The sequence below is a fragment of the Babylonia areolata genome, chromosome 3, assembly GCF_041734735.1.
Source record: "Babylonia areolata isolate BAREFJ2019XMU chromosome 3, ASM4173473v1, whole genome shotgun sequence".
Taxonomy (NCBI): domain Eukaryota; kingdom Metazoa; phylum Mollusca; class Gastropoda; order Neogastropoda; family Buccinidae; genus Babylonia; species Babylonia areolata.
This window is the reverse complement of record NC_134878.1, coordinates 55,257,659-55,329,747: the sequence shown is the minus strand read 5'-3', so window position 1 is coordinate 55,329,747 and position 72,089 is coordinate 55,257,659. Positions and strand designations below refer to the sequence as shown.

The 72,089-nt window shown below is 40.2% G+C and overlaps 6 protein-coding genes across 6 annotated transcripts in view; 2 read left to right on the top strand and 4 right to left on the bottom strand.

Moving 5' to 3' along the window:
• Positions 1 to 5,514, top strand: part of LOC143280126 (ATPase ASNA1 homolog) — a 20,979-nt gene extending 15,465 nt beyond the window's left edge. Inside the window, exons 7-8 of the mRNA XM_076584684.1 lie at positions 2,559 to 2,759; positions 3,545 to 5,514. Coding sequence (XP_076440799.1) covers positions 2,559 to 2,759; positions 3,545 to 3,667 — 324 coding nt within the window. The 3' untranslated portion in view covers positions 3,668 to 5,514. The remainder of the gene's footprint in view (positions 1 to 2,558; positions 2,760 to 3,544) is intronic.
• A 975-nt stretch (positions 5,515 to 6,489) lies between these two features.
• Positions 6,490 to 9,251, top strand: LOC143280128 (uncharacterized). Its single transcript, XM_076584686.1, has 2 exons — positions 6,490 to 7,664; positions 8,184 to 9,251. Exons 1-2 carry the CDS (start codon positions 7,184 to 7,186, stop codon positions 8,447 to 8,449), a joined length of 747 nt encoding a protein of 248 aa, XP_076440801.1. The 5' UTR covers positions 6,490 to 7,183; the 3' UTR covers positions 8,450 to 9,251.
• A 6,871-nt stretch (positions 9,252 to 16,122) lies between these two features.
• Positions 16,123 to 38,016, bottom strand: LOC143280125 (phosphoglucomutase-1-like). Its single transcript, XM_076584683.1, has 11 exons — positions 37,676 to 38,016; positions 34,153 to 34,315; positions 32,570 to 32,688; positions 31,464 to 31,614; positions 28,226 to 28,416; positions 27,836 to 27,990; positions 26,070 to 26,201; positions 24,150 to 24,269; positions 22,587 to 22,770; positions 22,150 to 22,284; positions 16,123 to 21,130 (listed from the first exon to the last, which is right to left on the bottom strand). The coding sequence occupies exons 1-11, from the start codon at positions 37,919 to 37,921 to the stop codon at positions 21,041 to 21,043; spliced, it is 1,686 nt and encodes a 561-aa protein (XP_076440798.1). The 5' UTR covers positions 37,922 to 38,016; the 3' UTR covers positions 16,123 to 21,040.
• A 5,300-nt stretch (positions 38,017 to 43,316) lies between these two features.
• On the bottom strand, positions 43,317 to 48,708 carry LOC143280383 (phosphoglucomutase-1-like). Its single transcript, XM_076585017.1, has 2 exons — positions 48,538 to 48,708; positions 43,317 to 44,458 (listed from the first exon to the last, which is right to left on the bottom strand). The coding sequence occupies exons 1-2, from the start codon at positions 48,706 to 48,708 to the stop codon at positions 44,369 to 44,371; spliced, it is 261 nt and encodes an 86-aa protein (XP_076441132.1). The 3' UTR covers positions 43,317 to 44,368.
• LOC143280127 (phosphoglucomutase-1-like) lies at positions 48,545 to 64,882 on the bottom strand. Its single transcript, XM_076584685.1, has 8 exons — positions 64,831 to 64,882; positions 58,540 to 58,690; positions 54,764 to 54,954; positions 54,315 to 54,469; positions 50,498 to 50,629; positions 49,545 to 49,664; positions 48,978 to 49,159; positions 48,545 to 48,674 (listed from the first exon to the last, which is right to left on the bottom strand). The coding sequence occupies exons 1-7, from the start codon at positions 64,834 to 64,836 to the stop codon at positions 49,030 to 49,032; spliced, it is 885 nt and encodes a 294-aa protein (XP_076440800.1). The 5' UTR covers positions 64,837 to 64,882; the 3' UTR covers positions 48,545 to 48,674; positions 48,978 to 49,029.
• A 6,865-nt stretch (positions 64,883 to 71,747) lies between these two features.
• LOC143280636 (uncharacterized) overlaps positions 71,748 to 72,089 on the bottom strand; it is a 3,891-nt gene continuing 3,549 nt past the window's right edge. The window contains exon 2 of the mRNA XM_076585360.1: positions 71,748 to 72,089. This exon is cut by the window's right edge and continues 1,096 nt beyond it. The gene's annotated coding sequence lies outside the window, so the exon portion shown is untranslated.

The following is a 72,089-nucleotide window of genomic DNA, read 5'->3' as shown; positions in this document are numbered from 1 at the left end:
TATAAATTTGGCTTTGGGGAGGTCTGGGAAAACCAAGGGGTCGGTAACGAAAATGAATTTTTAAAAGTCTTGAGAAATCAGCTAATTGATGAATACAAAACACAGTGGTCTTCTGATATGCTGCACAGTGAACGTTTTCAATTCTATAGAACATTTAAAAGTGATCTTATTTTATCTCCATACTTACAATTAGTAAATCATTTGCGAGCCAGAGTCAGTCTGATCAGAATGCGACTGGGTGTGTCTGAATTGTATGTCCATAAGTTGCGTTTCAGAAGGAACTTGTCAGTAAATCAGCTGCTTTGCCCATTCTGTGAATTTCAAATAGAAACTGAAACTCATTTTGTCCTACAATGTCCAAAGTACCTGGATTTAAGAGAACAGTATATCCCTGCCAAATATTATAATTATCCATCACAATTTAAGCTGACAATGCTATTTGCATCAGAATGTAAAACGTTGGTCATCCGCCTTGCTCTGTTCCTTGAGAAAGCTCTGAAAGTCCGTCGTATGTATCTGTTAAATTTGATAGTTTAAGTATGTCATCAATACTTACATGAGTGTGTGTGTGTGTGTGTGTGTGTGTGTGCGTGTGTGTATATGCGCGAGTGCATAGGTGTGTGTGTATTTAAATGTGCATGTATGTATGTGCATAGCTGTGTATATGTGTACATATACACGAGTTTGGATAACTATGTGCACATGTTCAAATTGTGTAATATGGTTTTTGATCATAACTTACGTGACCTTGCAGGGAATCATTCATCTGATGTGACTATGAATTTGTAACCACCCTCAATGACAAGGGCCAGTGGCCTATTCATTAAACCATTCAGTGTTCAGTGTTCTCTCTCTCTCTCTCTCTCTCTATATATATATATATATATATATATATATATTTGTTTTGTGTTGTTTTTTTTGTTTTTTTCTCAAGGCCTGACTAAGCGCGTTGGGTTACGCTGCTGGTCAGGCATCTGCTTGGCAGATGTGGTGTAGCGTATATGGATTTGTCCGAACGCAGTGACGCCTCCTTGAGGTACTGAAACTGAAACTTATCTGAATAACAAGATGTTCAGTTTGATTTTCCAGTCAGAAATTGGGCGAGAGAGACTGGGATTCCAAGCCAGATTTTCATGGGCACCATATTGGCAGAAAAGCGTTTTAATCATTCTGTCACCTTCCTCGTTTTATCATTGTCCCAGTTTCTGTTTCCAAGCATCGTATTTTGTTTGCTTGCTTCTTCACCGCAACACACAGCTGCATTGTTGCTGATCTTGTCAAATGTCCTTGTACCAGCAGTCCTCAGGGGTGTGGTGGAGCAATCATTTTCACAAGGAAGAAAGGTTGGGGGGGAGGGGGGCGGAAGGGAGCTTGAATTCATCGAACCCAGCGCCTGAGCATTGTTTGGGCATTGAAATTCCTTTTGTTAAAATGGTTCCCTTATCCTGGTTTCTACATTCCTATTATGCATAAGCCACAAGCGAAGGGGAATAACTTCTGCAGTATTTCCCACCATGTCAACACTTGTTAATTATAAGGAAGAAACTTCTTTTTCTTTTGGAACCCCCCCACCCCCCCACCCACTTTTTTTTTTTTCCTTTTTTATTTTTAAAGTATGTTTTCTGCCTTTTTCCTCCTCATCCCAGTATGACAGGGAAACTTGCTAAGGCAGTAAACTCTGTAGGGCTGTATGGGTTAAAAGAGTAATTTGATGTTCCTTAGCTGTTAGAATTGTTGGGCTGCTGGTACAGGGTGATATTTCAAGTTGTTTTCTGCATTTCCTGGTTTAAAAGACAGGACCTGTCCCTTTCCCTGCTGCTCAGCCTGCAGACAAATCTAGGCGCTCAGTCAGATCTGAACTGAGCACTGATTGTAGCACCCTGTTTTGGGTGGGTTTTTTTGTTTGTTTGATTGTTTGTTTTTCATTACCACGTTCAAGTCTTTCACAAGTGGAGCATCTTCTTTAGACATGCCAAATAAAAATGAATAGATAAATAAAAACTAATTACTTTGATATTTTTCACAGGTTTGATAGGCTGTGTAAAATACAGTTCAACAGACTAAGAATTGTATGTCCCCACTTGGGAAGTTATTTAGTTAGTTGTTTATGTATTTTTCTTTTTTCTTTTTTTCCTTTTTCCCTCAAGGCCTGACTAAGCATGTTGGGTTATGCTGCTGGTCAGGAATCTGCTTAGCAGATGTGGAGTATATGGATTTGTCCGCGTGCAGTGATGCCTCCTTGAGTAACTGAACTGAACTGAACTAAAAAAAATGTTTTCGAGATGGCTACCGTCAAAAGAGGGCGCTAGCCAGGGGGACAAAGGGGACGTTACCTACTTCCGGGAGGTTATCGGCCGTAGTTCTCTCATTTTCTCCGCATAGGTGGATAGTAGTTTGCACAGGACAGGAATGTCAGACCCCTGCCGGAGTCTGCACTAGTTGGGTCACGGTAAGTATGTTATTTAAACATAATTTTAGATAGAAAATTTCCTTTGTAGTTCAACAAAAGGAACTCTTGACAGGCTCTAACAGTGTACCACAAACAATAAATGTTTCAGGACCAGACCACCTTCGTGTGCGTCTGCATCGCAGAGTTTCTGTCACTGTACGAGACGGAACGCCTGGTTCAGGAGCTGACCAAGTACGGCATTGACACCCACAACATTGTGGTCAACCAGCTGAACATCATGAGGCCAGGTGACAAGCCCTGCCGCCTGTGCAGTGCCCGCCAGACAATACAGAAGAAGTACTTAGATCAGGTAGGGTTGGTGGAGAGGACTGTTTGTTCAGGTGATTTTGTATGAAGTGTGTATGAAGCCTACAGCTTTTCCATGGCGGTACAGTGGTGTGCAGTGTGTGTGTGTGTTTGTGTGTGTATGTGTGTGTGTGTGTGTTGATGGAGAGGATTGTTTGTCCGTGGTTGAGTGTGTGTGAAGCCATGGCTTTTTCATGCCAGTACCAGTGAGTGTGTGTGCGTGTGTGTGTGTGTGTGTGTGTTTTCACATGAGTGTTTCGATGTCCATGATAGATTGAAAGAAATATCCTGTTGTGCGTTTGTGTTGACAGTTATGCGAATTACACCTTTTTGTATGCAGAAAATAACGTTTTTTTGTTTTGTTTTGTTTTTTTACTTTGCCCTTGACACATTCTGGTCATTCACTTTCAGCTAACAAGGGTCGGGGGCACCAGAGATTTTCACACTGATCTAAATCTTTGCATACATATAGATTCACCCACACATTCCTAATCACATGCACACATGCACATGAACGGGTGCACGTGTACACACACACACACACGCACGCAGAACTCACATATACAAACACATACATGGTCGACCACCCACATTAAAAACACAACACTTGCATAATGTTTATGTACTCACAGAGATTAATCAGCCAGTCAGCAATGGAAATAAACGTCTCATTACAGTGTCTCGCTATGCAATCAAATGACCTGCCTGGCTCAAAAGAGCACACACAACTGCGTTCTTGTGTTGTTTTACGTTGATGATGGTAGTAAAAAGAAAGACTGGCATTTTCAGATTGACGACCTGTACGAAGATTTCCATGTGACCAAGCTGCCTCTGCTGGAGGAGGAAGTAAGAGGGGTGGAGAAGCTGTTCCCCTTCTCCCAGTACCTTCTGCATCCATACAAACCAGACTAATGATTCTGTCGCCTGTGTGCTCTTCCCGTGCCAGCAAGTAAGAGACATTGTCACGAGTCTGGTGGCCAAGAGGAGGGGGGGTGGGCGTTTTACTTAGTAGGGAGCACAGTGGATTTTGTTTGTGTTGATGTACAGAGACCTTATTTCTGATTCTGACTGAAGTTGATGGTTGTGTTTGTGTGTGTGAGCGTGTGTGTTTGAAACAATCCCAAGATTATTTGTTGGCAAGAGTGTGTGTTTTTGTTTTTGTGACATTGGGGTGCTTTGAGGAGACATTTAACATGATTTTAAAGGAAAACTGATATTCTGTTTCACTTTGTCTAGGATAGTTGCAGTTTCCATGTGTTCTTGAGGAGGATGATTGGTCTTTTTTTCTCTCTCTCTTTTTTAGATTAAATGGAAGTGAAATAGATGCCATGTGCAGAGCACAAAGAAAAAAGTATTTTAAAGAAAAGAAAAAAGGAGAACACTCCCCTGTGCCCCCGCCAAAAAAAGATCCCCAAAAAACAATGGTAACGATAATAACAAATAACTCCCCCCCTGTCCCCCACCAAAAAAAACAAACCCAAAAACAATGGTAATGATAATAACAAATAACTACATATGAATTGAGGAGAGAACACGTTTTCCTTACCTGTAGAAATTAATCAAAAGACCAATGTGTATTTGAAAGTCTTTTTTGCTTAAATTGATCCACATGATATACGTCTTGAAGCAAGGCGCGTCGCAAGCAAAATGGCGACAGTTTTAAGTGAGTTCTGTTCACACATGTCTTTGTGAAGGTCAAGGTACTTGTGTCAGTGTTGTGTGTCTCATCAGGGCTGTAACTCTCTGTTTTCACGTTCTCACGTTGAGCTGTCAAATGATGTGTCCACCTCCATGTCGTCTTCGTTTCGCAGATTATGATTTTTATAGCCTACATTTTTGTCTTGTTAAACCTTATATTGCCTTGCTTGTTCAGAATCTATAAATATGACCCCCTTTGTTGAAAAAAAAAAATGAGCTGCATAGTTTAAAAAATAAATAGAGGCTAAAAAAAAAATTCATCAGTAATACATTGATTTAGCAATTCTTTAAAAAGAATGTGAAGACATCCGTCACATATTTTATTATTGTCTCAAGAAATGTTTATTTATTTACTTATTTATTTATGTATTTATTAAGATGGTTTACTATAGCGCATATTCTTGAGGCTCTATCAGTCTATGCATTTTACAGTATCATGTCATTGCCAACATTGCATGTTCCCGTGACACTTTTCATTTCTCTTTTCCTGCCCATTTCCAGCTAGCCCTGCATGACGACCACAGCAGAAAAGATGTTGATGAATGAATGTGAGCTTTGTGGAATGGATAGGTGAGAGATGGGGAATTAAAAAAATTGTTGAAAAAAAAAAATGAAAAAAAAAAGGAAGTGAAATATGTGTAATAGCAGCATGGGATGTGATGGTATTATCTTTTCAAAGTAAGGCTAAAATCATTGTAGTCATACGTGACTCTCCTTATTGTTCATGGCTGGTGTGCATTGAAGGCATTGGTAAGTCTCTTTGCTGTCCCTTGAAAGGAAGGTTCTTACTTGCCAAACGGTGTGTAAGTTTCTGAATAGAATGAATGAGACTCCCCCCCCCCCCCTCCCCCCCCCCCCTTTTTTTTTTAAATCTTTTTTGTTCTGGCACGGTTGCTACTAAATTATAGTATTGTGGAAATTCTGCTACACATGTTTGCGAGTTAATTTATACATTTGTTTTTTTTTGGTTTTTTTCTTTCTTTTCAGTGGTACCTGTGTAAGAATTAATGGCTTTTTACTGGGTGGAACAGTTGTTTTTTTTCTCATTCAATGCAAGATAACTATCTAATGTTGAAAAAAGTTTCATGAAGATATTTGTTGAGTCATAGGATTGTGCTTATCTGGGGTTTTTTTTGTTTGGTTTTTTTTTCTTTTTTTTAAGGTCCAGGGTCCAAAAATAATTGAAAAAGTTGTGTCATGCTCTTCCAGAACTTAATCATACTCACTGAGGTATTAATGTGCAGTTTTAAAACAGGAATTACTCAAAAGTGATGTCTGTGAGGTCTTCAGCTGAGAAAGAACTCGTGAAATAGGGTCAAGTAGTTGGTGACTGATGAAGTGTGGCTTGACGGGCGCAATAGCCGAGTGGTTAAAGCGTTGGACTGTCAATCTGAGGGTCCTGGGTTCGAATCGTGGTGACGGCGCCTGGTGGGTAAAGGGTGGAGATTTTTACGATCTCCCAGGTCAACATACGTGCAGACCTGCCAGTGCCTGAACCCCCTTCGTGTGTATATGCAAGCAGAAGATCAAATACGCACGTTAAAGATCCTGTAATCCATGTCAGCGTTCGATGGGTTATGGAAACAAGAACATACCCAGCATGCACACCCCCGAAAACGGAGTATGGCTGCCTACATGGCGGGGTAAAAACAGTCATACATGTAAAAGCCCACTCGTGTGCATACAAGTGAACACAGTAGAAGAAGAAATGAAGTGTGGCTTGAGTTTAGAGTGCAACTGACAGTGAAATAAAAAAAAAAAAACTTTCCACAGTCTGCAGCCTTTACTGCCCTGCTCTTGTAATGACCACTCTGAGTTTTTCTCGACTTTCATAGCTGTGGTGTGTCCATGTCCATGTGAGTCTTTGGTGCATGCATTCCTACCGTGCGATGGGTGCAGTAGACTAAGGGTTAGATCATTGGGTTCTGAACTAGGGGAGCAGGGGTTCAATCCAGGTATTGGTCTCTGGTTGAGATTTTCCCAGTCTCCCAGGTCGACACATGTACAGACCTGCTAGTGGGTAAGTGCCTTAAGGCCAGACACGGTAGTGAAATTTTGACCAAATCATGATTTTTTACGATTTTCGTTTTTTCGCATAATTTGCTTCTTCAACATCTAATCTTTATAGTCATTTTCATATTTTGTACTAAATCGGTCGCAAAAGGTGTTATATTTGCAAATGAAAGTTGCTTCCTGATGTTGATTTTGTCTGAATTTTTCAAACATCGTCCAAAAGTGTTGATTTTACACCTTAGCAACGTATACTTTCATTTCCCGAAGCCTATCATATCGCATATCAACAGAAACAGCGTCATCTTGTGAATACTCAGACCCGGTTCTTTTAGTTGTTGAAACGGACTATAAAACACTGCGAGCGATTTTACACACACACTGTATCGCGCGAACTTTCCCGAGTTTTCCCAAATAAGGGCATAGAGTACTATGACTGTGCAGTTTCATTGATGAGACTGACACCAGTGGAAATTTCAGCCAATCAGATTTCATTCCGCTGGGCTCAGCCAGCCTTCGGGCACGCTCGGCTCCCTCCGTCGAGAAGCCAAAATGGCCGTCCAATAACAACAACATGCTGACATGAAAGTGTTTTTTCTCGTCAATTGTTGATTATTTTGCCAGCTAAGACATCTGCTGTATTTATCATGCCTCGGCATAAGCAAGGAAAGAGACGATTGCACTTGACAGCTGCTGCAAAAGCAAAATGGGCCAAATGTGATGCAGCAGCGACTGAAAGCGTGGCTTCGAAGAAACCTGCACCTTCCACATCAGACTGATAAAAGTGCGTCGAGAAGAAAGATCGAAATCATGAACCCTGTCGCATATAATGGTGAGGTGGAAGACCAGAACTGGACTTTGCTACACGTTTTCCAGCTGACCAGACTGATGAGTGACCTGAGTTGCCCAGAGTGCGGAGAAACGGGACTGTCAGTCAGTGTGCGAGAGAGGGAGAAAGCTGGTTTTGCGGCAAAGCTTGCCATGTGCTGCGATGGCTGTGGTTATGAAAAGTGCGAATTCTCATCCCCACGAACTGGATTCAATGACAAAAAGAATACAGGTTTTGAAGTAAACAACAGGATGACCATGCTGAGCCATGAACTGGGAGGCAGCTACACTGCTCTTCAAACCTTCAGCACTGTCATGGGAATACCAGGCATGCATTTGAAAACTTTCCAGGCCCATGACAAGAAAGTAACAGGTATGTTTGTGAGGTTTTTTTGATGGTTAAAAAAATCTTTATCTTTAACTGTGCAGTACAAATACACAAGTGTGCACACATCCCTGCACTGATAACTACTAGTGAAACATTACACTGTCAACCACTGAATCAGTCACTCAGGCAAAGTTTTGCTTGTTCAGTCTTGACTATGATCCATGTGTGTGTGTGTGTGTGTGTGTCTGTGTGTGTGTGTGTGTGTGTTTGTTTGTTTGTGTGTGTGTGTGTGTGGTGTGTGTGTGTGTGTGTGTGTGTGTGTGTGTGTGTGTGTGTGTTCATGAATGGGTGAATGCATGTATATCAGTTATGTGTGTAAATTATGCACAGTGTGTGTGTGTGTGTGTGTGTGTGTGTGTGTGTTTCATTGCAATATTATATATTTATGTATGTGTATGTGTGTGTGATATTTAGACTCATCACCTGAGGAAGGAAAGTAAACTATGTAAATGATATAGTTGTGAGCACAGCACAAATATCTCACAAACATTATGCATTTTTCAGCTGCTGAAATTGAATCAGGGTCAACACTCTTAGAACGCACAGCAGCTACAATCCAGCAGGCGTATGCAGAGACCGATGAAGACCTGCAGGGGGCACTGGATAAAGGTGAAAATCCAGTCATCAATATCAGTGTTTCATATGATGGAACATGGCAAAAGAGAGGATTCACATCACTGTATGGTACGCCACCCTACGACGTCTCAACAACCGAGAGGAGGAGGCCAGGGATCCAGATGCCTACCAAGCAGGAGGACACTAGCTTGTAAGTACCCCCTTCCACTGTGCTCTCCAAAACTGCTCTCATATCAGGAGTATGGGAAAGCCAGACCACTGGAATATGTCTGCCAATCTGTGTAAACCATTTCACGTTCTTTGTGAATTTGTCATCATGTGAGCTGTGAACTGGATTATTATTGGCCACAAAACACTTCAATTTCAACTTCTTCTCTTACCTGGTGGTTGCTGTGCTGTGGATTGACATGCTGGGTGAGTAAGTTGTACTCTTTTACCACTTGTGCTAAACAACACTCAGCCAGTAAAGTTTCTGTTCTTCTTTCTCCGTTTTCTGGGTTTTCTGTTTTTCGCACTCTATGCACATTTCAAATGGCTAAAACTTCCACAAAAATAAACACAGAGCCTTAAAATTTGGCATGGTGCTTCTTGAAAGTATGGTGCTTAAAAGTACGCATTGCTATTTTGAAACAAAATGTATAGTTATGTTTTATTTGAATTTTATTTAGAACAATCGGTGCAATATAACTGCGTTGACCAAAAAAAAATCTCAAAAATATAAATTTGTCATTACATCAAAAAGCTATCCGTACTTTTATAGATATTAACATTCCTAAACTAGATCAGGAAACAGATTTTGGCTAAGTGCAATTGAAAAAAAGCCTTAGGCTTTTAAAATGTTTTGTTTGGCAGCCATCTTGGACTGTTTCCATGGCAACCGGAGGTCCAAACACCAAAAAAAGAATAGTTTTGAACTTCCCAGTAAATATACTTTCAAAGTGTAATACATTTTAAATTAAGGCAACAAACACCTCTGATATGAACTTTACTGTAGTGTCTGGCCTTAATCTCCTTCATTTGTATACGCATTTAGGAGACCAAATACATGTGTTAAAGATCCTGTAATCTATGTCAGTGTTTAGTGGGCTGTGGAAACGCAAACATACTCAGCATGCGCATCTCCGAAAAAGGAGTATGGCTGCCATAGCAGTGTGGTTAAAACAGTTATGCGTGTTTAAACTCATTTGTAGACCTGTATGAGTGAACAAAGAAATTGCAGCCCACAAATCCATCAAGAAAGAAAGGGAGATGCCTGCGGTGAGTTCCTCTCAAAGTCTTCAGTAGCAGTATTTCCATATTTCTCATGCCAAAGTCTTTTGTGCCAGTCAGCTAATTTTTCGGGGATGTGGGGTGTGGGGCCTTCATTGAAAGGACATTGTGCCTTGTGGCAATCTTCATTTCAAAAGGAGGCTCACTCATTTTGGGGCTGGTGCCAGTCAGCTAATTTTGTGGGGATATTCATTGAAGGAACATTGTGCCTTGCGGCAGTCCACATTTCAAAAGGAGGCTGACTCATTCTGGGGCCCAAATTAAGCAGCTGTCATCAGTACAGACTTTGGGAGTGATGTCTTTTGCTTGTTTGAACTGGGGACAGGCACTACTGAACACACCACCAAGGCCTGACGAAGCGCGTTGGGTTACGCTGCTGGTCAGGCATCTGCTTGGCAGATGTGGTGTAGCGTATATGGATTTGTCCGAACGCAGTGACGCCTCCTTGAGCTACTGAAACTGAAACTGAAACCACCACTGAAGTGACTCAGCGCTAGTGCAAGGTCTCATCTGGAGCGTGGTATCATGGCATCCTAATATTAGAAGTAGAACAAATGATCAAGAAAGACACCTAACAACAGCAGCCACTGGTGAAATGTCTAGTTACAGACTGGATTAAGTTAGAAACTTGAACAATTGCTTGCGTTGGATGAAAATTTCAAACGATTTTAAAGAGCCATGGTTGTCAGTTTCTGTCCTTGGATCCAGACATCATGCAATATCAGTTAATAGGTTCCAGGAAAAGTTACTATTAAAAAAAAAAGATTGCTCTGATTGAAAATGTTTCCTTTTGACTTGCAAAACCAGTTTTCACCCCAAAACAACATCTGCATTGTGTTGGAGTTGTATGAATTCATAAGCTTTGCTTGTAAAGAACAGAAATCAAAACAAACATGAATTAGCGCCCTGTGCAATGACATGTATGTGTTTGGGTCCAGCTTTCTTCCTTCAGTGTTTTAAGATGGGTTGTCTAGTCATGTTGTGGTTTTTACCAGTCTTTAAATTTGATACAAACTGACTAGAATGAAAAGTCTCATTTGAGTGACACATTGTGGAGCGTTTGATCCTTTGTGCATGCGTTTTATCCTTTGTGCATGCATTTAAAAAGAACCAATATCATTTTCCATGCTTCATAATTTGCAAATTTTTTTTGTGTGTTTGAATTGATTAAAATGATCAGTCTGTGCTGTGCACAAGATGGATCTGTTTTGATATGCATAGATAGATGACAGATACGGAAAGAGATGTGTAATAACGTCATGATGCAGTTTCACTTGTGTGTTTGTTTGGGTTTTTTTAATTTGCACTGCAGTGTTCCAAACATATCACATTGACCTGTTTGGTATTTTTCATAATTGTTCTGATCAATTAAGGTTTTTCAGTTAAAATTAGGTTTTAAATTGTGTGGACTGATCCATATTCCTTACACCACATCTGCTTAAAAAAAAAAAAAAAAAAGAGAAAGAAAAAAAAACAGGTGCCTGATCTTCACATAATCCGAACATGCTTATCAGGCCTTGAGGAATCAAGTGTGGAAGAACAATGAAAGAAATAGTTCATGACAAAACTGGAAAAAGCAACTGGTAACCTGTAAAATATAGTGCCATTGTGTACAACTTTAGCAGCATTCAAAACACAAACTGTGTTATACTATATGATACTAAAAATATTTAGCATATAAACTGACTTAGAAAAAAAAGAGTTTATTTGCCAGTGTTGAAGGCAGTATCAGTAACTTTATTTTTAGCAGTAGTAGTTGTTGTGGTTGTAGTATTCTATTTGGACAAGACCCAGTTGAGTTCTGTGCTTTTTTTAATATATTTTTTTTCTAAATTGGTGAAATTTATATTCCTTTTTTTTCTGAATATTAGAAACCATAAAACGATAACGAGCTGTACTTTCAGTTCTTTTATGTGTACTTCCATGTGTCCTGGCATTTGATTCATCAGATTTGATTTGTCTTGAGTGCCACACTATATGCTTTGGTTTTAAAATCATCTAGTGGCCCTTAGTGGCCTTAACAGCAGACAGCATGAAAATCATTTCTCGGAACCTTGACAATCATGATGACGACAAGGACTGATGACAGTAGCATGTGTCTCTAACCCTGTGGTTGTGGGCTCTTTAAGCCTTTCACTTCCAAACGCAGATATTATTATATCCATGCTTTAGGGGTAGGTGCATTATCAGTGGTCCAGCCGGTCACTTGAGAACGCTTATTTCCTTGCAAATGGAGACTGCCTTGATGTGCGCTCGAAGCACTATTTCAGCAAGTTTTCATGCGGTTTTGTGAATTTTGTAAAGTGAAATGTTTTTAAGCATGTCAAGCTAGAGTTTTGTTTGATTTTCCGCACAACGTCAACATCAGCAAACACGAAAATGTGATAGAAACAAAAGTAATGTTGTTGTTGTTGATAAACTGAAATGATTCTGGTTATCATGATGATGATTATATTCAAGGTATATTGACAGGAAGGGGGCGGGTTCATGTTAGAAGTGGGTATAGAAAAAAAACCCAATGTCTTAGCTTGAAACCTTCATTTTGGGGTTTTCATTTACAATGAAACCCTCTAGATGAAAGCTTCAAGCCAAAACATTGTTTACAGTGAGATTTTGTGTTGTAATATTGTGTGATAGTGTTCATGTGGTGTGTGAGTGTGAGTGTATGTAAGTGTTTATGTATGGTATTTATGTTTAAAATATGATAGTTGAGGAAAACCACATAATCGCACTTGGTTGTTGTGCCTAATACTTTTGCAGTTTTTTTTAACACTATTTGCACATATAAGATATACAGACTTGATCTTTCTTTTCTGTTTTTTTGTTGTTGTTTTTTCAAAACGTTTTGTGAATTTTTTCCAAAAAATCTGAGTTATCTTCCCCTGATTAGGAGTTTTCTCACCATGTCAACATTGAACAAACGTTAATTATATTCTCCATTCAATTTCCTTCAGGAAAACTTTTCTTTTACATACTTTTCAGCTGATTAAAATTTTTTTTAATTTTAGAGGCTGGTGATTATTTTGCAAAAATTACAAATAGTTCCCGGAAGTCAAAGTGTTGATACAATGAACAGTTAAAGCCCCCATTGCCTTCAGTGGCCATTAGGGCAGTGAATTCATGAATCCACTGTCTTGGGTTTGGCACAGATTGGGAGGCCTGGAACAGAATACAGTGCATACAATATTACAAGCTGTCAGGTCAGAATCTCATAGGACGTTGCATTTGAATCAAATGGATTCCTATTAAAATAACATTTGTAACTTTCCATTGCTGCTTATATGATGATATAAACCACATTTCAAATAATCCACACTGTTCTCTGTGGGACAGAGGAATTCCACATTCCCAGTTCCATCACGAAAGACTTGATTTACTTCATGTATGCTTTACTTTTTTTCTTTTTCACACATGATTGCTTTCATGAAAGACATGGGAGAGATTAGCTTAACAATGTTCAGAAACTCAGGGATTTTTCACCCTGTTTGAGAGAAGGCTGTCTATAAGAACTGTAATAGACTGGAACAACTTGAGTGATGACCAGCTCAGCTGCTGGCGTGGGTGCAGGACCACCATCACAGTGACAGCACAGCCACAACAATCCCCCCACCCCCGCACCTCCTGTTGTGAATATAGCTGACCAAGTTCCTACAACATATTTTATGTAAGTAAAAAAATCTTTATTCTAAGATCTGACTACAGAACACACGATTGCTGTGTGTTGTGAAAACTGTTGTGAAATTTGACAGCATTAAGGTTTCCATCAGGGAGTATTGGACAGACTGAGCAGTGCTGGAAACTGGAATTAACAGATTCATAGGGAAAGTAAGTCTGCAGACTGCCTGGTTAGTTATCAGTCCAGTGAAATTTATGTTCAGCATGCAGTTTTTGTTCATCATTAAACTGACAAGTAAAATACAGCAGAATTTTGTAGGTGACTGAGTGACAAGACAGAGAAGAGTGTATGTGTGTGGTCAAACTCAAAATCTTTTATTGTTTTCATCTGCAGTGGAAAATTTTAACCACAGATCTGCCATAATTTGTTGATGATGAATATTCTTGTCACAACAGAAGCCTTATCTATAAAAGTTATAGTATAAACCATAAAATAGAACGTCAAGTCCCTACAATTATGATTTAGCTGCTTTGAGGTTGAAGATAAGAATGTTAATAGGCGAAATAATGTAGATAGCCACAGTTTGTCCATAAGACTCATCAGCAGAAAACGTGACAATTCAGAGACAGACAGTTCAGCTGAAGGAAATGTACTAAATTTCCGATTCCACTTCACTGGGGTCTGCTCCACAGGTGTCAGTTCTGTTGTCATCTAGTGACTTTCCATGTGTGTGTGTGTGTGTGTGTGTGCAATGCCTAGACAACATGCTGGCCAAGTAATGCATTTCCACAGGCATCGAGAGAATCTGTATCTGAGTGCACTGGTTTGATTCCCACACTCGCCAGTTTTTTTCTCCCCCTTCACAAGATCTTAACCCTTTCGCTGCCAGGAAAATAAGATTTAAGTGAAATCTATTTGCCAGGGTTTTTTCACAAAAAACGGGTATAAATTTTCAAAAAATTCTGTGCTCTTTGTTATTGGAGAAAGACCCATAAAAGTATATATTTTCTGAAAGGTAAATGAATAAAGAACTCAAAACACATGATTTTTCCCCATTTTATATATTTTTAGTGACATGCTGTTGTTTTGAAATCAGTGTTTTGTTTTTTGTCACATTTTCAACTTGTTCATTACTAACATTAGTCAGGTAATTTGCACTAAAATATCATATTTTCTGGATAAATGGATATCTGTATACACAAAATCATACTAGAACAACCACAATAAAAAGGCATTAAAAAGAGATACATATACAATGCATTGTGACTTCTCCAAGTGATAATGTGGATGAGAGGCCACGGCCCCTCAGTCTCCATCCCCCTCCTCTTCACCCCTCTCACATGGTCACTTTATCCAGTTCTCATCAGACCGCGCCGGCTGAGTGCCAAGAATATTGCTCACACTGTCCTGTTCAGTCACTTTCTGTCTGCTAAGGTTTGCACAACCGGCATCACTCACTGATAGTCGTACCTTGGCCACTCTCTTGATTGCTCCCTTTATTTTCTATCAAATTGTCCTGTAAATGTTCATCACTGTCTTCTTCGAGTTTACGCTTCAATTCTTTCTGAGCATATGTCAGGTGGAAGACCCCTTCTCAATGTTTTCCTCACTGGACCACTTGGAACGCAGGTGAAAAGTTTGCCTTGTATGCGAAAAAGGCATCAGAAACTTGACTAGCAAAGACATTGGTCCCAGTCAGTGAACATAAACAATTTTTCAGTCTGTGCAGATAATTATGGGTTTAATGATGAGAGTTGGATCTATCTTGTCAGTTTATTTTAAATTCAAAGGTGATAACGACAGTGACGAAACTGACAGCAACATTCGACATTTTCTCCAGTTCGTCTATCCACTCCTGCATCATTTTTTAGCAGGTGACAGTGGCAGTCAGATGAGAGTGCATTACATTCGCATACTTTGAAATGAGTGAGGAATGGTGTAAGATGATATTTCGAAGGCCAATGTGGACGTGGGCTTGGCCATGAACTGTCTTTTCAATGTTTAACTGGCTGGGTGACAACAGCCAATATCAATGACTTTCATGAAACCCAGTGTTGACAGACAATGGATAGCAAATACTTTTTTTTTTTTTCATGCTTTTTGTTACCGATCAGTTGACAGGGTTTTTTTTTTTGTTGTTGTTTTTTTAGAGGGGGCAAACTGGATGCACAGCAGACATTTCAATGGCTCAATTGCAACCAGGACTGTAATCAAAAACACAAAAGCTTGACTACTCAGTTACTGAGAACATTGTTGACTTTTTTTATCTTGACAGAACCCATGTTTGCCACTGCTAGGAGAGTTATTCCACAGGAGTTGTGATTGTTATAAACTCATAATCTTTTTTATTTTCTTCTACAGATGTAATCTGACAGTAAGCATGTCATTCCAGCTGTATTTTGTTTTTCTTTTTGGACATCTTTCTCCGGTGGTGGAAACGGACTTTTTCAGTGCACAAAAATTATCATCACTTTGAAATGCGTGCCTAGTTATCCACAATTAAAATAATTGGGGGAAAGAAATCCCACATTTAGAATCCACATTCATGTTTCATCACAAAAATGTTTAATTCATTTCTGTACCTCATGTAGTTTTTGTTCTGGAGTATTATTTTCTAAACTTATTACCCTTGAATTCTCAAAATCCCTTGGCAAGGGGAGAGCACTTAAAAAAACAAAACAAAATTCACTGGCACTGTCTTTGTTCAGCCAGTATCCCAATATTCCCCCCTATTGTGAGCAGTACACTATACAAAACTGGCTTTCTGTGGGTTAAATGAAAGCTGACAGTCAACTGTTTTGTAATGTTGGTGAAACTGGGAGATCCAGATGGCCTGGGATCGGATCCAAAATGGTCTTTCTCCTCCCACACTGAATGTCAAATTACTGCCTTGTCACCAGATTCCACTTGAGGTTTGTGTATCAACTACTGAGAAAAAAAAGTGCGTATTTTAGATAGAATTCAGTCACACATTTATGCACATACTCTTTTCCAACATTTTATTTCAGTTTGTAATCACATGTTTAAAACAGCAGATCTCATTGAACAATCAAGAAATTAACTACGTAAGATCACAGGGGGCAAAAAATCAAATACAAATGTGGAACTAACACTCCCCAAAACTATCCAATATTTTCAACCATGAGATCAGTAAATGACACTGATCAGGATTAAATAATGTCCACAATCATTGCAGCGTATGAGGAACAGGATCCAAGTCATAAACTGTCATGCTGAGAAAAAAAACAACAAAAAGACAAAATAAATAAAGCTGACAAAACAAAAATAATCTGATTTCATACCAAAACACCCCCCTAAAGGGGCTGGGCTTCCAAACTATTGAGAAATGGTTCATAGTCATCTAAACAGGAAGATGAACTGCACAGTCACAGCCTTAAGCTTGATGAGAAACAAACAAACAAAAAAATCTAAACCATCTTAACAACTAACATCCCAAATGGCCTAATACTTTCAGTTAAATTCAATGCAATCAGAAATGGCAAAAACGGGCTGAAAATGCTTTTGTTGCTTGAAAGTATCTTCTTCATAAATACCTGAGCATATCGTTGGTGTATATTTGCGATTGTCGGGTTTTAGACATGATCTTTAATGCAACATGACCTATTGTAATTAGAATTTTAAAATGGGGCAAAGAAAGATCAATATAAAACAACAACCAAAAAACCCACAACTGTAGCTCATAGTAGACAAAGGCTCACAACTTAAATCATTGCAGTGAAGTGCTTCCAGTAGTTTGCATACAGGTACAGAATAGGTAAAAAGAACAAAAATCTTGGAAATTTCCTCCAGAAGAAAAAAAATCCAATTCTGTTCATATACCTTTCCTTCATTTACACACAGTGACAAAAGCAGAAATAAACGAACACAAACAGCATTTAGTCAAGACCAGAAAATCAAAACCAAACAAAATTAATGCACTGTAAACCCTGGTTATTACACAAATTCATTGATGGTAAAGTGATATCAAATTCCACACTGCAGATTTTGTAATCTGTGTAAAGAGAGAAAAAATTATCTTAAAATGCTACCATTATGAAAACATACAAATGGTAATGCAAACAAGATAAGAGAGACAACTGTGTACTCAATTAAGACACTTTTTTTTTTTTTTTAATTTCAACAAACAAAACTCTTGAAAGACTTCAAATATTGACCTGCAGTGGCCATATCTTTATTTTCCCTAATTCAGTAGTTGCTCAAGAAGTTCAAGTAACTTTCTCTTTGCTTACAACTAGGTGTATGTCCACATCATTTTTCTCATTCAACAAGTCTTCTATAATTTGAAACAGGTTTTTGACATCTGACATTGCTGTTTATAGTTCAGCCAACTGCACTGGGCCATATCGGGTCTGCTCAACTATATAAACATTCAACCACGCTGAAACTGTCACATCTGTTTAAAATAAATATATGAAAAACTTGCAAAAAAAGTATATGTAATTAAAACTCCTTTGGACAAATAAGACTAGGATGTGATGAGGACATCAGTCCTTCCACTTGGCTGCCTATATGATGAAATAACTCATCATTGCAAGCATGTACGCTTCACTGCCACAGTGACGAGATAACTCGTCATCAAAATATTCTGACTTTTCCCTGGTTTGCATTCAGTTCGTTGATAAAAATACTGGTAGCATTAGCTTGGGGAATCTTTCTAGTTTCTATTCATAGCTAGAAACACCATCTACGTCATGAGGCAGTTCATTATTTGAGCATTTTGGTTGGGTCACTGTCACAGTGTTTGCCTGGCTCCTTTCCTCGCTCGCTCAAAAAAATGTCGGACTGACACTGTGCTCAAGACATGTGCTTGTGGGGAACTAAATCAACCAAGATTGCTTTCTTTAGCTGATGCTCCGAAAGAATTGAAGTGTAAATTTGAAGGAGAAGACAGTGATGAACATTAATTTTATAGGACGATTTGATAGAAAATAAAGGGAGCAATCAAGAGATGACTATCAGTGAGTGATGCTAGCTGTAGCAGATGACAGAAAGTGACTGAATTATTAGCAGGACACAGAGTGAGCCATTTTCTTGGCACTCAGCAAAACGCAGTCTGATGAGAACTGGATAAAGTGACCGTGTGAGAGGGGTAAAGGGGAGGGGGGTGGAGACTGAGGGGGTGTGGCCTCACATCCATATTATCACTTGGAGAAGTCACAATGCATTGTGTATCTATCCCTTTTTTAAACTTTTTTTTATTGTGGTTGTTCTATATGTGTGCAGATATCCATTTGACAAGAAAATGATATCTTGGTGCAAATTACCTGACTAATGTTTGTAATGAACAAGTTGAAAATGTGACAAAAAACAAAACACTGATTTAAAAACAACAGCATATCACTAAAAATATATAAAATGGGAAAACATGTGTTTTGTATTCTTTATTCATTTACCTTTCAGAAAAATATATACTTTTATGGGTCTTTCTCCAATAACAAAAAGCCCAGAATTTTTTGAAAATTTATACCTGTTTTTTTTTTTTGAAAAAAAAAACCCTGGCAAGTAGAGTTAACTTAAATCTTATTTTCCTGGCAGCAAAAGGGTTAATTTATCATCAGTAGATCACAGAAAATTGTAAAAAGAAGAATAAAAAATAACAATAAAAAATAACAACAAAAAACAACACAACAACTTCAAAGTCAAACAAAATTACATAAAAAAGGTCATACAAGCAAATACGGCAGCCTGGACAGCTAGTGTCCAATCCAGTGTATACAATCCTGACATCTAATGCCAGTGTAAAACAGCACACGTAGTTCATCAGACTGTAGAAAAGAACTGTCAAGGCTTCCTGAGCAAAAAGAAAGGGAATGGACTGGGAAGGCAGGGAAGGAAGATAAAAAGGCAGAAATAATGAGAGCAATTGCAAAAAGGAAATTTCCAGGTGGGGATGTTATTTATACTGAAAGACCCCCCCAACATCCCACGGACAGAGAGAAATAGAATAATTATTCCCATAAGAACCAGAACTTTATATGTTTTTATATGGCATCCTTGTTGAGCAAGATGCCAACATCAGTTTGAAACTTTTCTCTTCTTCTTCTTCTTCTGCGTTCGTGCACTGCAACTCCCACGTTCACTCGTATGCACACGAGTGGTATTTTACGTGCATGACCGTTTTTACCCCACCATGTAGGCAGCCATACTCCGCTTTCGGGGGTGTGCATGCTGGGTATGTTCTTGTTTCCATAACCCACCGAACGCTGACATGGATTACAGGATCTTTAATGTGCGTATTTGATCTTCTGCTTGCATATACACACGAAGGGGGTTCAGGCACTAGCAGTTCTGCACATATATTGACCTGGGAGATCGTAAAAATCTCCACCCATAACCCACCAGGCGCCGTCATTGTGATTCGAACCCGGGACCCTCAGACTGAAAGTCCAACGCTTTAACCACTCAGCTATTGCGCCCGTCGAGTTTGAAACCCAAATCTACAGTTAGCAAACCTCTGTAAAGATGGCAATGTAAAATACGTTAAGTGAAGGCTTGGAACGCCAATCAGTTCTCCAAAAGCCCTGTGTATTTTTTGCAAAAATGATGACATACTCTACATCACTGCAGCAAGCCTCACACCGTCTCTACGACTGCTCGCCTAAAGCACCATCAGTTTTAAAAACCCATCACACACACACTGCTTCGGGAAGAGGGATAATTAATCACCACTCAAATCGCTGACCATCCAGTTATGCCTTTTGACATAAACCCACAAAAATGTCACCAGAATAAATAATGAACAAAATACAAGCATCACACCAATTTAAGTGGTCACTGACCATCTATATAGCCTCAGAAATGAAAATACACCACAGAAAAGAAGTGCCCAGCTGTTTTAAATCAATGTTTGCCCACTTTTGATTTCAAACATAAACTATAATCCTAAGTAGTTGCAAAATAAACCATAAAAAAAAACCCAATAACTTCACAAATTAGGCAGTCATAATCCACCATTAGCTTCCACAATAAAATCTGACAAATGCCAAAACTGCTCGAGACTGTTCATTGGTACAACAAATTTAGAAAAACGTCTGGCGTTTCTACCTAATTTTTCTCCACAGGATCCCCACATCTTTTAAAGGCTTTGAAACGTGAGGGGGGAAAGTGATACCATATCCAGCTTGGAGCTTTCAACTCTTAAATGTTACATCATGCTGCCTTCAAAGTGACGCCAGAGTGTTGCTCTTACCCAGCAAACTTGAAAGCTGCCTTTCTGTATTTTGAGACAACTGGCTTTAAAGGGAGTCTCAGCAAGTGCACAAAAAGTGTTCAGAGTATTTAAATAAAATTATCTAAAAAGACTAATCTTGTTGCGTGTGAGGATGCTTAATTCTTTGGATTGCTTCTTTTCTTCAAGTATTATATATCTTTTCAATTCTGTTTACTGCCTTAGAAATATTGTAGGGAAAATGTAAATTTCATCCAGATGGTTTATGCTTAAAAACCTGCATGTAAGCCTCCATTTGATAACTATCATTTGGAACAATCCAGCAATGGTTTTAGTTTTGTTTTTTTCTATTTGCTTTTTATTGGTTTGATGCTTATTTTCTTTAAACGCTTTCATTTTGCATGGCCATGCCAAAAATAATACAAAGGGGAAAAAAATGTAAATACCTATTCTGAGTGAAAGGAGCTGAATATATTCACTATTAAATCAAAAACTTACCTTCGTCAAAAATCCTCCTCTGAAGATGTTTGATAAGACATAAATCACAAACCCACATTTGTCACAAACCCCCTGAAGATTATTGATCATCCATGGAAAAGAAAATCCACTTTAGCCACAAACCCTCCAGAATAGTCAAAGCTGCTTCAAGACATTCCCGCACAAGAACTGAAGAAGGTTATTTGTTCAGAACATCTAAAAGCTGTCCCAGATCTACGTGATGACGGTGGGTTTATCGCGTCCAGTCAATTCTCTGAGCTTGGAAATCTCAAAGGCAATGGTTATCAGTGGCTGTAGAACTTCCTGAAGACACACACACACACACACACACACACACACAAAAGGAAAAATACATTTCATGTTAGTTGTAGCTCTCAGGGCAGAAAAGAAAATGGTAAAAGCATCACTGGGAGTTTCAGTTTCCAGGAGACTTTGAAGCATGTAGACTGATCCTGTATACTACATCAGAGAGAGAGAGAGAGAGAGAAAATAATAATTCAAAGTCCAAATGTCTTGTTTTCCTTAAAAAGTGGATGAATCATTGAAAAACAGTCTTGGTTTAACTTTAATAAAAACTAATTTGTGCTTGGGGTGGGGGTCATGGTTTTAAAAATCTCTCATAAATGTTCATGTTGGTTATATTGCACCTCGAAAAGGGACGTTTGGAGATTGGTATGCACAGGCTACAACTGACACAGACAGAAACACTCAAGCAAAATGAAAATGTTTCTCAAAAACCAACATGAGCAGAAAACTGAAGGTAAAAACCAGAATATTAGATAAAACAATGGTTCTGACGTTGTCTTACAAATTTATAAGTGATTAAATGGTAATCTACAGGGGACGTGTGTGTGTGTGTGTGTGCGCGCGCGCACACACACATTTATAAGAAAACAGTAGGCAAAAATGAAATCTAATAAATATAAACTAACAGATAAATAAACAGAAATTGAATACAAAAGAAGAAATACATCAAAGACGGGTAATCAGGAGGAAAAAAAAGAATGAAAGAGGACCATGTTCAGCAAGCTTGAGCACAATTGCATGATTACAATTAAATTCTGAGGAAAAATTGAAAAGACAGCAATTTTCAAACTACATTCAATATCTGCTCTCCCACTCTCTCTATGACCTTGCTCACAGATCATTTAAGAACAAAAAAGTATAAAGCAGTTATTTTTCAGGATTAAATATCTGTCTGTTGACAAATATAGACATGAAACCAGAGAAACTGCAGGGGGAAAAAAAAGCATAAAATGTGTGGTCAAATATGTGGTTTTCTGGCTGAAAATGTGTGTATGTGGATATGAATTTCCCCTTACCTGTGCATCTTTTACAAACTTGGCACGATCACTCTCATATCCTTCAATGTACATGCGGATGGTGGCACCACTGCTGCCTGTGCCGCTCAGACGGAATATGATGCGGGAGTCATCTTTGAAGATGATACGGATGCCCTGTGGAACAAACAAGCGTTCTGCTAACAGATGTTGTCTTTGGCTTTGCCTTGCAAAACAATGCACACAAGAAAACTTTGAATAAAAGAAACAAAACAAACAAAATCATCAGAATACTAAAATATACTTTCAAACTGTACAAATGGTGAGAGAAGGGTTTCAGAGGCTAAGGTCGTGTCTCACGGTAGCCTCCATCTTTCAGAAATAGTGGCTGTCAGTTAAGAAATGGGTTTAAATGTCAGATAGCAAGTACAAATCTGCCCCGAGAGAGATTGTTTGATGGGCGAGAGCAAGCACAGTACCTGCTTTGTGGAGACACTATGGTCAACAGGGTCTGTGTAGGAGAAGTTATCTGCGATGGCCACTGTGTAGGACTTGCCCCCTGAGGAGAATTTTCGCCCGATGGTGGAGGGATCAGCGATGAAACTTTCCAAGCCAGCCATCATCTTGTTGGCAGGCTCTGTGTCACATCCCTCGTAGTCGTAGCTGTGCCACAGAGAGATGTCACTTGTTACGAGCAGATTCTTACATGCATACCGTAAAGTTCGGTCTATTGAGCGCACTGGTATATAAGCCGCACCCACTAAGTTTTGAAAAAAAACTTAACTTCATACACACATAAGCCGCACTTATTACCGGTACCGGAACACATACCAATAATACAGAAAAACTGTCAATACTGAAGGTTATGAAACAAACACAAGCGGAAACAACACCAAGAAAAGCAAGCAAAAATATTGCTAGTGCCACCAACCCCCCCCCCCCCCCCCCCCCCCCCCCAAAAAGCGCAATGAAAATAAGATCCTTAGGGATAGTCACATTTATTCAACATCGTCCTACTCATTGAATCCACTGAAATCTTCGTCTTCAGTGTCTGAGTTGAAGAGCACACCAGCACAGCTTCCTCCGCCTTCTTGTCACTGACTTCAGCCTCACTTTCACTTGATGAACATGAACGCAAGGTAGAGGTTGCTGCTGGTTCGTCGCTTGCACTGTCGTCTTCGGTTTTAAAGCTGCATCATAGGCATTACGTCGCGTTTTTGGCATGATGAGGGTGATGATTTTGGTGAGTTGAAGGGCAGCTAAGAATAGACGAGAACGTGACACTCCTGAGATCGCTAAAATCCTCAAATGAGCTGCATCATTGTATAAGCCGCAGAGCTGGGAGAAAAAATTGTGACCTATAGACCGAACTTTACAGTAATGTTGTGCAATGTCACACTTGGCAAAAAAACCCAAAAAAACATGGGTTTTTTTTTTCAGAAATATTATTTCTAATACCAATATTAGAGCTAACCAATCCCCTTCTCCCCATGTGCAACACGCATAGAGACAAATACACTTTCCCTTGTCAGACTGAAGATTCCATCACTCTCTCTCTCTCTCACACACGCACGCACACACATATCTTATATACATATATCTTTCTATTGATCTATCTATATATATATATATATATATGCCTTTCTGAGTGTAAAGTTGGAAGCAGTGATTAGTTTTTATTGTACTTTTTCACCATTGATGGAAGCAGATGCTGACATGGCGATAGCGTTGATATGGCCATAGTGGTCAGCGAGGCTCTAAGCACAATAATTTGATTGGATTTGACCCAGTACGCAGTCAACGCCCATCCCACATTTTGGGTTAAAAACTGCTTACAGTAAAATACCCACTCTGCCCTTGGGAAAAAGAAAAAAAGGAAAAGAAAATCAAGACAAATCATTTTCCCATTTGTGAAGAAGCAATGCCGATTTAGACCTAGATATACAGAACAGAATACCTGCATGAGATAGCAATGTATAGGTATATGTACACATTACAGCGTGAAGAATTTTCTGCTGTAGGTGTAAGTACACACTACCTACCGTGTGAAAAAGTTTCTGCCATAGCTGTACCAGTGGTCCATCAGGATATTTCGGACAGACGCCTTCCTGTACTTTATCACTGACAGCCAGGCCAGAACGGCCCACACACCATCCTTCTCCCTGAAAAAAACACAGGTCGATATGTAACATATCTATAATAATAAGAATTGGAAGAAGAATAGTTCACTTATGTAGCACTTTCAAACCTCTAGAAGAATAACAGTTCACTTATATAGCATTTTCAAACCTCTTAACCCTTTCGACCGTTCAGGCACTGATCGGCGACTTCCTAGCTGAACATTTCAGGCGCCGATAAATGACCTGCCCGCTCAACACCTCAAGGCGCTGACTGGCGACCTGTACACTAGAGTTACAACCTAGCTGCTGCTCCTTTTCGTGAAACCACACAAGTTCGAAATTTTCACCACGTGTTTCTGGAACATCTATTTTACGTTTGTGTTCCAAGTTGATGCACGTTGTCGAATGTTTCCAAATTTATTTGGCAGATTTATCCAGTCGAAGCATGGCCAGCACTTCACGAAACAAATGAAAGGGTGTTTACAATACCACGGAGGCATTGCAAATGAATTTCGACGATAATTCGCCCGCTAGAGTGCTGACTGCTGACAGTGACAGTGGAAAAGAATTCGCCAGACCAGTTGAGAATGAGTGTGTGGTGGTGTTTTCCCTAACTGGATTGCTGTTGATTGTGTGTGTGTGTGTGTGTGTGTGCGTATTCTTCTCATCTCGGCACATAGGTGAGTGCACATTTTATTACAGTGTGTTATGTCTATGTTTCCAGTTGTATTTCCCAGTCTGTGTTTTCATTTTTTCACTTGAAATGGTGTATTTTATGTTTAAAACAACTAAGAATATGTGAAAACTACTTAAAAGTACATACTTTTTCATTTTCATCAACGGATTTCAAAATTCAGTCAACAAGTTCAAACAAATAATCATGCTTATCATAATTTGCATTTTTTGCCCTTTAAAATGAGCTATAAATGAAGATTCAATGAGTACAAGCGAAGTTATGACAGGTTAAAGTGAGTTGGTGGTGACATAGTTTTCCCTCTCCTGCACAGCTGGTTTAGACAGAAGTGTACTGCTGCTCTGCTGGTTTGTACAGTCAGCAAGCTCTCCACCTCTGGCGATGAAAGGGTTAAAGCGCTCCACAAAAACTACATCAGTCCCACACAAAACGCACACACACAAACTCACGCACACACACTAACAGTATCAGTATCAGTAGCTCAAGGAGGCGTCACTGCGTTCGGACAAAACCATATACGCTACACCACATCTGCCAAGCAGATGCCTGACACACTAACAAACATGGCAGAATCAGATGTGAATCCATAGATGTGAATCCATAGAAAACAAACAGGAAATGGAGTGCCTTAATTATGTAGAGACAGACTGCTAGAAAAGGAATGTTTTCAAACTTGTTTCAAATGATGTAATTGTGATTGGATGGTGACGGACTGAAAAGGAAGTGAATTCCAAGTGTACATGTGTTCACTGTCGTTCTCCCTGAAACAACAGGTATGTAAATAAATAACATACAAATATGTTATCATTCTCCCTGAAACAATGGATCGTAAATAAAAAAACAAAAACAAACTCATATACCGTAATTTCCAGTCTACAATGTGTTAAGGCGCATAACTCCTGCTTTAAATCTAAATTATAATTTGATAAGGTTCTTATATCCTACAGGGCGCACACGCACCAAGAAAAAAACAGAATCTGAATGACACACTCACAATTGCACACATGAGCAAAGCCAACATATCTGGTTCTGCATTCCAAAAGGATGGCAGCAAGAATTTCATTAAAAAAAAAGATATAAAACACAATGCAATGCAATACCAATTCAGGACCTAAATCAGTGTAAAAGCCAGTGCAGAGGTCTAGTACCTGATGTGGTCAGATCCCGTTCCAAAACTCTCCTCTCCACACAACGACAGACGACCATCATCCATCAGATTGCCGAAGAACTTCCATCCAGTTGGTGTTTCGTAGCACTGCTTCCCATTCATCTTTGCAACTCTGAATCACACACACACACACACATATATATATACAAATGCAAACACACTAACTCATTAAGCCCTGCTCCTGAGCATTGCCCTGGCATCAAAATTTGTTTAATTAAAATGGTGTTCACATTCCTACATATGCATAAACCGCAAGCAAAAGGAACTAACTTCTACAGTATTTCCCTCTGTGTCCCCATGTGTCAATTTGGTGGAAAAACCAGCTGATTTCAGAACATTTTCTTCATTTTTTCTGCATCAATATGGCAGGGGAAGGTGCGAAGGCTGTAAACCCCTGAGGGTTCAATGGGTTAACACATATGTATACATAAGGCTGAGTGTTTGCATGCATTAAGTTTCCTTCATATGCCTTCGCATGTCTTCAAACATAAATGTGATCCCTTTCAAAGCATCTCTGCACATGTTAATCCCTAAATGGATATAATAAATCTGTTAACTCCTGTCCCAATGCAGGTATGTCTACACACACAAATGTGTTCCTCTAGATATTTTGTCTATTTTCACATTCATAAATGTGATCATTGTCTGTACATCTCACACACTAGTCCTCATACGGATACACAAAAATGTTGTACTAATCTCTGCATACATCAGTGTGATCCCTGTGAGACATCTGCACATTTCAATCCCTACATGGATATGTCTGACAATATGTATGTGATCCCATTCTAATCCCTACATGGATATGTCTGACAATATGTATGTGATCTCAAAGTCCATAAGTCGGCATACATGAATATGTTCTGTAAGCAAAAAAAGTATAAATAGATGAATGTGATCCCTATGTCTGTACATGTATATATACATTAGCCCTCACATGGAAGTATACACATAAATGTGATCCAAATGTAGGTATGCCTACATCCATAAATATGGTCCTCATGAACAGCTTGAAAATGCATTTGAAAAATCAATGTTTAAGCCAAAAATGTAGTTCTTCCGTGGTTCATAAATGATTTTAGACTCACTTGCGTAAACAAAGTGAGTCTATGTTTTAACCCGGTGTTCGGTTGTCTGTGTGTGTGTGTGTGTGTGTCCGTGGTAAACTTTAACATTGCCATTTTCTCTGCAAATACTTTGTCAGTTGACACCAAATTAGGCATAAGAATAGGAAAAATTCAGTTCTTTCCAGTCATCTTGTTTAAAACAATATTGCACCTCTGGAATGGGCACAAAAAATATAAAAAAGAAGCCTAATTATATGCAAACTGTATTTACTGTTATATTTATATTTTTTGTATTCTCTAAACTTGGCACTTTGACCTCTTATTCTGACACAACAACAAGAGGAGTCATTATTATCATTTTTGGTTCAAACAGGAACTTCTTTTGCTAAGAATGGAATTTTTATTTTATTTTGCAAACGTTTTGGTGCAGATAGTAAAGAAGGGAAATTACTCTGTAATTAATGCTAGGGGACTTAATTTATCACAAGTGAGTCTTGAAGGCCTTGCCTCTCTTGTTAAAAATGGAAGTGCACATGCAAGAAACAGAAATTCAACATCTTTTTCACCATGCCCCCAAGAACAAAACTGTGCAAGTTCCCAAGTGGTGTTAAATGTTTTGTTAGCCTTGATAATAAATGTTACCTGGGTGTTATCTTCCCACAAAAAGTTGAAGGCTCACCTGTCGACTGCCCCAGCTGTTGGCATGCTTCGAGCGTAACCCTTGATACCAGTTTTCTTGAAGTACGGTATGCACTCCAGGTTGTTGGCCAAGACAGCCAGTGAATCATTGGGCGTGACAAAGAAGGCCTTCTCTCCCAGAACCATGTTGCGATCCTTGACAAACCACAACACACATGCTTACAAAAAAGAATATAAAACAATGACAGAACCACATTATCAAAGTACAAGTCTAAGAAAGCTCGCCACCAAAATTGTAAAAAACGACAGACACAGAGCGAAAAACTAACCTTACTCTGACCTTTGTAAAAGAAGTGGAAAACCAAAAAAGAAAACAGAACAAAAGAACTACAAAAAACCTACAAAGTCACACACACACTTCATCCCTCACCCCATCTCCATCGAAAGCAGCCCCAAAGGCGAAGTCGCCTTTCTTCATCATCTCCACCAGGTCGGCAGCGTAGGTCAGGTTGGGGTCAGGGTGGTGACCCCCAAAGTCCTCCAGCGGCTCCGCGTTCACCACGCTGGATGGGGAGGCTCCCAGTTCATCCAGAAAGATGCGCTTGACATAGGGTCCCGTCACTGGCCAGGGAACAAAAGTTGTGGAATCGATGATGCTGTGCATGTGTGTGAGCGAGAATGCGCATGTACTTGCACACACATATATATATGCACACGTCAAAAAAAACAACAACAAAAAAACAAAAAAAACTACTCTCTGTGTTTGTATATATGATTTTTGATTCATGTTTCTATCCTTAATGTACTATCTCTTACCCCCCCCCCCCCCCCCCCCCCCCCCCCCTCCAATATTGCTTGTGACCCTAGTACACGTGTCAATAAAGACACATTCTATTCTATTGTTGAGGTGGGTGTGTGCAGTGTGAATGATTGACACCACACATGCATTCTGAAAATGTCTGCAAATTTACAGTTTACTTGTGGGCTTTAACATTTACTGACCAAGTGACAAGACCAGCAACTTTTTGTGTGGTGTTTGCTTGGATTCAAACATAATATATTTGACGCTTGTGAATTTAACACAGGAGACCTTTCCTTTTTTCTTTTTTTTAACAGAATCGGCGCCTGACTTTTAAAAAAGGTAAACTGACTTTGGGGGCATCGATTTACTAAGCCCACCACACAGGTGTGTGTATACAACTTTTGAAAGAATTAAAGATAATCATATATAACTGAAACATTAAAAAACCTCTCACCTGCCACAGACACAGTACATGAGGTCAAAGTGACATCACTGATGACATCATCAAAAGAAGGGAAATAACTGGAATGCTAAAAATCAACACATTCCATCTAGAATGGTAGAACTCCAGACCATTTTTCTCAGTTTTGGGCTGATTTTCCTGGATACTTATTTATGTCTTGAAACACCACTTTCTACTGTTTCTTCCCCAACAGTCAAAGGGTTTGAATTAAAACAAACAAAACCAAAACTAAAAAAAAAAAAAAAAAAAAAAAAAAACAGAACGCATACATGTCCACTTTATTTAAAAGATAAGACAAATTCTTTTTAAACAATGGCAACACATATTCAAGGTACATGCTTTTTTTTTTTTTTTTTTTTTTTAAACATCCAGTCCTTGCCAAAGAGGGACTAAAACGAAAAGAAAGCAAACAGTAAACAAAAAGGTAAAAAGATCAAAACACAAACAAGCTGAAATTCAACAGAAAACTCTCATCACATATTACCTTATACCTGAAGTTTCGTAATAAGGGAAGCGAAAGATATTGCCAAGCAATTTACTTTCAACAACAGGACTGCAAAAAAGATAAAAAATAGTATACTGATAACTGAGGTGTGTGTGTGTGTCTGTGTGTGTGTGTAATAAGACATCATTTCAATGCAAGTATGGTGTGTGTGAGTGTGTGTGTGTGTGCACTGTACTATTAGATGGTCCTCTTATGGATGGGGTGATTTTTTCTTCTTTATCTCAGACACCATGGGGGTTAGGAATATTTGTGGGTTTTTTTTTTATGTGGTCATAGTAAGTCTGCTGTTGTGAGTATATTATGTCTGTATGGGTTTAAGTTCAAGTTTCAATTCTTTCACTCTTGTTGGATCACAGTGGATTTTGACATCAATAAGTAACAAAAACAAGCCAGAAACCAGACAATAATAATTCAGTGAAAAACAAAACAACAAAAGAAACACATTAAAGGAAGGGAGGCAAAAAAGCAGTATACACGTATGCGTATGTTTAAATGAACATTTTTACACACATTTCACACATTAGACAATGGAAACATGATTACTGAGACATCTTTGGCATTTCAACACTTTTCAGACGAAACTGTATATCTGGAAGAAAAAAAAAAAGAAAAGAAAAAACTATGACCAAAACATCTATCTAAAAGAAAACAGAAGATAAAATCTGTTTATTGCCTGAAAAACACTGTATTTATAACCGTATTTTCAAATGATTAAATATCTTAGTGTCCATAAATTACTTACATAGCTCACAACTGATACCCTGCTATTATGTTCACACTTTCGAATTTTCGTACAGCCACAACTAGCAATGAAATGTCACCTGCCGTTATCATCCAGATGTTCGGAAACAGAGCTGCAGTTTTGGCTGGTATGTCCGAAGTATACTAGTAAACTCATATCTGTTAAACATTATCGGCATCCTTCATTATTCAAGCTAGCATTGCTGCTCTCTAGTGGAAATGGGGAGGTGATTTGGTCAATTGTGTACACAGCATATTTAGTAAAAGCAGAAATGGTAGTAAGTCCCTTCTAGTATGTGAACGCTAATTTTACTGGCCAAAGGCCTAAAAAAAATTAACCATTTTGACTTCTGACTGACTTTGACACACATACACACACGCATATGTCTACATAGACAGATAGATAGATAGACTGACAGACATAAATTTGTAATTGAATTTTTACTTTGTCCATCACACTTGGTGTGTGAAATGGTTCATATATATATATATAAGGGAGAGAGAGAGAGAGTTCACATACAAACAAGCATGATGGGCAAAATACAATTACAAATTCTGGAGGTGTGGGGTGGCCTGACTGGGTTGCGTGAGGCAGGAATAACAGGTTGTTTTTTCCTGACCCAAATAATTTTGAAAATGACCCACTGACTTTGTGGTGAACCAGTCAAATGATCCACGGCGTCCAGCTGAACCAAACCTAAACTCTGTACTCACCTCAACACATTGAACTGATGAGGGACGGGCGCAATAGCCGAGTGGTTAAAGCATTAGACTTTCAATCTGAGGGTCCCGGGTTCGAATCACGGTGACGGCGCCTGGTGGGTAAAGGGTGGAGATTTTTACGATTTCCCAGGTCAACATATGTGCAGACCTGCTAGTGCCTGAACCCCATTTGTGCGTATATGCAAGCAGAAGATCAAATACGCACGTTAAAGATCCTGTAATCCATGTCAGCGTTCGGTGGGTTATGGAAACAGGAACATACCCAGCATGCACACCCCCGAAAGCAGAGTATGGCTGCCTACATGGCGGGGTAAAAACGGTCATACACGTAAAATCGCACTCGTGTGCATACGAGTGCACGTGGGAGTTGCAGCCCACGAACGCAGAAGAAGAAGAAGAACTACTGATGAGGGATTTTCGGAGGATGTACTCACCCCCGTGCATTGCGTTGATGAGGACTCTCATGGGCTCGGGACCTGAGAACACCTCCTTGAGGGCCTGGAAGTCGAAGATCTCCTTCATCAGCTCCACATAGTCGTTGACGCTGTCCACAACCTCAACCACCATGTTCCCAAAGCCCTCCACCTGCAAAGTGTCGCCAACCACTCCTTGCTTGACGGCGAAGCAGTACATCACCCACATCGGCCATCACTTCGAGTCACAAAAGCGTCTCTCCAGACCATAACAATATCAAAGGGTAATCAACTCTAGCCTCCTCTAATCTACTCAGAGAACAATAATTCTGCATTACTGACAGTTTTTGAAATTACAGTAATCATCCAGTTAATAACAGCATAAAAAGGGACAATTTCATAAAAGCAATCACTTCAATAAATATGAATTCATGGACTAAATACTTAGGTCAAAAATAGTATCTGAGGATGAAGTCACACAGGAACAGTTCCACGTCATGATGTTTTCTGGGAACTAAAGGATAATTCACTAGAGTGCACCACCCCACTTCCCACCAGAATCTAAAAACATTGCAGAGTGACCTCTCCACAGAACAGCACACAAATATCAATTCATAGAATAACCACAACTATCACTGCGAGTATCCAAGGAATAAGTCAAAGTGCACCTCAGCTGGAATACACAGTGACTCCAGTTTTGAGACAATAACTGGCACAATTCATATCTCAAAAACACACCACCTGTCCCCCAGTGTCCCCAGAGGGAAAAGGTCACTTTGAGCTTGTATGACTGAATCATACTGATGTGCTCAGGTCAAGTACTGTGGCAACATCTGATAAAATGGTAAACACTATATTAATGCACATTATTATTATTATTATCATCATCATCATCATTACTATTGTCATCATTGCTATAATTATTCAACTGAATACAAGATGAAAATTTTATCAAGTTTTATATATACACACACACTACACACACACACAGACAGAAAAACATCTATGGCTGGATGTATAAACAGCCTAAATATACCCATCCTACAATTCTAACATGAGAGGCTAAGACACAAAACCTTTTTTTTTTTTCTTTTTTTTTTTTAAATGGGGAAATGTTTAACACTTACTTCAAACGTGGAGGTTCCGATGTTAGATATGTCGCAGGTCAGATCAGGGCACAGGAGGTACTCAGAAATGGTTTTGCTGACATCGAAGATGGCGTTGGTCACCCCTTCTGGAGCAGGCCCTGTGGGGCACACATCATCACGGGTCAGTCAGCAGCTACCTGCTGCCGGTTACTACACAGCTGATCCCATCCTACAGGAAGGCTGATTTCAGCGGCTTGGGTGTGAGGGGAGCGTGCATGCTGAAAAACTGTTCAAAGCCTTCATCTTCAAAACATTAAAAACCGGGCTCAGCGCTCATCACTGCTTTCAGTTTTGCACAATTAAAAACTCACATCACTTTTCCAGTTCAGTTAAAAAAAAAAAGAAAAAAAAGAAAAAAAAAGAAAAAAAAAGTTCTACTCTGTCCCATGTGTAGACTAGTTGATTGTGTCAGTGCGTATGTCTGTGGGTGCGTCTGTGTGTGTGCATGCACATCTGATACAAGAAAAAGTATTCTTCGCTAAGGAGTGCGCACACACACACACACACACACACACAATGCAAAAGAGTGTGTGCATTTTAGTATACTCAAACTCTTTTTGTATGTATGCCTGTGTGTATCTATATTTGCGCGCATAATTATGTATGAATGTACATCAGGATTTCATCCGAAATTTCTAAAGCTTAGGACACATGTCTCAGCTCAGAGAAAATGAATAGCACATTTCAGATGTCTGCTGGACAAAGAGTCCAGATGCCTTTTTACTTTTCAGGTACATTTTTACTCAAAACAAAACAAAACAAAAAAAAACACCTCCAAAATATGAATTGTTACTGGCACACTGAACTTGAATGCAATAAATAAAATACACTCTTTCAGAGTGATATCTTGTAACTCAACATTTACATCTGAAATGTTAAAAGTACATCACTTTACTGGCTTGATCATTTCAAATGGGTTGGATATTACATTTGTGGTCCAGGCTGCTGTGTAAAGGTACGTAACTGTTCATTTTTGTCCTTGTGTGTGATCAGAGAGAAATCTTGGTTTACTGGACTTCCACACATGCAGTCAGAAATGTGAATTCCTGCTTATTCCCTACTTCTAACATGAGGCGCAAGAGCTTGTCCAATGTGTCAGATGATGTCCTGGCAACAACTTTAGTTGTTTTTTCTTCAGTAGTATGGTAATGGAAAAGAGTTAGTTCCCTGGAATGGTAAGTTGCTGTCACAGTGCGACAGTAAACACTGTCAGACCTGACGACAAGATGCTTACATAATAGCTTTAAATTACTTCAGAGGAGGTGCATAACTCCTTGAAAGCAAATATCTGGATGTGTCTTGGTTATAAACATTGACTGCCATGTCCGACTTGGCAAAAAATTGTTCAAACAAGGTGCTGATTTGATTAAAAACATTTAGGTCCCCCCCTCTCCCCGCCCCCCACCCCCCAACCTTCTCTTGTTCCTCCCCACCCCTCCCCTCCTTCCCCTAGTTTATTTAATACTCCTAGCACAGCTTTACCATTCAAAAACATACGCCACTACTAATATGCTTCTCTTGCAGATATATGCAACACTCTACACAATACACAGTGAGCTGACCTCCGTTGGAGATGTTGTACTTGATGCCGAAGTCAGCATTCTTTCCGCCAGGGTTGTGGGAGGCCGTGAGGATGATTCCACCATCGGTCCTGTACTTCCTGATCATGCAGGAGACAGCAGGTGTTGACAGGATACCATTCTGACCAATTATCAGTTTGGCTACCTGCGTGAGTGCAAATTAAAGAATGCATCATTGCATGTGCCGTCAGGTTCCTCTCTGAGTTTACTTAAATGTTGGGAAACTTGATTAAAAGGGTTTGGGACTTGTGGTATGTTTAGTATATGATGTCAGACATAAAACTTTGTTTTGAAAAGAATTGCAAGCAAACAAAAACAGAACTCCATCCAACCAATCAAACTAGTAAATAAATCCTACTCTCCCTCTCTCCCCACTATGTGGGGAGACATGACATTCATGATCCAATTAGCAAGGTCATCCTAGGACGCACACACACACACACACACACAGTCACACACACACACACACACACACACACACACACACACACGAGATATATAAACAGTAGATAACACATAATAGATCTTTTTAGCTAACACACTGCTGAATGACGAAATATCACCCACTGGCAATCTACATACAATGGATAATAATCCACACAGAAGGAATACAAAAACACCACAGATGTTTTGCACATGCCAGGTGGTGACAGCTTTGACCTGATATTTCAATGACAATTGCCCAGCACACTGCCTCAGAAGCTTACCCTTCAATAATAAGATATGGACAACAATACAACTGAAATGCACAACCACACCAATGTGATGTTCAAGTACATTATATTTACTGGACTTGGATTTAACTTACATGTCGCTTATGATGATGGGGGTAAATGGTAGTACACTTCTAATGCATGGAATATATGCTCAAAGTCAAAGTGCACAAAGACTGTAAAACAGCAATTGAAACAAATATAAAGAGAAATAAAAAGACAGTACTTTTTGTTTTTAACTGCTCAGAAAATAATGCCTTTGATAAATATGTGTATGCCTTTACATATATATATATATACCTATAAAAAGAAAATATGTGTTCTACAAGTTGGATCTGATAAAACTTCAGAAGTAGTCAGTCTGTCTGGCAGTGGTGAACTGTTCTGGAAACAATGTTCTGTTTCCACACAAGTAATTTTTTTTTTTAAATACACAATACTAATACAGATTGTGGTTCCCCTTCCCTTATGTGTCAGAGTGTTGACTCAGCATAAATAATTGGGTCACCCTGCACCCTATATCTATGTCTTTCAAAGGCCTACAACTCCAGCTGTCTATAGATATATACAATCAAAAAAGGTATGGGGACAAAACAAGAGAAAGGGGTAGGAGGGAAAGGGAGTTTAAGAGCTGTGGTGGTTGTGTGTGTAATGCCCCTGAATTGGCAATCATGCAGAAGTTTGCCATGGTAACAGTTGTTGTTGTTGTTGTTTTTTTTGGGGGGAGGGGGGGAGGTTTTTTTTGTTTTTTTTTTTTTAACAGAAGCAATTCTAATTGGTATTGTTGGCAAACTGGTTTAACTTATATTAGTTTTAACTGCACTCAAAAATGTTACAGCTCATGCTGCATAAAATTCATCATCACACTGCATTAAAAAAAAGTGATTCACAATTGTGAGACATTATTCAGTTGTTCTGTCAACATTATGGCATTTAAACAAACAATAAACTCATCTTCTGATTTGAATTTTAATGATGCCTAAGACAGATCACCAAATCAAAACTGGATTCACTTAAAAAAAAAGTATTAATTCTCTTTGCCATAAGTGCATAACCTTTCTTCTTAATTTTTCAAAATGTTTTTATTATCTATTCAATAGCTGTCTAAATTAGTTAATTACTATACTCCTTTTCTGAATACTGGCCATTTATTCATCATGTAATTATTTGTCAATAAGTGTGCTATAAGGCCTTGTTCATTTTGACTTTTTTTTTCTTAGTTTCTAATACTGAATTCTAAGATATTCCAACACTAAACAACACTTTTTTCAATCATCTCAGTGTCTATGGCTTTCCTCTTCTGAAAAAAGTAAGAAATATCTTGATCAACAATCTCCTTCATTAAACATCATTTCATATTTCACTGAAGCATCAATGCACTACTTTATATATATATATATATATATATATATATATATATATATATATATTTTTTTTTTTTTTTTTTTTTTTTTTTTTTTTTTAAATCATTGTTCTGTTTTTTGCCATGGGCCTGAAAAGCAAGAGTACAATCTGCCTTGCTGACACTGTTCTGGTACATGTACATCATTCTACTGAATTGTAACTACAATGCAATATCAGTTCTTGAGAATCCCAATAATTTCTTCTTTTTTTCTCTCTCTCTTCAAACTGAAGCCAGTTTATCCCTCTTTATTTCATTTAGAACTCTCAAACTTTCGCCCTATACTTGCACTTTCTCAGACTGTCCAACACACATGATTACCTAAGTAAGTTGACTTATCAAACACGCAAACTCACACATACACACACACACTGGCATACATAAGCTGGACAACAATGACGTAGAAATATATGCAGAAGTACCTTTCATACCACACCCCTCAACCCTCTCATACACACCTCAGAGACAAACCCTCCACCACAGCTCCAAGTCTCTCACATTTCTACTCCCTTCCTCTACCCAAACATGCACACCCAGCACCCCCACAAAACCCTCTCAAACACAACCACACACCCACAAAAAATCAAAACACACACACACACACACACACAAGTATACACACACACACAGAATAGTTAAGTGTAAGAGAGGTGGGAAAGATGAAAGAAAAAAATAGAAGAGGGCACTCAAAAGTCAGTATGAAAGGAAAATACTACAAACAGCAGTGTTACAAACAATAATGATAAACACAATCCCGCAGGACTGTGCATCAAAGATTTATACATGATCAGTCATTTGATTATGTATACAAAATTGAAGAAAAGACATGAGAATGGGGAGGGAGAAAAGGGTGTGTGAGATAAGAACAAGAATAATAATTATAATAGTTAAGTGTAAGAGAGGTGGGAAAGATGAAAGAAAAGTGATGAGGAAACTGTGCATAAAATACATGCATGTGTGCGAATGCACAACAGATAAAAAATGACAATAACAACATAAAATTAACTTAAAAAATCTCCACTAAGTAGTGCCAAAATAACAACTTTTCTATTTCATTCAGGAGCTGTACTCTGCACCACATAAAGTTTGTATACTCAGGCCTTCATTCATTGCAAAATTGTGACATATCATTTTGGGGAAATATTTTGTGACTTTTATATAATCATCATGATTTAAAATGTCATATAATGTATGTGCTGAAGTGCAACCATTACAATGCCAAACTGGTCGTCCATCTGATGTACTGACAAGATGGACCTGATAACTTCAGGTAATGGCCAAGATAATAATCATGAGTTGGGTTGTACTGGTAGTCTCTAAGTTCAGAAAATAAATAAACCAAGGTAATCAACTCCAACTGCACATTTCTATGATAATGTACGGCACTTACCCCATTTGCAGCAGCAATTTTGACGATGATTGCGATGGCTTCCTTCAGAAAATATCGCCCATCACCTCCAACCACCAGGGTACTGCCTTTCAACTTATCCCCAAGGCCGGCTGTCAAAGTTGCTTGCACAAAATTTTCGGTGTAGTTTTGCTGCTGAAATACGGGTACACCTTTTCTCAGGCCGCTGGTGCCAGGCTTCTGACCCTCATAGGGCTTCGTGGCGACTTTCTGCACTGAGTACGGCATGGTTTTTCGGTTGCTTCTCCTTGTCCTGTGCGGCTGTGCTGATTTTTCTTCTGAAGTTGGTGACCTCAGTGCACGTCGACTAACAACCTTGACCTCAAACGACCTTGCCGTCACACAACGGAAGTGAGTCTAATGTCATCGTGCAAGATTCTTTACCAAGAGTCATTCCCCTTTATTAAGTTGGCAACTTCGTTGACCCTCCCCCCCCCCCAAAAAAAAAATAACAATAATAAAAATTTTTTTAAAGAATTTAAAATTAAAAAATAAAAAGGATACAAACGAACGTATCGTGACTGTACAAAAGCCAATAACTACAATTCATTCAAAAACCAAGTATCTTCTGGTGAATATCCAGACCATTGTGCTTTGGCCTCCCAGTATTGCAACAAGCCACTATAAGAGACAAGTGAACATCCCACACGAACATCCCCACTATCAGCATCAACCCAAGTGCAACATCCATATATATATATATTGTACACACACACACACACACACACACACACAAATTTGTTATATCACATCCTGATATATATTATGTGCACACACACACACACACACAATGTTGAAAGACAGTATATTTATCAATCGGTGTATCTGCACACACACACACACGCACGCACGCTCAACTTTGCAAGTTTTTTTTTTATATCACATATATATATATATATATATATTGACATGGTAACAGGCAGGCTGTCTGCAGGTTCAAAGGGGTTGGGGGGTGGGGGGGGGCACCAATAATGTTGAGTGGTATACAACCTGAGAAGCAAAAAGATGAGGTGCTGCTACTGGGTAAGGCTGTCAGTGGCTATAAAGGCTACATGCATAGAGCCTGCAGGACAAGTAAACACAAGCTACCAATACTGTAAGAGACAAGTGAGCATCCCACACGAACATCCTATCTTTGTGACAAAGAACCGAAAACCTTCGTGACAGAAATTGAGTCAGGAAGAAGAACACCACTTTGTTATGGAATGCCCTGCAATTCAGAATCCCCACTATCAGTATCAACCCAAGTGTAACATCCATATACATACATACATATATATATATATATATGTGTGTGTGTGTGTAATGTCGATATATATTTTGTACACACACAAATTTGTTATATCATATCCATATATATTATGTACACACACACACACACGCACACAATGTTGAAAGACTGTATATTTATCAATCGGTGTATCTGTACACACACACATACACACACAGAGAGACACACAGACACAGACACACACTCAGCTTTGTAAGTTTTTTTTTTTAAGATATCATATATATATATATATATATATATATCGGCATGGTAACAGGCAGGCTGTCTGCATGTTCAAGGGGGGCGGGGGGGAGGGGGGCACCAAGAATGTCAAGTGGTATACAGCCTGAGAAGCAAAAGATGAGGTGCTGCTACTGGGTAAGGCTGTCAGTGGCTATAAAGGCTACATGCATAGAGCCTGCAGGAGGCCAGAATGTCCAATGAAAATGAGAAAGAACCACCCTCGTTTGGCAGCCGATTATGGAGCTGGGCTTGTCTAAGGGAGGTGATCGCTTCGCCATCCGCCGTGGGTCACAAGTGGAGTTGCATCCCTTGATACCGATCGTCGGCGAGAAGGTACGTAAATGATCATGGCCTGCACGGGATCTAAGATTGCAGAGGCATGCAGCATGAAGGGTCTGTGAACGAATGCAAATGGAATGAAAAATCTGTCGACAAAGAGGTATGACAAACCTCAGCAGGAATCATGACGTGCAAGGCTATGCCCGAGGCGATGTAGAAGGCACTGGGAATGTGTAGACCAACCTCAATATGTGGAGAGGTGGTAGAGAATCCGAGTCAGAGTAACTTTATTATCTCAGTATAGAAATTGAGTGTGGCGAAGTCTGTGATGCATACAGATTACAAGCAAAATGGAAAAAATTTGGCTTACAATAAATGATTTATGAAAAATCACCTGAACAGTCACAACAAAGCAAGTCCAATAAAAACACCACCTCTCCATTACTTAAATCCACATGTAACGATTATGCCTGTGTGCGTGTGTGTGTGTGTGTTTTTTTCCAGTACCCATGTATTTTGTTACCACCATTCTTTTGCCATTATTTAGTGCTGTGAAGTGTTGATCCTGTTCAGGGCAAGAACTGGATGCAAAAAAAGTACACCAATGCTTATATATTTTCCTCCGAAATAAAGAATTTTGTTTGGTCTCTCCCTCTATTCACGTTCCTCCTCCTCCCAGTCCATTTTCTTCGTTGTTATCGTCCATCATCTGTTTTCATCTTCTTTTCTGCTTAAGTAATAGTAGTAGTTGTAGTTGTAATCATCAGGTTGGTTAAAGTCATCCTTTAACTAATGACACGGAATCTATGAATCTGAAGTGTGTGCGTGCATGTGTGTGTGTGTGTGTGCCTGCCTTCCGGTGTATGCATGTGTGTATGTCCATGTGAACAATGTAAACCATACTGATGTGCCCTGCATAAAAAGCAGTATACATACGTATAAAGAGGGAACTCTGGCACTGAGAATGTTGTGACTCAGTATGCACCCAAATAAATATAACACAAAGTGGTTAGCGTTGCGGATTGACGGCTGGTAGACGCAGGTTCAAATCTCAGTGGAGGTGGGTTTTTTGGCCTGTGGCCGGCTCCCACCCGGAGCTGAGTGTGCTATGGGCTTAAATGGAAAAACTGGGACCATACAGTCGAGTATCACCAAATCCACGGATGCGTCTTTGGATGTGTTGCTCTTATTTCCTGACCATCACTGCAAGTGTCTGTATTACTCAGGCCTGGTTAACGCCGGTGTAACATGTCGAAATCAGTCCCCAGGGAGGGTGGTGGTAGAGGTGGTGGTGATTATAGGCACGTACCAAAACTCTCCCCCCTGGGGAGTTGTTTTAGAACAGTCTAGAATCACTCCACCCCTGTTCCACAGTCCCCCCCCCCCCACCCACACACCCTCCTTTATGTGTGGAGGGGAGTGAATCTGGCCTTATGTCCACATTAACTCCCCATCCCCTCAATAATTCCACAGAAGAGGGGAGTTATTCTGGACTAATGCCCATATACTCTCCCCTCCACCAATTACTTAGCTAACAGTGCAAGGTGGGCAGGGGGTGGGGGTGATTCTGGCCTTATGCCCGTTTAGACCCCCCACCCCCACTATTTTCCCATCACTATGATCAGAGACGAGTGGAGTAACTCTGACCTTATGTCCAAATTCAACCCCCACCACCACCAAGTTCTTGTACTACTATAATCAGGGAAGAGGAGGGAAGTAATTCTGTCCTTATGCCCATATACACTCTGTTCCCAATGTTCAGATCACATAAGGATGAGGAGGGGGCAGGGGGGTGGGGGTGGGGGATTCTGGCCGTATGACTCTTTAGCCCCCCACCCACCCCTGAATTCCTCCATTACTATGATCAGAGAAGAGGACTGAAGTAATTCTGGCCTGATATCCATAATACAACCTCTCCTCCCAATATTAAGGAGCATGGTGAGAGATTCTGCCCTTATTCCTCTTTAACCACATCCTCATTCTCTTTAGAATGGGGGTGGAGTGTGTGTGTGTGTGTGTGAGCGGGGGGGAGGGGGGCGGGTGCGGGTGATTCTGGCCCTATGCCTATTTAGACCCCCCACCCCAATTTCTTCTGTAACTAGGATCAGAGAAGAGGAGTGAAGTAACTTTGGTCTTATGCCTATATAAACTCTCCACCCAATTTTAACCCTTTCACTGCCAAGCTCGCATTTAAGCACAGGCGTGGTAGATGACCCATGTCACTGAAAGGTGACCATTCATTGGTCTGTTATCCATGAACCTACTGCTCTTAATGTTCGGTGGTAGGATAGGCCATATTTTCTATACATCGGGGAGAGGGGGGAACTGAATTCAGGCGTGAGTCAAAAACCACTCCCCTCCACCTGTAAATATCCTTTGCACAAGAAGCTTAGATAAGTCTAGAATCACTCCACCCCTGTTCGATTTTCACTCCCCTGGGGTGATTCTTGTTCAGCACTATTGTGTATGCATCTACTCCCTGGCAGGTAAATTTAGACACATGAAAGCCATGGCAACATCATCATCATTATGGCAACATCATCATCATCATCACCATCCTCTTTCATCATCAGTAATTAGAAAAAAAAACAAAAAACAAGAGAGGCAAGGCCTTCAAGACTCACTTGTGATAAATTAAGTCCCCTAGCATTAATTACAGAGTAATTTCCCTTTTTTACTATCTGCACCAAAATGTTTGCAAAATAAATAAAAATTCCATGCTTAGCAAAAGGAGTTCCTGTTTGAACCAAAAATGATAATAATGACTCCGCTTGTTGTTGTGTCAGAATAAGAGGTCAAAGTGCCAAGTTTAGAGAATACAAAAAATATAACAGTAAATGCAGTTTGCATATAATTAGGCTTCTTTTTTTTTTCTTTTTTTTGGTGCCCATCCCAGAGGTGCAATATTGTTTTAAACAAGATGACTGGAAAGAACTGAATTTTTCCTATTTTTATGCCAAATTTGGTGTCAACTGACAAAGTATTTGCAGAGAAAATGTCAATGTTAAAGTTTACCACGGACACACAGACACACGGACACACACACACAGACAACCGAACACCGGGTTAAAACATAGACTCACTTTGTTTACACAAGTGAGTCAAAAATCTAAGTCCCAAAGTCTATGGCCTTTCATGACCTGCTGTCATGGTGACTTCAGTTTCGATACCCCTCCACTTCCGTGTTTGGAGTGAGTGCTGTCAAGTACTTGTAATGCCACGACATGGAATGCAAATAAATGCAGAGGATGAGGCAGCAAATAAACAACAACAACTCACTAAGCATTTCCTTTCACAAAAGAAGCTAAATGTCTTGTTAAGCCTGTCACCTGCAAACAGTAATGTAAAAAATATAATATGATCAGATGATGCCAGTGCTGATCTTCCAACCATGTTATCAATGAATGTGGCAAAACAAACAAGGAAACAAAGGCCAGATACCTTTCCCATGAGTTACAAATGAAGTGAGGATAGAATAGAATATGTCTTTATTACCAAGTATACCAGAGTCTATATAGTTACATATACTGAAACACAGATATGTGAAATGGAACGTACAGATGATCCAACATAGAATGCAAACAAATTCAATTGACATGACATGAGACACACAGGTAAGCATGCAAAATGTGTGTGTCCAACAGAATAACAGATGTGTGGACATTCATGTGTACAATCAAAACTCATTGAGAGAACAACTGAATCTCTTTTTTTTCCTCTCTCTCTCCCTCTCTTTCTCTTGCTCTCTGTCATACGCACGCCTGCGCGCAAGTTAAATTTCACACACACACACAAGACTGATGTTGCTGCCTATGAGAAAGCTCTCACAGACATTGTTGCTTTATTCTCTGATTTGTTCATTTTTCAGATTTTTATTTATAATATTGTACATATTTTTTGGAGGGGGTGGTTAGTTTGTTTGTTACTTGTCATTTTAGACAAGGCTCATTTTGCATGAACAGGTCAAAAGTTTCAGTTTCTCATGAGGCGTCACTGCGTCCGGAAAAATCCATAAACACTACACCACATCTGTTCGGCAGATGCCTGATCAGCAGCATAACCCAACACACTTAGGCCTTGAGTGCACGCTTGTATACCTATCAGAGTGGATTTCTTCAAGAGAATTTCACCAGAGGACAACCCTTTTGTTCGTGTGGGTTCTTTTTCAGTGCGCCAAGTGTGTGCTCCACATGGGACCTTGGTTTATTGTCTCATCTAAATGTCTTGACGCTCACTTTGATTTTTCCAGTAAAACCTAGCAGAAAAAGTAAGAGCGCAAACTGAACCCAGACCCTCACAGACAGAGTATTGGCATATGAGCGTCAGAACCATTTGGTCACCTTCCTTCTTACATGGATGGGCACAGTGCAAAATAACAGTACATAAAAAAGCGGGAAAGGGCAAATACCCATTCTGACTGAAAGGTACTGGTATATATTTACTTATCCATGGAATCAAAAACTCAGCTCTGTCACAAAATCCACTGAAGCTATTTAGTTAGACATAGATCACAAACCCACATTTGTCATACCCCCCCTGAAGATCTGTAATCATCCATGGAATTGAAAACCCAAGGCTTTTGCCACAAACCCTTCATAAATGCTGCTTCTTTTATCAAGACGCTCACTGTGATTAGGACATTCCCACACAAGAAGATTATTTGTTTAAAAAATTGTCCCAGATTTATGTGATGATGGTGGGTTTCATTAAGACATTCCGGCACAAGAGGATTTCTTCAAAAAGCATTTAGAATCTGTCCAAGATCTCTATGAGGTGATAATGGGTTTCATGGTTTTTTTGGGGGTGGGGGGTTCCTCACATTATTATCTATATATATATATATATAATTTTTTTTTTACAAATATCGAAAAGCTGTCCCAGATCTACGTGATGACGGTGGGTTTATCGCGTCCAGTCAGTTCTTTGAGCTTGGAAATTTGTAATGCGATGGTTATCAGTGGCTGCAGAACCTCCTGGAAAAAATCAAACAAAAAAAAATGACACTTCATGTTATTTGTAGCTTTCAGGGCACAAAAGTAAACAGACATATTTAGACATCTCTCTCCCTCTCTCTCTATATATATATACACATATATATATATATATATATATATATATATATATATATACACACATACATACATTCATACACAGACATATATACACTCACACATATAATTATACACTTGCACATACACACGCACGCACACACATATACACACATACATATACACATACATACATACACACATATAATGTAAAATCATCGCAGGCAATATCACAGTCTCATATCACATAGGCCCAAAATCACAGCAAGATAAAACATATCACATTTAACCTAGTCAAAACATGCACCAAGGAACCAGGCCTCACAGAACCACACTAAAAATCACCACAAATGCACGCAAATCAAAGTCCAAGAGCACGTCCAGCGGTGAAATCACAACAAGCACACACACACACACACACATGGAAAAGCTCTACTTAGAAAGATACAGATTGAAAAGATGTGTTTTGAGTGCTCTCTTGAACGCGGATATTGGGGTGTGACGAATGTGTGAGGGCAGTGAACTCCATTGTTTTGGTGCAACAAAAGAAAAGGAACTTTCAACATAAGTTTTTGTGCGGATTCTTTGACTAGACAGTGTGCGCATGTCATCTGAAGAACGGAGTTGTCTGGGTGGTGAATACAGACAGATCTGAAAGGATAGACGGGACAAGAATCAGTGAAGAAATTGTGACAAAGGACTGAGAGTTTGTATTGTATTCGTGCTTGAATGGGGAGCCAGTAAAGGGAAGCGAGTAGGGGGGTGATGTGTTGACGTTTCCTAGTCTTGAGTGTGAGTTGTGCTGCAGAGTTTTGAACTTTTTGAAGTTGGTCAACACAGTGTTTGGGGCAGCCGGCAAGAAGAGCATTTCCATAATCTAATCTAGATAGGAATAGAGCTGAGTGCTGCATGTGCTGACCTACAGATGTGAACGTCAAGTGTCATGTCATTTGAAAAGCATGTACCATGAACTGCTGCGGATGCTGAGAAAAGTATGTCATATTCTGGGGATGAAATGAAAAGACAGCATTATACAAGCTTCACTCAACCGCTGCTCTCTCTCTCTTTCTCCCTCTCTCTTGACTTACACTGGACAAGGATGATTGTGACTGTTACTGTAGACCTAGACAAGAGTTAAAGCATTTGCGAAAGAGAAAAAGAAAAAAATTTAACAATGCATTGTTAACAGTTAGTAGCATCTATAAGAAATCAGAAAGAAATTTGTAACACCGTACTGAAGATTTCAATGAAAAAAAACAACAACCACCTAACGATATCTGTGTCGAAACTTAGTTTAATCAATTTCAAATAAAACGTTGGTAATTGTGTTATATTCATTTTTATAAAGCTTTCAAAATTAGAAGTACAATATGTAGTTAAATGATTTATGCTTGTTTATGTATAAAACATTGGTAATTGTGTTATTTATACTACTGTATTACTTGTTTACATAAAACATTGGTAATTGTGTTATTTATACTATTGTATTACTTGTTTACATCACCCCTTCATGAGGGGCTATGGGCTATGTTGAATAAAACATCCATATCCGTATCTGTATCCATCTCTCTCTCTCTCTCTCTGTGACAATGCTCACAGGTAATTCAAGAGCAAGGTAAAAAGGACTAAGCGATTATTTTCCATAACACCAGCTGTCGTGGCGAAGTGGTCAATGCTGCGGGCTGACGGCTGGTAGGACGCTGGTTCGAATCCCAGCGGAAGTGGGTTTTTCGGCCTGCGGCCAGCTCCAACCCAGAGTTGAGTGTGCTATGGGCTTAAATGGGGAGACTGTGACCACACAGTTGAGTATCATCGGAGATTAGAAAAGAGAGATAAACCACTCGCGGCAGGCCCCTTCTTACTGTCTATAACAGTGCTGAAGCCGTTTTGGGGCACACACGCAGTGCGGAAGGGTGGGGGTAAATCACCCTCTCCTTCCCCACCTAAAGGAAACTGGTCGGTTCTGACGGTTCAGCTGCAGTAAAGCGAAAGTTAAGTTACGCCTGGAATTTCCCACGTGTAGTAAGATTCGCTGTATACAATGAAAACCGATTCATTTTTGCTTTGGTTTTTAGCACGTTTGCATCTGCTTGAATATAGATAATATAAAAAGAAAATAAAGCAGCTCCCCCCACCACCAACTCCCCCCCCCTCCCCCAGCGCAATGTTGCACATGAGAGAGACAGTTATAAATTATTGAACTGCGTTTTCGTAACGCTACTTTTTCTTCACACTTTCTGGTTTACATCACCATTTCTTAAAAAAAACAACAACAAAAAAACCCCATAAAACACATATTCAGCTCTGTCTCTCTTCTAACATCTGTCTATACATACATACATGAATACATATATACATAATTTCATATAGATCTATCAGTATGTAAATCTAAATCTATCTATATGTACATAATCATATATATAATTCATATATATATGAACGCTTCATGTTGCCCGAGCAGACCGTTGTATTGTGCTCTATCTCTCTCTCTAAGTCTCTGTCTCTGTCTCTCTCTCTCGGGAGTTTTACATGGCTGTTAAAAGCATCTACGATTCTGTACTTGTATGTGTTCGTGACAAAGGTATTTATTCAGACTTTTTTCAGTGTCCAAGAGGGGTTAAACAAGGTTGTATGCCAAGCACACAGCTGTTTTCCTTTTTCATCGGTGAATTGGCAGTGGAGTTATCAAAGAAGGGGAGACATGGAATACAAATGATACCTGGCGCAACAGATTTGCTCTTAATGCTATTTGCTGATGATGTTGTTCTCTTGTCTGACACACCCATAGGGTTACAAAATCAATTAAATGCCCTTAAGCAAGAAACAGACAGACTACAACAAACAGTGAATCTCGATAAGACCAATATTATAGTTTTCTGCAATGGAGGTCATCTTTCGACTCGTGAAAAATGGTGCTGTGGTGATAGGGAAATAAAAGTAACCAATACATATAAATATTTAGGAATGTTATTCACAACAAAATTGAGTTTGACATCTGCGTGGGATGAAGCAAACAGAAAAGGGAAAAAAGGTGTAATCCAAATTATAAAATCACTCAGGAGACTGCGTTCGACTGACGCTTTCCTTTTGTTTGGGCGGGGCAAAGGCAGCTCATGAATAATGAATGCGTGTCGCGGCGCAGGCTGCCTGGCTTCAGCAATTTCTGCAAGTGGTTTATCTCTCTTTTCTAATCTCCGGTATCATCCACTTCACGGATGCGTCTTTGGGTGTGTCGCTCTAATTTCTGACCAACACTGCAAGTGTCTGTATCTCTCGAGCCTGGCTGACGCCGGGAAATCATTATGACAGGAAATGTTGAGTACAGCCTTGACACGTAGTCCCAAACCACATGGACCTCCACAGCAGCATTGTCATCATCACTGTCATCCTCCTCCTCCTCCTCCTCAATCATCAATATAAACAAAACAACAAAAAGTCCAAAAACGCCCCGCTGACATGGTGACCTCAGTTTTGATACCCCTCCACTTCTGTGCTTGGGGTGAGTCCTGTCAATGTTTTCAGTGCCGGCAGATTCATGGGGTGCTGTTGTTGGAGTGACGTGGTGGCGGTCTCCACTCTGGGAGGGACACTCACTCATTCTAGCTCCGTGACCAAGCTATTATTGTCGTAAGTAGGGGGCTTAGTAGATAGGTGGTGTCCTAAGTTCATTAGATCAGAAGAAGCACCACTGAACCAGGCGACCTAACATCGATGGTTCCTCGCGGACTGTTCATGTCAAGACTGTGACAAACATGGGTGTAGCCGTGTATGGAGGGCTCGGAATGAGCGGTGTGGAACTGATGCCACTGAAACGGTGCAGATGATGGGGAATCAAAAAACAACAACAAAAAAACATCCATCACTAAATATTTGTGTACTGACAAATATACAAATATAGATAAGAGACAGGAGAAATAGAGAAAAAAACAACAACAAATATATGATTTTCTGACTGAAAATAATTATGTGTAAGTGGATTGAAGACAACAGGAATTCCTCCTTACCTGTGAGTCTTTTTCAAACAGTACACGATCACTCTCATAGCCTTCAATGTACATGCGGATGGTGGCACCCCTGCTGCCTGTGCCGCTCAGACGGATTACGATGCGGGAGTCATCTTTAAAGATAATACGGAGACCCTGTGGAACAAACCTCCTGCTGATAAAAGTTGTCATGGGCTTTGCCTTGCAAAGCAACAACACAGCACATAAGAAACTTTTGAATCATAAAAAAAGATGAAAAAAAAAGAAATTATGAGAATACTAAAACACACTTTCAAACTGTACAAATGCTGAGACAAGGGTTTGAACGACAAAGGTTGTGATCCACAGCAGACAATCTTTTTTAGAAGCGGTGGCTGTCTTTTGAGTAACAAGTTGGAGTGTCATGCGGGCAAGGACTGTTTACTGAAAGATTGGTGGGCGACAGTGAGCATGCATTTCCTTTTTTGTGGTTACACTGTTGTCAACAGGGTCATGGTAGGAAAAGTCGTCTGCTCATTTCACCGTGTAGGACTTGCCCCCTGAGGAGAATGTTTGCCCGATGGTGGAGGGATTCGCAATGAAGCTTTCCAAGCCAGCCATCATCTTGTTGGCAGGCTCTGACTCACAATTCTCGTAGTCGTAGCTGTGCCACAGAGAGAAGTCACTTGTAACAAGCAGATTCACGCACGCACGCACGCACACACACACACAACCCCCCCCCCGCACCCCTCCCTACACACACACACACACCACACCACACACACACAAAATGGCGGAACCTACTGGCAGATAAAAGGTGGCACACTGAAAAAGAACCCATGGCAACAAAAGAGTTGTCTTTTGGCATAATTCTGTAGAAGAAATCAACTCTGATAGACAGATACACACGCACTCAAGGCCTAACAAGCACATTGGGTAATGCTGCTGGTCAGACATCTGCATAGCAGATGTGACGTAGTAGTATACGGATTTCTCTGAACGCAGTGTCGCCATCTTGAAAACTGAAAATGAAACTGAAAGTGCATTACCGTGTGAAGAAGTTTCTACCAAAGGTGAACCAGTGGTCCATCATGATCTGCCTGACTGACGCCCTCCTGTGCTTCATAATGGTCAGCCAGGCCAGGATGGTCCAGATACCGTCCTTCTCCCTGAAAACAGCACACGTTGGTCAATATGTAACATAACTGTAAAATAAAGAAGAATTAGTAGTAGAAGAAAAGTTCATTTCCAAAGTACTTTAATACCTCTCAAAGCATTATACCATGACATATCAGTCAGAAATAAAGAACACAAGAACATACACACACACATACACACACACACACACACACACACAGAGCACACGCAGGTCAATATGTAACATACTTATATAAAAAGAAGAAGTAGAAGAAAAGTTCATTTACAAAGCACTTTCAAACATCTCTTAACACGCTCTACAATAACATCAGTCAGACATAAAGAGCACAAGAGCACTCACATACATGCAAGCACACACACATAAGCATGCGCGTGCGCACATACAAACTGCTTGAAAAGGAATATTTCCAGATTTATTTTAAAGGATGTGAATGAAAGACTGTGATGGACTGAAAACGGAAATGAATTCAAGATTTGTAAAAAAAAAAAAAAAATTTCATTCTCCTTCAATGAATACAAAGATAAATAAATAACACATGTATTGAAACAAAACAGATATAAATGAATTACATATATGTGTACTGTTCTTCTCCCTGAAGCAACACACAGGTAAATGAATAGCATATGTATGCTTTGTTCTTCTCCCTGAAACAACACAAAGGTAAATAAATAACCTGAGCCAACAAATGTGGTTCTGCTTCCCCAGAGGATGACAGCATAAATTTCACACACACACACACACACAAAAGAGATCTGCTTTGAAAAGAAAGATATAAAACACAATGCAATGCAATACCAATTCAGGACCTAAATCAGTGTAAAAGCCAGTGCAGAGGTCTAGTACCTGATGTGGTCAGATCCCGTTCCAAAACTCTCCTCTCCGCACAACGACAGACGACCATCATCCATCAGATTGCCGAAGAACTTCCATCCAGTTGGTGTTTCGTAGCACTGCTTCCCGTTCATCTTTGCAACTCTGAATCACACACACACACACACACACACACACACACACACACACACACACACACACAGACCCACACATGCACACAATGTAGTAATAAATGAACTTATGGGCGTGCTTGTGTGCATTACTTTATAAATTCAAATAATACGTACACACAAATATGCATGTGATGTGTGTGTTCGGTTGTGTGGTGTGTGTGTTGGATTGCGAGGTGTGTGTGCGTGTGTGTGTGTGTGTGTGTGCAACTGTATGTAATTAGGGCTAATAAATGAATGAGCCATCAAGCACATGCATGCACACATACACTTCTGAAGTATTTTTTTCCCCAGTCATTCAAATCCCACACGACACAAATACCTGTTATGTGGCTCTTTTTAAAACATCAGTCATATATATTGACACATCTGGTATATACGCACACACATAAATATGACCTCCACATGAGTACACCATATTCATAAATGTAACATTACATATATGTAATCCTTTTGAAGGTATGTCTGTGCATGATAATCCCTAAATGGGTATGTGAATATGTAGCTGTGATCCCAATGTGAAAATGTCTACACACAAAAATGTGTCCTTAGCGAGTATGTCTACATTCATAAATGGAATCCTTGTCTGTACATCTCACACACAAATCCTTAAAAAGATTTATACATAGACATAAATGTCATTCATGCATGGGAATCCCTGCACACATAAGTGTGATCCCTACACACGCTAGTCGCTATATAGATATGTCCACTTGCATGTATGTGATCACAATGTGGGTAAGTATACATTTACGAATAATTTCCTGAAGGGAGTATATCTGTTTACATAAATGTGTTCCTTATGTCAGTATCATGCTTTTGGGCCTACAATGCATTGCAGCACATGAGGTTCACCCATTTCTTCTTTGTTCGTGGGGTCTGACTCCCACATTCTCTCGCGTACGCAAGTGGGCTTTTACATGTATAACCGGTTTTACCCCCACCATGCAGGCAGTCATACACCGTTTTCAGAGGGATACATGCCGGATATGTTCATGTTTCCATAACCCACCGAACGCTGACATGGATTACGGGATCTTTAACGGGCGCAAATGATCTTCTGCATGTGTATACACATAAAGGGGGTTCAGGCACTAGCAGGCCTGCACATCTGTTGACCTGGGAGATCGGATATATCTCCATCCTTAACCCATTTGGCACCATGACCGGCATTCTAACCCAGGACCCTCTGATTTAAAGGCCATCGCTTTAACCACTCAGCTGTTGCGCCAGTCAGGTTCACCCACTAATAAGCCGCATCTGCCGATAATCCTGAAAAGGGAAAGTCCTCCATTCTGTCTGGTGCAGAATGGCTCTGTTGGCCCTGGATGTTATTTTCTCAGTAAGGACATTATCTTCACAAAACTGAATCTGATCCCACTTGTATGTTTTTCATCTGCTTGTTGACTCGACACCTCCGTTCATATGCTCTTTTATCTGCTTTTTTTTTTTCCACACTTTTTTTTTTTTTTTTACAATTCTGAAGCCTTCAGTCGAATGTACACTGTTGTCAAGCCACAGTTCATTAACTTGTTCTGCGTTCAGTCCCACCCGCCAGTTTGTTTTCCAGATTGGAAGGCGATCAGATCACTTTTCTAGTTTCTTTTTCCGCACCACAATTTCATCCCCAACTCAGATACTGCTCCTTTTTCATGTCCTGGGGGCAAACTGCGATACAGTCACTTTAAATTTGATTTCATATGTGGTATGGTTTGATAAGGAATATGGAATTTGATATGATAGTGAACATGAATCATGTGGAATCGAACAGTGGTGAGACTGAAGAATGCAACTTGCAAGTGTTTCTGTTCAGTGTGATTGTGTGCATTTGTTTATTGTGATCAGCAATGTTACATATTGAGTTTCCTGTGAACATGTGGCATCAAGTGGTTGTGAGAATTTAGTTTTCAGACAAAGATACAGCACATACAGCCGATAAGACGTAGGGGTCAGATTTGAGTAACAAGAAGTTGTGCCTTGTTGGCCAGAAAATACAATAAGTCTAAATACGTAAATATGACCCTATGTCATACTAGTCCTTATATGGAAGTATACATTTAAATGTGATCCAAATAGGGGCATGCCCACATCCATGAATGTGATCCTTGAGAATCAAGACCACGTAATTATACAGATTTCACAAAAAGCTTATGTACCACTTCATAAAAGCAGGTGGGTTTTTTTTCCATAAAATGTTATGAAAAAAAACGAAAAAAAAAAACCAAACCGAAAGGTGATTTAAATTCTGCAGACTACATGAAATCATTTGCGCACGTTGAAGATCCATAATCCATGTCAGCGTTTGGAGGGTTATGGAAACATGAACATATCCGGCATGTATCCCTCTGAAAACGCCTACATGGTGGTGGTAAAACCGGTAAAAGCCCACTTGCATATGCGAGAGAACGTGGGAGTCAGACCCCACGAACAAAGAAGAAATGGGTGAACCTCATGTGCTGCAATGCATTGTAGGCCCAAAAGCATGATACTGACATAAGGAACACATTTATGTAAACAGATATACTCCCTTCAGGAAATTATTCGTAAATGTGAGTGTGAGCAAGTACACAAACGGATGTTTAAGGTACACATGCATCAACAGCTTGAAGATGCGTTTGCAAAATCAATGTTTCAGCCAAAACACCTTTTCATAGTTTTTCATTGTAACAAATGAAAATGCACGTACAGAAACGCATTAAAAAATCTCTTAGCTGTCCCATTATCTGCGCCGTTTCAGTGGCATTCCTCTCAGCGCTGCTCATTCTGAATCCCCCATACACAACCACATCTGGGTTCATTTGTCGCAGTCCCTGCATCAGCAGTTCACATGGCACCATCGATGTTAGCTTGCCAGGGGGCCATGCACCAGAGGAGACCCTGAACTGCTGCTGAATAACTTCGGTGGTGTTCAGTAGTCCCTGTTCTGATTTCACATACTTAGAACACCACCTACTCTGCCCCCTACTGACGACAATAATGGCTTAGTCGAGGAGCCAGACTGAGTGAGTGTCCCCCCAGTGTGGAGACCACCAATATGCCCCCCAGCAACAATGCCCCATGAATCTGTCGACCCAGAAGACCTAAAAAAGACTCACCTCAAGCACGAAAGTGGATGGAGATCAAAACTGCATACAACAGGGCATGAAAGGCCACAGACTTTGGGACATTATTTTTATTTTCACTGATGATGGAAGATGGTGATGATCATGATGCTATCGAAGTCCATTTAGGTTTGAGACTACATGAAAAGGCTGTACTCTACACTTCCTTTCATAATGATATCCTGGCGTTAAACACACCTGAGAGATACAGACAACTGCAGTGTTGGTCAGGAAATCTGAGCAATGCACCCACAGACGCATCTGTGAAGTGGATGATACTCAAATGTGTAGTCCTAGTCCTCCCATTTAAGCCCATAGCATACGTAACTCTGGGTAGGAGCTGACTGCTGGCCGAAAAACTCAAAGAAAGCATATCTGGTTATGAGTGGTGCTGGTTAGATTGGCTGCGTGCACTGCTGTTTGCCAGAAATTCAACATCATTTCGCCATACCCCTAAGAAGAAACCTGAACAAGTTCCCAAATGGTCCTTAACTATTTTGTGAATTATGTAAATGAAAGTCACCTTGGCGTGTCTTCACACAGAAGCTGAAGGCTCACCTGTCGACTGCCCCAGTGGTTGGCATGCTTCGAGCATAACCCTTGACACCAGTTCTCTGGAAGTACGGTATGCACTCCAGGTTGTTGGCCAAGACAGCCAGCGAATCACCGGGCGTGACAAAGAAGGCGTTCTGTCCCAGCACCATGTTGCGATCCTTGACAAACCACAACACACATGCTCGCAAAAGAAAAAAAAAAAGCCAGAACTTCTTTATCTAAGCAGAAGTCTGAGTAATATTTTGAATGTGAGACATAGAGCTAAATACTAAACTTATACACTGACCTTCTGAAAAAAGAACTGGAAAATCAAAAAGAACAAAGCACAAAAAACAACAGGTCACACGCTTCATCTCTTACCTCATACAAGAAGTAGAAAATGAAAAAAGAAAACAGCACACACAAAAACAAAAAAAACCCAACAAAAACAAGTCACACGCTTCATTTCTTACACCATCTCCATCGAAAGCACATCCAAGGGCGTGGTCGCCTTTGCTCATCATCTCCACGAGGTCAGTGGCGTAGGTTAGATTCGGGTCAGGGTGGCGACCCCCAAAGTCCTCCAGAATGTCCATGTTGATCGCGGTGGACGGGTCAGCTCCCAGTTCATCCAGAAAGACGCGCTTCACGTAGGGTCCAGTCACTGGCCAAGGAGCAGAAGTTGGGGACTGATGATGTCAGATAAATCACTGAAGTGTGGTGTGTGAATGATTCACATTAAAATGTGCATTCTTAAAACATACATACATTACAGACTGTTTTCTTGTGGGCCTTAACTTCTTTTTTCGCCCTCAACTCTGTGAAAAGTCATTGGGGCGCCACACAGAAGAACTGTTCACCAGATTCCTCCAGGTCTGTCGGTTGTGTGTCAAAAGCCTATGTGTCTGCAAATAGTGTTCCTGTCCATTCTGCAATTTTTTTTATTTATGTAAGCTTATCTATTATTTATTCACCTTTTTTTTTTTCTCAAGGCCTGACTAAGCGCGTTGGGTTACGCTGCTGGTCAGGCATCTGCTTGGCAGACGTGGTGTAGCGTATATGGATTCGTCCAAACGCAGTGACGCCTCCTTGAGCTACTGAAACTGAAACTGAAACTGCAATGTAGTCAGTACACTTTCTTCCTCAGGACTTAACAATTATTAACCAAGTGACTAGGCTAGCACGCAGACTAAAAAAATTTTTTTAATCATCCAATTTTGTTGAAAAGTATTTCACATTACTGGAACCTTTACTGTACTGAACATAGGACTGTCTCAAGTGCAGCAAACATACAACCTACGAACCAGCTCACAGAAGTTAAAAAGGGAAGAAAAAAAGCCATTTTTAACAAACATAAATAATTTTCTTTCCTCTTGAAATCCTACTTTTGTGTTTGTGTACTTCTTTCCCTGCATTTCCATTTAGATGCTCTTTTCAACTTTCAAACTGACATTCCAGTCTGCTGCCACATCTTACAGTTAACTGCTCCATACTCCAAACAAAAAAATAAAAATCTGAAAACAGTTATTCAGCATGATGGATAAAACATGGCTCACTTACTCATCTCCACATATTGAACTGATGAGATTATCATAGGGTGGGAGCATGAGGATATACTCATCTCACTACTTTGTACTGTGTTTGTTTGTTTGTTTGTATTTCTTTTTGTCACAACAGATTTCTCTGTGTGAAATTGGGGCTGCTCTCCCCAGGGAGAGCGCGTCACTACACTGCAGCACCACCCATTTTTGACTCACTTGTGTAAACAAAGTGAGTCTATGTTTTAACCCGGTGTTCGGTTGTCTGTGTGTGTGTGTGTGCGCGCGCGCGTGTCTGTGTGTGTGTCTGTATGTCTGTGTGTCCATGGTAAACTTTAACATTGACATTTTCTCTGCAAATACTTTGTCAGTTGACACCAAATTTGGCATAAAAATAGGAAAAATTCAGTTCTTTCCAGTCATCTTGTTTAAAACAATATTGCACCTCTGGGATGGGCACAAGAAAATAAAAAAAGAAGCCAAATTATATGCAAACTGCATTTACTGTTATATTTATATTTTTTGTATTCTCTAAACTTGGCACTATGATCTGATATTCTGACACAACAACAAGAGCAGTCATTATTATCTTCTTTTTTTTCAAACAGGAACTTCTTCTGCTAAGCATGGACGTTTTATTTATTTTGCAAACGTTTTGGTGCAGATAGTAAAAAAGGGAAATTAATCTGTAATTAATGCTAGGGGATTTAATTTGCTTTAAACTGATCTTTCTCATCTTAAACATTACATTTTGAAATACTCAATACATAAAAAGTTTGTGTGTTTTACTCTCAGTGTACAGGGCTTTCACTATCTTCATTTGCCCAAGTGGTCTTTTTCGGAAAATACTAAAATCAATATGACGAGTGGACTTTACAGATCTACTGGCTGAGCCCTGATGGTCATGGGCAAAAATCAATTGCGTACACATATTTATACACATTCAAAGCGCGTGCTCATATTCTTTGCGAACGTGAACGACGCCATTTTGTTTCAAGTTGTTGACCTGCCTGTTCAATCCTATATTCAATCGATAATACACGATAACATGTGATGGAAAGTTGGAGAAGGAGACTGTTAAATATTTATTCAGAGAAATATTTGTGAATGCCTCATCACTTACTGGATTATGCCCCCAAACTGCCATAAAAATTTCCACAGAATCAGTCGGAATTCACAGTTAAAAATTGTAAACCATGCGAGTTAATACCCTTGAATTGATCACGATGAAACGAAAAAATTTCCAATCTTGACTTTTCTCAAAATGAAGTCCTTTTCACTTCTTACGACGTTTAGAAGTACTTGTACTTGGCTCTACATGTTAATAGTTTAACAAAATACTAAATTTTCATATCAACTTTAAAACTATAAAACTAGAATGAACATAAAAGAGAAATTGAATCGACCGTGTCATACTCCATTCCCGGTGGGTGTAACTACCTGCTCATCTTTCTAGATCTAGAGAAAACGGCGAAATGTTGCAGTGTGATTGCGGCGACAGCTACATCTCCTTTACCGCGGACTTAAATATATTTTTTTTTATTGCCCTTAAAGATTTTTTGAATGCTCAAGATACACCAGAATAATATGATTTAAACAGCGTTCTCACTGCGAATACCGCAATTGATTTATTGCCCTTTAAAAAAGTATGTTCAAATATTAGATTTTAAAATGTCAGTTAAGGAGCCACGTTAGTGTAATGGGTAAGACAGTTTCTTCTCACCTGAACACGCGGGGTTCGAATCCGGTTAGGACTTTTTTCTTTCTTTTTTTTTTTTTTAACCCGAAGCTTTATAATAACAAATACAGAACACATTTTAATGATTAGATTTTTTTTTTTTAAGTGTATCACAAGTGAGTCTTGAAGGCCTTGACTCTCTTGTTTTTGTATTTTTCCTGCGTGCAGTTTTATTTGTTTTTCCTATCACAGTGGATTTTTCTACAGAACAAGCCTTTTGTTGCCGTGGGTTCTTTTACGTGTGGTAAGTGCATGCTGCACACGGGACCTCGGTTTATCGTCTCATCCGAATGACTAGCGTCCAGACCACCACTCAAGGTCTAGTGGAGGGGGGAGAAAATACCAGCGGCCTGAGCCGTGATTCGAACCAACGCGTTCAGATTCTCTCACTGCCTAGGTGGACGCGTTACCTCTAGGCCATCACTCCACTGATGAGGATTTTCAGAAAACCAACTGATTTATTAACCTGAAAGCATGAAATTCATCGGGATTTCCAGAGTGCTAGAGGATGTATAACCAAAATGTACTGAATTGATGAGAAGCTTAAGAAAGCCAGATAGTGTATTCACCTTAACACAGGCAATTGATCATGATTTCCAGAGAGCAAGAGGACGTACTAACCTCAATGCACTGAATTAATGAGGATTTTCAGAAAGCCATATAATGTACTAACCAAAATTCATTGAACTGATGATGAGTTTTGGAAAATCATATCATGTTCTCTTCTCAGCAAACTGAATTGATGATTCCCAGACAGCCAAAGTATGTACTAATCTCAATACACTGAACTGAGGAGTTTCGGAAAGCCAGATGGTGTGCTAACCTTGCGCACTGAACTGATGAGGATTTCCAGAGCCAAAGGATATAATGATTTAAATATACTGCACTGAGGAGTTTGAGAAGGCCAGATGGTGTGCTAACATCAACGCACTGAACTGATGAGGTTTTTCAGAAAGCCAGAGGATGTACTCACCCCCGTGCATTGAATTGACGAGGATTCTTATGGGCTTGGGACCAGTGAACATCTCCCGGATATACTGGAAGTCAAAGATCTCCTTCATCAGCTCTGTATAGTCGTTGACGCTGTCCACAACCTCAACCACCATGTTCCCAACGCCTGCCACCTGCAAAGTGTCACCAACCACTCCTTGTTTGACGGCGAAGCAGTACATCACACTCACTGGCTATCCATTCACTTCAGCACATGCATCACTCCAGTTGATAACATTGTCAAAGAATAATATACTCTAGTCTACTCCGATCTAGTCACAGAGCAGTTATTGAATCAAAGACAGTATCTTAGGACTTAGTAAAATAGTATTCACCCAGTTAATAACAGCACGAAAAGAACAATATCACAAAGCAGTCACTCCTGTTCTCTCCATTTAATAACAGTATATAACCAAGAATTATTCGAGTAAATACTTTGGTCCATAAAAGCATCTGAGGATGAATTCACAAAAGAACTATTCCACATCATGTTATCTGGGAAGTAAGTTAGACAACAGTTATATCTAATTTAAAATATTCTCTGAGCATAACAACATAAGTAATCACTCCAATTATTGACACTCGCATCAAAGGACGAATTAACAAGATTACACCACTCCACCTCCAGGACAGAATCTAAAAACATAGCAGAGTGACCACTCCACAAAACAGCACACAAAAATCATTTCACAGAATAACCACTCCCATCACTGTGAATATCTATGGAATAAGTCAAAGTGCACCTAAGCTTGATTTCACAGACACTCCAGTTTGTGACAATAACCAACACAATTCATAACTAAAAAATGCCCCGAAGTGTCCCCACATGGGAAACGGTGAATTTGACCTTGATCCACTGAATTTTACTATTTTACAAAGGTCACGCATTGTTCTTGCCATGTCTGATAAATATAGTAAGTGCTCTATAAGTGCCCATTATGATTATGATTATATCTATTATAAGACTAAATTAGTAAATGCAGAGACAGGAATCCTATCATGCCTACAATGTTACACATATACACACACACACACATACACACACACACACACATACACACACGTGCACGCGCACATGCGCGCGCGCGCACACACACACACACATCCATGGTTGGATGTGCAAACGGCATAACTAGACTGTTTTCACGATACTAACATGACAGGGTGAGATGCAAAATCACCAAGCATATTAAAGGGGGGGAAAAAAAGACTAAAACATTATGCAAAAAAAAAAAAAAAAGACAAAAAAAAGACACTAACATCAAATGTGGAGGTTCCAATGTTAGAAACATCACAAGTCAGATCAGGGCACAGGGAGTACTCAGATATTGTGGTGGAGTAAGCGTAGATGGCGTCAGTCACCGCTTCTGGAGAGGGTCCTACAGGGCACAAAAGCATCGTGGGTCAGCAGCCACCTGTACCCGGCACTACACTACTGATCCCACCCAACATGAAGGATGAAGACAGTGCCTGGGCCTGAGGGAGGGTATGCAGGAGAGTGTGTTACTGACTTCCATCTTCAGAACTTTAATATATAAAAAAACAAAAAACAAACATCACTCACTGCTCTCTTAGCAGTTTCAGTTTTACATCACATTACTTTTCCAGCATTGACAGATATCATTATATCACTCTAGTCAGATGTATCGACTGGCTCTGTGCCTCTGTGTGTGTGTGTGTGTGTGTGTGTGTGTGTGTGTGTGTGTGTGTGTGCGTGCGTGCGTGCGTGCGTGCGTGCGTGCGTGCGTGCGTGCGTGCTTGCGTGTGTGTGTGTGTGTGCGCGTGCGTGCATCTCACATGAGATAAAATATTCTTGAGTATGTGTTTGTGCAAGAGACAGTGTATTTTTGTGAACACAAACATATTTTAGTATATGTGTCTTTGTGTCCATATAGATATATTTAAGTGTTTGCATGTGTGTGAGTATACATCAAGGTATTCAGGTGTTTGAATATATGTATGAGTGTACATCAGGGTTTCATCTGGAAATTCCAAAGCTTTGGACACAAGTCCCAGCTATAAGGAGAAAAAAAGAAGTCAATAGCACATTTTGAAAATTTACATGACAGACTCCAGACACCTAGGAAAATTGTGCTTTACTTTTCAGGTACACCTTCATATGAAAAAAAAAAGCAACAAAAACATGTGGTGTGGATTGTTACTGGCACATTTTACAGACCTGAAATAAATCAAGTATACTTTTTCAAAGTGATATCTTGTGACTTAAGAATTAGACTTTAAATTTAAAAGAACATAATTTATATGGCTTGATCACTTTATACAGGCTGGACTTCACATTTGTGGCCACGGGTGCTGTGCAAAGTATCTGTTCTTTTTGTCCTGGTGTGTGACCAGAGAGAAGTCTTGGTTTACTTGACTTCAACTTGTCCAGAGGCTCAGAAGCTCTGTCTATTCTCCACTTCCAACATGAGGCACAAGAGCCTGTCCAATGTGTCAGATGATATCCTACCGGCAACAACTTCTGAATTTTCTTCTGCAGCGTGATAATGGAATAAACATACACAAAAAAATGAGTTAGTTTTTTTGAATGGGAAATTGCTGTCACAGTCCCAAATTAAACACTCTCAGAATGGGCTAAAAACTTCAGATTTCCCAGCCAACTTCATCTATTGGAAGGCTATTGCTGGTTTTTACTTGGTGGGGTTGTGCTTGCACAGAATTGGTCAGTCTTAGTTCTAGAATGCTGTTGTGGGTAAGGGGAGTTGGGGGATGGATGTGTTGACGCTGGGAGGAAGCAGTGGGGAGGGAGCAGGAAGGGGAGGTAAGGGTGATGATTTACAGGAACACTGCTACCTTAACTCATTCTACTCCAGGTACAAGTTAACTTGTACCATATTTCCCCTGTGGGCCAGGTACGAGTATTCTCATACCAACACACTATTCTAATTTCGTTCATTCTTGCTTGGTACAGTTGGCATTCTAAACTGAACTGTTTATGGATCCCAGAAGCATGAAAACTAAGCTTTGTTTTGACCGATTAAATCAACTATTCTCAATCGATTTTCGCTGTTTCAGTGAACCACCATGGGTTGTTGTTTTTCCTGCAGTGGTCTCATGTAGTGCTGGTCCAGGGGTGTTATAGCAGGCATGTAGATGTGGGGTAGAATGAGTTAAAGGCCACCAGGCTGGGCGGGTGGGGGTGTGTGGGGTGGGGGTGGGGGGCAGACACTATCTCTTCTGTCAGGGTATTCCAGATGACCATGGTACAGGGGTAGAAGAATTTCCAGTAGTCAGCTGATGGAGGATGGGAATTGTAAGGCTCTGCTATGCTTGTAATGAGAGGGCGTGTTGTTGCTGATACAGACTAGGCTGTTGCAGATCTTGTAGAGCATTGCAATTCTTGACCAGCCTTGTTCAAGAGATGGCCACTTCAACTGGGAGAGCATATCACTGGTGCTCAAAGTAAAGGCCAAGGCAGAGAATCTGGCAGAGCGCATTTGGATGGACTCAACCTCGGTGATGTTCTTCTTTGTGTATGGGGTCCCAGGCAGTGCCGTAATACTCCATAGCTGGTATTACTAGGGCCCTGTATGTACATAGCTTTTTACATAGGTTACGCTTCAGGATTCTCAGAGTCTGATTCGCTTTGCTGCTGATGTTGTTGTTGCTTCCATTTCAAGTCTGCTGTGACCGTCACTCTTAGAAACTTAGCAGTCTGTACATGGTCTATGGCATGGTCATAGGGGTATACAGAAAGTTTTTTTTTTATAGAAAGTTCTTTGGACTCAGGCTTCACGAAATGGACAGAACGCTTCACTCCTTGGGGAGGAATTTCATGCCCCACAACTCCTCCCACTTGGCCATCTGGTCTAGGTCCTGCAGCAGGGCTGCAGCATCATTGCTGTTTCTAGTCAGCATGTCAGCAGATGCTTCATCTGCAAACGACCTGCCGAGTTCAGACTGGTGGGCACAAGAATCTACACTGATGTAGTCAAACCTGTCCCTGTCCACTGTCACTGCCTAAGTTCACCCAGACAGGACTGATTTTATCCAGGTGATGATCTGGCTCCGGATGCCACAGTGCATTAGTTTGTACATCAAAAAAAGGTAAAATCCCATTCTATTGAATTCCTTCAAAAACCGATTTTTGTAATATCTGTTTGGTGATTCTTCTGCACATTCATGTTTAGGTCATCTATGAATCCTATCAGCTGTGTTTCAAAAGACAGGCACTGTCGCGGAATCCATGCTGGAGCGGAAGATGTTTTTCTCTGCTTGAGTCATGAGAAAACTCAAAATGAGTATGAATCGAATGTGTTCCAGGAGCTTACCTACAACTGACATCAAAGAGACTGGCCTATGGCGATAGTTCTTGGCTTTATGCTTTGTTTATTTTTAAACACATGTGTAAGTGGAGTGGAGTGATGGCCTAGAGGTAACGTGTCCGCCTAGGAAGCGAGAGAATCTAAGCGCGCTGGTTCAAATCACTACTCAGCCGTCGATATTTTCTCCCCCTCCACTAGACCTTGAGTGGTGGTCTGGACGCTAGTCATTCGGATGAGACAATAAACCGAGGTCCCGTGTGCAGCATGCACTTAGCGCACGTAAAAGAACCCACAGCAACAAAAGGGTTGTTCCTGGCAAAATCTGTAGAAAAATCCACTTCAATAGGAAAAACAAATAAAACCGCACGCAGGAAAAAATACAAAAAAAAATGGGTGGCGCTGTTGTGTAGCAACGCGCTCTCCCTGGGGAGAGCAGCCCGAATTTCACACAGAGAAATCTGTTGTGATAAAAAGAAATACAAAAAATAAAAAAAAATAAAAAATAAAAAAAAAAAAAAAGTGCGCTATCCGCCAGTCACAGGGAACCTCTCTTTGGGAAAGTGATCCTGTAAAGATGAAGGTGAGGACGGGTGCTAGCTTTTCTGTTAGTTCTTTAAGCACCCTCAGGTTTATACCAGGGCTATGTGGAATTAGCCTCCAAAACATCCTCTCAGCTCCCTCTAATGTGATGTCAATGTAGTCCATCTGTGGGTAGGTGTTTGCTGGTATCAAAGCAACAGTGCTGTATGCAATCTTCTTCCATCCACTGTCTTCCAGGGGAGAACACCGACTGGAACTGTTCATTAATTAACCAGTTGAGTGCCTATAAGACATCAGCTGATGGCCTGGACAAAGTGTCACCATAGTGCCAATAAGACGTCCACTGGTTTCCTGCATGCAAGGTGTAGGTTTCATATCGGTCATTGCATACAATTTTGAAATGACCCATCGTTGTGTTGCTCCTCTCACCAATACTTCAAACTCACTCATACTGCGCTTATCACCACCGGGGCGGTAGAAAGAACAAATGCCCCCCAACTCTGTCATAATTTTTTCACTGAGGCATCCCCTGCTTACATCCGTGACCTTCTGTCTGTCTACACACCTTCTAGACAACTGCACTCATCCTCTGACTCTCGTCTTCTGTCTGTCCCCAGAATTATAACTAAAAGGTATGGTGAAAGAGCTTTCTCTTACAATGCTCCAAAAGTGTGGAATTCTCTCCGTTTCACTATTCATCATATAGAAACTGTCCCTGCCTTTAGAAAAGTTCTAAAAACCTATCTGTTCCAGCAAAATAACTGAATTCCCTCCCTTTTTACCCAGTTTTCTGTTTCCATCCAGGTGTTTTACAGTGAAATTTAAATTGTTTTTATCAATGATGATGAACATGTACTATGTGCTTTTAATCCCATATTTTTTCTTCTTTTTTTAAAATTCATGTATCCTATTATAGCATGAATCTTATTTGAGCGCAAGCGGGCGTATGTCCGTGTATGTGTGTGTTTCGGACATGCGTGAAAACAAATGCATACATATATCATAATAAAGATGTGTGTTGTGCGCGCGCGTAAGCATGTGTGTGTGTGTGTGTGCTTTAAATCAATGTTTAGTTGTTTTTTTATTACGTAGATATTTGGTTGAGTTTTAGGGTGACTGTGTTGTTCACGTGGAATGTTTTATGGAGGTTTTTACATGTGGTTGTGATTTTTGTGCAGAGTGTTTCTTTTATGTTATATTTTACTCTTGTAATGTGCCTTGAACATTACTGTATTTTAATGAAAAGCGCAATACAAATAAACTATTAATAATATTATTATTATTATCATTATTATCAACTCCCCCTCCATACCCCACTTCCCTGAGTTTGATTAATCCAAAAAAAACCAAAAAAAAAACCACTTTCCTGTTCTGAACATACACTACCACAAATACAGTTCTCTTACAGTATGTAACACTATCATCCAGGCAATACACAGTGAACTGACCTCCATTGGATATGTTGAACTTTAACCCAAAATCACCATCTGGTCCACCGGGGTTGTGGGAGGCGGTGAGAATGAATCCAGCATCAGTTCTATACTTCCTGATCAGGCAGGAGACAGCAGGGGTTGACAGGATGCCCCTCTGACCAATCTTCAGTTTCGCAACCTGCGTGTGTGTAATTTGAATGACTAATGCATCATCGCATGTGCCATGATATTCATTGATTTGGCTTTGATTCTAGAGACGCACAGGTTGAAATAAGGAGAGATGTGTACAAGGGAGAGAGTACAGACAGGGAGGGATGTGCACAAACATAATCATATTCATAATGACAATCATGATCATTATCATGATACACATACAAACACGTCAAGTTCTCAATTTATTGGGAGGGGCGGGGGAGGAGGGGGGGGGTGGTAAGCAGAAAGAAAGAGACTGTCAAAAAGTGGATACATAATGCAGTAAAGAACAGGAAAAAACGTGTGAAAAAAAACACAAGAAAATAAGAGCAAAGGTAGGGGACAATTATTTTTTTAACATGCATTTTGTAGTAAATATTGTGAACATGAAAAATGGTGTGGGAGTGGGTTTGAACCCCATAATTATCATATTATGTTAAATACAGAAGCAAAAAGACTATTCACTGGGCCAAAGTACATTCAAAATTTAAATTTAGTCAATTCGTGTGTAATCAATATTCAAACTCACGAGTTTAGCTCTATAAATCAATTGATTTACTCTGCTCAAGGTGACATAATCATGTTATCATCATGTATCCCAATTATTTCAAATGAGTTCCCTGTAAAGAAAAAAATACGTCGCCTCAGGCACAATGCAACATGTTGGCTTTTCTCCAGATCTACGCAGACCAGTGAACGCAACTGACAGTATGTGAGTGCGATAGAAAATTGAGTCCGCATTTTAAACAAAAACCCCCAACGAATTGTGTATCTCGTGCTTCGTAAATTTTGGTCCATTTCGGAAATGTTGAATTTGACGTACAGTTATGTCCGACAGTAATCGGCGCGTACATTACATCTTATTTATTTTGCTTTTTTTTCCCATGGGATTTCTTTCTTCTCCTGGACACACTGCTCTTTGTCTTTCGCATGGATAGTACATGATCTTTCAATTAAGAAAATAGTTAACGGAATAACTGCATTCACTTACCCCATTTGCGGCAGCAATTTTTATAATGAGAGCGAGGGTTTCCTTCAGATAATATCGTCCATCACCTCCTACTACGATGGTGCTTCCTCTCACCCTTTCCCCAAGGCCAGCTGCCAGACACGATTGAATAAAATTTTCGGTGTAGTTTTCCTGTTGAAACACGCGGACAGGTTTTCTCAGGCCGCTAGTGCCAAGATGCTGACCCTCATGAGGCTTCGTGGCGACTTTCGTCACTGAATACGACTTTCGTCACATGTTCTTCGGTTGTTTCTCTCTTGTGCGGTTTTACAGATCTATCTTCTTACGATGGTGACCAGTGCGGGATGGCAAGCGGCCTTCACTTCGAAATTTCCGTTTGACAACAAGGGAAGCCAGTCTTTTATGTTATCGGGCATATTTTTGTTTTTAGCAAGAGTAACCGCCCTTTAGAAAGCTGGCAACTCTTGTTTGTGTGTGTGAAAAAAAAGAAAAGTGAAAAAAAAGAAAAAAGAAAAAACGAAAATCAGAAAGAATACATACTTACATATATATATATATATATATATATATATATATATATATATATATATATATTGCTCAGTATCGGACCCACATAGTCAACAGAACATTGACAAGATTGAGGCAGTCCAGAGGAGAGCAGCCGGTTTGTGACCAACAGGTACCACAACACATCCAAATTCTCTGCCATCATTGACAGACTCAGTGGCCCTTCCTCCAGCACCGCAGAAAAGTCGCTAGGCTAGCTATGCTGCGTAAAATCCTCAAGAATGAGGCAATTGTTAATAGAAGCAAGCTGGTCCCTGCCCCTGCCAGACTGAGAAGAGGACACCTACAGCAGCTGAGTCGCATCCAGTGTAGACCCAATACAGATCGAGGATCCTCCTTTCTGCCAAGAACTATCGCAGACTTGAATGCGCTGCCCGAAACAGCAATGGTAGCCGACACCCTTGACACCTTCAAGTCAAGGGCGCCCCAAGAAAACTGAAAACCGCAAAAGAAGTAGTTAGATAGAGTAGGTAGGATAGGGCATCCCCCTCCCAAATACCCCCACTCTTTAGAACATTTTTATTTTTTTAATTTATTTTTGGGCCCAGCCCTCCCTTCTGTGAAGTCTCCCAACGACGGACCAGGCGGAGAAGGAAACTTTTCCCAACGGCTGTGAAGGCGGAAGAGCATGACCAAATGGCAAGGGGAGCTCTTATCCTTGGCTGGAAGTCCTTCTAGGAGACGGAGTCCCGAAGAAAAAAATCTGCACGTGTCAGTATCTGCACCTGTGGGACTGTGAGCGTCGGTAGGCGAGAGAGTGGGGTTCTTTTACGTGCGCTAAGTGCATGCTGCACACGGGACCTCGGTTCATCGTCTCATCCGAATGACTAGCGTCCAGACCACCACTCAAGGTCTAGTGGAGGGGGAGAAAATATCGACAGCTGAGCCGTGATTCGAACCAGCGCGCTCAGATTCTCTCGCTTCCCCAGTACCCGGACGCGTTACCTCGAGGCCATCACTCCATTTGTTTATGACATGAGCTTGAGATACAATTTTCGCCTCGATGTGATGTTGGCAATATCACTGGTTTTCAAGGGTCTGGGTCAGCGCGTGATTATTTTATGACCGAAAATTAATGACAGTACTTTTATTGTGTGTGGCGTTGAATATGCCCATGACTTAAAACATTTGGAAATGAATAATACAAGGTTATAACAAGATTTACACTGTATACAGTACATGTGTGATTCAAAGTGTGTTGTTCCAGATACAATATAATATATTTGTGCAGTGACAGTGATGAGTGGTCCTTTCTTGCTTGGGATCTCACGATGCAACTGCTTTACCTGAACCTTGCTTTTTCAATCTGAGTTCATTGATTTCATGTACAAAGCCTGGTGTTAGTTTATCTTTCCTTGTCTCCGTAGACCTGTAAACCTCAGGAGAGAAATTGACAGACATAATCATGATGTTGCTTACAAATTTGCTATCTTTGTTGTATTTCATGAATGAATCTTACATTTAACGTGTGTTCACCTTGTAGCCGCATTATATGATACATATAAAGATGTTCACGTATCCATGATGAGGGGCAAAATTCCCAAATAAATTCTCCATTCCAATGAATTCTCTCTCTCTCTCTCTCTCTCTCTCTCTTAACAATAATAACAACTACAATAATGATATTAATACCAATGTGCATTTAGATAGCGCTCTATACCCTGCGGCTCAGAGCACATTATCTCCGTCTGTGGCGTGCATGCGGGGATGAACTGAAACAATATAGTAATGCTTTTCTGTCTGTCTTAGTGTCTGCCTATTTCAGCGTCGTCTGCCTGTCTGTCTGTCTCTCATATGCACACACACACACACACACACACACACATATATATATATATATATATATATATATGTATATACTCCCCCCACACATACACACACAAACAACCCCTCATACATATACTCACCCCCCCCCCCTCACCCCCCTCCCCACTCCACACACTCACAAACAACGCCTCACACATATACTCAACCCCCCCCCCCTCACACGCCCCCCCACTCTACACACACAACCCCTCACACGTATACTCACCCCCCCCCCCCCCCTCACACGCCCCCCACTCCACACACACACAAACAACGCCTCACACATATTCACACACACATACTCCCCTCTACCCCACCCGTACACACACATTGCTCTTTCTATCAATGACGTCGCAGGGTCAGAAGTCACGAGCTTAAACCCATTCTATCTACCTATAACTGTCCCGCATGTAGTAAAGATTGCCACTCCAGCACTGGTCCCACACAGCCACAGCAGGAAGTGCAACGCCCGGCAGTGACAATTTCTGATGCAGCCATCATCTCTGGAGACGTAAGGAGGTCCACGACGATAAGTCCGTGGTCAGAAGTCCACAGGTCGCATACCTATTCAACCGTTCGGTTAATCAACGTAAGGCCACCACCCAGAGGAAACACTGCATTGATAACGAGTCGGCAAATGATGACTGATTCAAACAGACGGAAGACACTATAGTGGCTGACCCTGCCTCACTGATAGCACGCATGTTGAAGTCACGGAGCCGGATTTTGTGAGCGTGACCTCTGAAGAAGTGCCAAATTTCCACCACTTCCCTTCAACGACATTCTCCATGGATCAGCCCTGTTGATGATACCAAAGACCTTGACACGAAAAGAATACAGAATCGTTTCTCTCCACAGCCATGGAAATGCGTGTGGAAAATCGAAACTGTGATCATCACGATGACAGTCGACAGTGATAGACGACAGTGAATTTTGGACGATCTCTTTTGTGTTTAGTTTCTTTTTGTTCAGTTGTTTGTCTTTAAATGGCTAGGGATGCAGGATGTTTTAATGGAAGTGTTTCAGGCTTACATGTACTTATCGTTTCCTTTCACATGTCCAGCCATCCGCAACAATGGCCCTGAGATACAGATTCATACAGACAGACTGACAGTTTGAAGACAATGTGTAAGATCGGTGCAGAAAGCAAAGAGGAAGATGTGACTATACTCGTTCGCTGATAAAAAAAAAAGAAAAGAAAGAGAAACATGAACAAGAGGGCAACAGGAACATGAAAGCAGCACATCGGGACATGGATATGGATCGAGAGATGTCGAGCGTTGGCCAAGAGTTAACACGTCCGCCTTGGAAGCGATCGAGAGAATTTGAGCACTCTGATTCGATCCCAACACGCGCCAGTATTCCCCCCGTCACGTCCCCCTTTACTAGACCCTGAGTGACGGTCTGGACGTTAGTCATTCGGATGAGACGATAAACTGAGGTTCCATGTGCAGCATGTACTTAGCACACGTTAAAGAACCCACGGCAAAAAACGGGGTGTCCCGGGCGAAATTCCACAGAAAAATCCACTTTGATAGGAAAACAAATACACTTGCATGCAGAAAAAAAAGGTGAGGAGGGGGGGGAGGAGGGTGTATATGTATCTGTGTATGTGCATTTGCACGTGTGCGCGTGCGTATGTATGTGCATGTGTACGCGTGCTTGCGCGTGTATATGTCTGTGCATTCGCTAGCGCTTCTTCCGAAAGAACACAAACACACACAAATATCAACTTGCAGCCATGTCTCGTTTTATTCCAGAAGTGCAAGTCTCGTTTCGACATCAGTCAAGCTTGTGAAATAAGCACAAAGTGTTGACATATGCTGAGACAGAGAACGCAGTCACCATTATCATCAACATTCAGTTATCATCATTCTGTCTAGAGTAATAACAGCCCCCACATGAACACTGGGACAAAACTGACAGACAAGCATAAGAAAATGATTCACCTGAGGCATTATACAACAATAACTTTTAAAAAGGAACGAATCTCTCTCTCTCTCTCTCTTCTTTCATTCTTGAAATCGTTGGATTTCCAGATTTGTCTTTTCTCAGTTAACGGATTCACCACCGCCACCACCACCCCCAAACCCCAAACCAGCTCTGTGTCTCTCATTGTCTCTTTCTAGCTCGTCTACGAATTCCACTCTTTCTCTCTATCCGAGTTTCTTTTCCTCCTCCTCCCAGTCAATCCTCTTCGTCATCATTATCATCTCACATCTGTCTTCGTTTTCTTTTCTGCTGAATATTGATTAATTGTTGTCATCATCATTGAATAAAGTCATCCTTTGACGAAAACCAACATCAACTGAATCTTACTCCCCGGCAATGCATGGACCGGCATTTGAAAGCAACTGAAGGAGTAAAGATGGTTATGTGTACGAGTCCGGAAAGTTTTGCGTCAACGTAATGGCACAAGCAAAAGATGCTTTTTTATTGCAGACAGCCACAGTCACCGGTTCTTAGCCTTATTTGTACAGTAAGCTGACTGGTACGAATGGCTTTATGTTTCACTGTGACATTCATTATACGACAGTGACTGAGGGAACATTCGGAAACTGTGGCAGACAACGAAATGGTTAAATGCAAATAATTACGGAATCTATCTATAAATATGGAGTGCGCACGCGCGCGCGCGTGTGTGTGTGTGTGTGTGTGCGTGCGTGCATGCGTGTGTGTGTGTGTGTGCGTGTGTGTGTGTGTGTGTGGAAGTATGTGTCTGCCTGCCTGTGCGTGTGCGAGTGTGTGTATGTACGTGCACGTGGACCATGTTCACCAGACTGATGTCCCCAACATAAAAAGCAGTATACTGTTTTATCATAGCAAACAAATGAAGAAGGAACTCTGGCAGTGATAACGATGTGCAAACATGGTTTGCACACTCAAACAAATATGACACAAACAAGCATTTCCTTTCACAGAAGTAGCTAAACGTCGTATTTAAGCCTGTCACCTGCAAACAACAATGGATAAAAATGTCGTGATATGATCAGATGACGCTTGTGCTGATCTTCCGACCACGTCATCAATTGACGTGGCTAAACAAACAAGGGAAGAAAGACACAGACAGACAAAACCAAGGCCATATGCCGTTCAGATGAGTTACCAATGATGTGAGGATGTCAATAAATCGAAACAGTCATATGAAATGGAACCTATAAACGATCCAACAAAAATGCAAACAAATTTTGAAACAAGAGGCACGTACGTTTGCACACAAGCACGCAAACGTGCACGCGTGTGACTGACAGAACATTACAGACATGTAATTCGTGTGAACAATAATGAGCACTCATCGAGGGAACTACCATATATATATATATATATATATATATATATATATATATATATATATATATCATATGCACACACCTACGCGCAAGCTAAATATCACACACACACACACGCTAATGCAAAGAAAGAGAGTCACTGACAAAAAGATGAGATAAACAAGCAAACAAACAAACGAAAAGCAAAGAGAGAAAGTTATACCATGCGCGGATTATTTAAAGCTGATATCTAGTTACAGAATGGAACCTACAAACTCTTTCCACACTTTACGTTCGGTAATGCTTTTACCATCGTAATGCAAGCCATTTTCTCATGACTTACGCTACTTTCATAATGAAGACATATATATATGTGAAACATAACCACATAAAAAAGACGGGAAATGACACTACTGTATATTCCCTGAAATCACTTCCCACCACCACCCCCTTCTCACCCTTCTGTCTAC

Coding starts and splice junctions, on each gene's coding strand:
- LOC143280383 (XM_076585017.1), bottom strand. CDS start 48,708: ATGACAACTTTTATCAGCAGGAGGTTTGTTCCACAGGGTCTCCGTATT. Junction 44,459..48,537: donor TGTTTGAAAAAGACTCACAG/GTAAGGAGGAAT, acceptor GATTTTTTCCAG/GAGGTTCTGCAGCCACTGAT.
- LOC143280127 (XM_076584685.1), bottom strand. Junction 54,470..54,763: donor GTGCTTTCGATGGAGATGGT/GTAAGAAATGAA, acceptor TGGTTTGTCAAG/GATCGCAACATGGTGCTGGG. Junction 49,160..49,544: donor GGTAGAAACTTCTTCACACG/GTAATGCACTTT, acceptor TCTGTGGCACAG/CTACGACTACGAGAATTGTG.
- LOC143280128 (XM_076584686.1), top strand. CDS start 7,184: ATGCAGCAGCGACTGAAAGCGTGGCTTCGAAGAAACCTGCACCTTCCA. Junction 7,665..8,183: donor CCATGACAAGAAAGTAACAG/GTATGTTTGTGA, acceptor TGCATTTTTCAG/CTGCTGAAATTGAATCAGGG.
- LOC143280125 (XM_076584683.1), bottom strand. CDS start 37,921: ATGCCGTACTCAGTGCAGAAAGTCGCCACGAAGCCCTATGAGGGTCAG. Junction 28,417..31,463: donor CATCAACGCAATGCACGGGG/GTGAGTACATCC, acceptor TTCCCTGGCCAG/TGACGGGACCCTATGTCAAG. Junction 22,285..22,586: donor ATAGTGTCTCCACAAAGCAG/GTACTGTGCTTG, acceptor TTTGTTCCACAG/GGCATCCGTATCATCTTCAA.